The following is a 72089-nucleotide window of genomic DNA, read 5'->3' as shown; positions in this document are numbered from 1 at the left end:
ATCTAAAACTTGCCTAAATGTCAGGAATAGCCTTTAATGGCAAAGTTAGCTGGGATCAGACCAATATGTGCAGTGTAAGCTGAGTCTCACCTGTTGGGAGTCCTGCTCCATATAAAGGAGGGCAGTGCTTTTTGGTTCTTCCATTGTGCTCACCCATTTTCTTCACCTTGCTATTCTTTCCCATCTCCCAATGCCTTTTTTTAAAGTTATAATTCGGTTTTTTTTTTGGACCCAATCTATCTGTCCTACACTTTGTTCCTCTATATATAAAAAAACTAACTCGGGAGTGGGGGGGTGGAAAAAGAGTTATTCAGCTTGATTTTGCCTGCTGCCCATTTTGCAGGTAGGTCCAGCATTAAGAAAGGGTTTTCACTGACTGGAGATCACACCTGAAGGCAGCTTGTTTAGTGATATGAAACTGAGAGGGGGTAGCTCCTGACTTTGTGTGAATAGTATATATCAGGTGATGGTGAGTTGACCTCCCATTTTAAATCTCTTTAATGGAACTGGGAGAGGCGTGGATCTGAAAAGTGCAGATCTTTCTACCAGTTTTACACAATTGCACAGAGCCAAAACCCCAGCGTGTAAAAATTGGCCAAAACAGCTTCTAGATTTATTTATCATCTCAAAGCGCTTCACACATTTTAACTACTTTTACACTGACTTTTTTTATTTCATTAAAACCCAGTAGCCAGCCTGAACCAGTAACATCCCGTAAACAAGTAGAAGGTAAATGATCCGTATTTCTTTTCATTCGGCTGAGGGAGGAATGTTGGCCAGGTCGCCAAAGGCTTTTCCCACTTTGCAAAATTGTCAAGAAAGGAAGGAAAAAATAAAGAACTTGCATTTATATAGCGCCTTTCACAATCTCAGGATGTCACAGGGCACATTCCAGCCAATAAAGCACTTTTGAAGTGTTGTCACTGTTGTGATGTAAGAAACACACAGCAGCCAATTTGCACACAGCAAGCTCTCACAGACAGCACTGTGGTAATGGTACTGATCGAGGGATAAATATTGGCCAGGCCGCCGGGGAGCACTCCCCTGCTCTTCTTCAAAATGGCGCCATCGGATCTTTCATGCCCACCAAGAGGGCAGATGGTGGCTTGGTTTAACACCTCATCTAAAAGACAAAATATCCAACAGTGCCACCAATTGACCCATGGCTGACACGACTGGCAAGGTCAGTTTTTATTCCCTGTCCCTAACTGCCCTGAACTGAGTGGCTTCCTAGGCCATTTCAGGGGACAGTATGTCAACCACATTGCTGTGGGTCTGGAGTCACACACAGGCCAGACCAGGTAAAGATGGCAGATTTCCTCCCCTAAAGGGGGCACATTTATAAGGTGATTGGTAGAAGGATTAGAGGGGGACATGAGGGAAAACTTCTTCACCCAGAGGGTGGTGGGTGTCTGGAATTCGCAGCCTGTTTTGGTGGTGGAGGCAGAAACCCTCGACTCATTCAAAAGGCACCTGGATCTACACCTGAAGCGCTGTAACCTGCAAGGCTACAGACCAGGTGCTAGAAGGTGGGATTAAAATGAGCGGCTGGCTTCTTTTTCTTTTTCAGCCAGCACAGGCACAATGGGCTGAATGGCCTCTTTCTGTGCTTTAACTTTTCTATGGTTCTAAGTGAGTAAACCAGATAAGGTTTTACAACAATCTGGGGTATCTATGTGACCATTGCTGACGCCAGCTGTTTTTTAACTCCATATTTATTTATTAACTGAATTTAAAACCCCCAGCTGCAGTAGGGTGTTGAATTTATACCATTGGATCGTTAGTCCAGGCCTCCTAGATTACTAATCCTGTAACGTAACTATTATGTTACCAAACACTGGAAGTGACTGTTGCGTTGTGTGTCAGTATTTTGCCTCAACATTATTAATATGCAATTGCAACTGGTACAGGGACCTCAACCAACCATTTGAACCACCAGAATTAGCCCGTGATGTTGAAGAGCTTTCCCCTCTAGTAATGCAGCAATCGCTGAACCCTGAGCTCTAAACCCACTAGCGTGGAACCCACAATGTTCTGACTCAGAGATGCGAACGCTAAGAACTGAATCATGCCAACACTAGAGACCAGGCGGACCTCTGATTATGTTTGTGTCCAAAGGAGGTATCGTGTGTGTCTGTATATAATATCCTGGGCTTATTTATTGTACAAGACACAAGATACCAATCACTCATAAGAGATTGAGTAAATACATAGTGGGTTCATTTATTAAGACTAGGGACATGAGTTATACATAGGGGTAAATGTTGAAGGCATCAGAGGTGTGTGTGTGCTCTGCTCAAAGTAAAAGTGAAACTAAGACTGGATCACATGACATCCCGTGATGTCATGCTGACATGGCTTAAAAGCAAATTACAACAGTGTGAGCACTGGGTGGGGGGGCACATGCCAGCTGTGACCAGGTGAGCTGCCTGCACCTGTGCAGCTTAACAGGGAGACACCCCATGGTAATCGAGTGGAGTTCAAACCACCCTGAAATACAAAGCCCATTGTCTTCACTAATGAATTCAATGTGAGCTGCCATGTCAAAGAGATAGAATCAAAGAAATTAATATTGAAACTGTATCAGTGAGAAAATGCCATCTCTCAGATGCATCAATTCATTTGCTAAGGTTAATTAGAGAGGGTGAAATGCTGTCAGTAGCTGAGCTTTGAACTGTCAGATGATTATATCCTGTCTAGGGATAGGCTAACCCTAAATCTTAATTGATATGACTTACCGGTGCAGGAATGCATTCATACATGTACCCGGCCTACATCTTGGGCTGTGTTAGACCTGACAGCACAGCTTCTCTTCAGGACTATTGTGCTAACTGAAGACAATTATCCAGACTGCTGGTTTAAAGAAAGAACAGCTCTGGCCTCCTGCATATCTCCTATTTTCCTCCTTCCAACATTTTTGTTTTATTCCAAAAATATACCTTATTCATAAAATTTGTAATAGTAACTTTGACATTACATGAAGTACAATAGAGACTAGTTTCTTTCAATATGGTATACGACTATAATTACAGCTTAAGTTTACAACATACAATATATTTAATGTCAGACACGCAGCTCGAGGGGTTTTAGACGGTTTCCATCCCCTCTATGTACTATGGCTAGACTGTGGCCTTTCCCCATTGCACCTTTGCAGAAGCTGCCCCAATCTTCAATGCGTCCCTCAGCATGTGGTCCTGGGCCTTGGACTGTGCCAGTCTGTCATTAACTAATCCTGAAACTTAAAGACCCACAAGTTTCGGGCAGACTAAGCAGCATATTTCTCTGAGCAGCTGGTCCTCCAGCAGCAGTTGATGTTTGTCCCCGGGAACAGCCCGAGGAGCACAGAGTCCTGTATCATGGAGCTGCTCGGGATGAACCTCAACAGAAACCACTGTATCCCTTTGCAGACCATCTTTGAAAAGGAACATTCCAGAAGGATTTGGGCTGTGGTCTCTTCCCCACTGGATTGTCCTGCCTTGAGCTGCTTGGGCCCTAAGCTAAGGAATTCTGCCCATAAACTTCTCCACCTCTCTCTCCTCCTTTAAGTTACTCCTTAAATCCTACCTCAGAGCAAGGTGTTCATCACCTGTCCTAATAACTCCTTATGTGGCCTCAATGATTGCAATTCTGTGCGTCTCTTCGGAACGTTTGATCACATTAAAGGCGCCATATAAATGTGCATTGTTGTTGGTACATTTATATAACACCTTTCCCATCCTCTGTTCCTCCCTAAGATCTTCATAACCAATTAACTGTTTTTAAATTATAGTTACTGTTGGCATTTTAGGAAAATGTGGCATCGTAAGATCCCAAAACTAAGAGATGAGATTGGTGATCAGTTAATCATTTTTAATCGGGGTGGGTGGTTGGATGGGGGGTGGGTGGGGTGCAGGTGTGGGCCAAGGGATGTGGAGAAATGTCCTGCTCCTCATCACAGTGCTTTGGGATCTTACAGATCCAGGGATATGAACAGGTAGATCTTCTTGTTATGAGATTATTATTTCTTTAAAAGGGGGCTGGTTGGCTCTGTTTGCTCACCTGTGGATCAGATTAACACCAACAGCACCGGGTTTAATCCCCATTCCAGCTGAGGTAGACTTGGGGGTGGGGGTGGGGGTGGAGTGGGGTGGGGTTGGTGGGTGGGGGTGGGGGTGGGGATGGGGGTGGTGGGTGGGGGTGGGGGTGGGGATGGGGGTGGTGGGTGGGGGTGGTTGTTGTGGGGTGGAGGTAGGGGTGGGAGTGGTGGGTGGGGGTGGTGGTTGGGGGGTGGGGGTGGGGGTGGTGGTGGTGGGTGGGGATGGGGGTGGTGGGTGTGGGTGGTTGTTGTGGGGTGGAGGTAGGGGTGGGAGTGGTGGGTGGGGGTGGTGGTTGGGGGGTGGGGGTGGGGGTGTTGGGTGGGGGTGGTGGGTGGTGGGTGGGGGTGGTGGGGGTGGGGGTGAGGTGGGGGTGGTGGTTGGGGGGTGGTGGATGGTGGCATGGTGGTATTATCACTGGAGTAGGGTTCTAGGGACAAGGTTTCAAATCCCACCATCGCAGCTGGTGGAGTTTGAATTCAAGTAATAATCTCGAATTGGAAAGCTAGCCTCAATAATGGTGACCACAAAGCGATTGTCGTTAAAAAACCCATCTGGCTCATTAAGGGGAAGGAAATCTGCCATCTTTATCCAGCCTGGCCTACATGTGACTCCAGACCAGCAGCAATGTGATTGACTCTTAACTGCCCCTAAAATGGTTGGGCAAGCCACTCAGTTCAAGGGCAATTAAAGATGGGCAACAAATGCTGGCCTTGCCAGTGGTGCCCACATCCCGTGAAATAATGAATAAAGAAAAGGACCTGCCTCCTCACGCTACCCGTAGTAAATAAATCAAGGCACCTTGCCGTAGTTTGGCAAATAATCACCGGGGACCTGCCGTCAGGCAGAGAACCGAAGAAGATTTCTTTAAACCATTCCTCCCTCCCATTCTCTGCTCCCTTCCTGCGAAGCCACTGACTCTCCCTGAAGCCTGAGTTCTCCACTTGTGCCTATGCTTCACAGTGAGCGTTGGCAGGCTGTTTGGCCCAGGGAGTCATCGCATCTCAGTCCGATTCTGCTTTTGCCCTTGACTGCCCAATGACATGAGTAAAGCCAACAGATGCTGCAATCAAAAAAAAGCAGCTCCGAGAACTTGGGATATATTCACTATTCGCCACCATGAACACTTTGTGTTTTGTGTCTCGTGGTTACTCAAGAAAAATGTAGACACTGGAGGGTTGAATTTCCTCTGCTAACTGATTCCTGTGCAATCTGGCTGAATGGTATTTGATTGCAATCATCAGGATATATGGTTTAACAAGTTTACTGCCGTAGTGCAAAAAGGAAATGTTTCACCAAACTATTAATTGATGCACTGCCAGAGAAAATTAAACCAGAATGTGTACAAACAGGCCACTATTCAGTCAGCCTGCGATTTAACGATCTCTCTACTTGGGATTATTTGTCTATCAGGATTTCTGTCGGAGGTGGAAGCCATCAGCATCCTGTAGTAGGGCTGGCAGGTTCTGACCTCGCCATGGTTTCAAATCCAACATTTATGAGTATGTCACCTCACAAGCTAAATATGGGTGTGGAAGGTCATTCAGCCCATCCATCCCACTGTTGTCCTCTCAAAATATACTGCTTGGTCAATGATTTGTCGGTCTCTGTCTCCACTAACTATTGCAATTGCTGGTCGCTGTGTGAAGAATAATTCTAAACTTGATTATTCAGTATTAAAAATATTATCTAATTATAATTTTAAATTGTAATTAAATATAATGATTCATGATTTTTTTTTTATGCCTAGGGAGAAGACGCTCCTGCCTTTCCTGCACTCAGAAAGATTTATGTTTATTCTGCTTTGCTTGTGCATCCTGGGCAATGAAGTCTGCAACTTCCCAGTCGGATATGTGGAAAGCTGGTGAGTATTAAAGTGGCGCAGGTACATGTTTGGAAAAGGAGGGAATATCCCCAATGCCATTCAAGTTAAGTGGGTGCAGGGTTTTTTTTAGACAGGAATGTTATACCATAACACAGCCGATATAATGAACAAAATCTTTGCATCTCCATAGCTCTTTCCTAATGGGTGTGTAGACATTTTATATTATTCATTCATGGGATGTGGGCTTCGCTGGCTGGGCCAGCATTTATTGCCTACCCTAGTTGCCCTTGAAAAGGTGGTAGTGAGCTGCCTTCTTGGACCGCTGCAGGCCCTGTGGTGTAGGTACACCCACCGTGCTGTTAGGGAGGGCGTTCCAGGATTTTAACCCAGCGACAGTGAAGGCACGGCGATATATTTAAAAGTCAGGATGGTGAGTGACTTGGAGGGGAACGTCCAGGTGGTGGTGTTCCCATGTATCAGCTGCCCTTGCCCTTCTAGATGTTAGTGGCTGTGGGTTTGAAAGGTGCTGCTTAAGAAGCCTTGGTGAGTTGCTGCAGTGCATCTTGTAGATGGTACACACTGCTGCTACTGTGCATCGGTGGTGAAGGGAGTGAATATTTATGGAAGGGGTGTCAATCAAGTGGCTGCTTTGTCCTGGATGGTGTCAAGCTTCTTGAGTGTTGTGGGAGCTGCACTCATCCAGGCAAGTGGAGAGTATTCCATCACACTCCTGACTTGTGCCTTGTAGATTGTGGACAGGCTTTGGGGAGTCAGGAGGTGAGTTACTTGTCGCAGGATTCCTAGTCTCTGACCTGCTCTTGTGGCCACAGTATTTTTATGGCAGTTCAGTTTCTGGTTAATGGTAACTCCCAGGATGCTGATAGTGGGGAATTCAGAGATGATTATGCCGTTGAGTGTCAAGGGGTGATGGTTGGATTCTCTCTTGTTGGAGATGGTCATCGCCTGGTACTTATGTGGCGCGAATGTTACTTTCCACTTGTCAGACCAAGCCTGGATATTGTCCAGGCCTTGTCGCATTTGAACATGGACTGCTTCAGTATCTGAGGAGTCGTGAAAGGTGCTGAACATTGTGCAATCATCAGCGAACATCCCCACTTCTGACCTTACGGTGGAAGGAAGATCATTGATGAAGCAACTAAAGATGGTTGGGCCGAGGACACTATCCTGAGGAACTCCTGCAGTGATGTCCTGGAGCTGAGATGACTGACCTCCAACAACCACAATCATCTTCCTTTGTGCTAGGTATAAACCAACCAGTGAAGAATTTTCTGCCAATTTCCATTGATTCCAGTTTTGCTAGAGCTCCTTGATGCCACATTCGATCAAATGCTGCCATGATGTTATGGGCAGTCACTCTCACCTCACCCCTGCTGTTTTGCCCATGTTTGAACCAAGGCTGTAATGAGGTCAGGAGCTGAGTGGCCCTGGCAGAACCCAAACTGAGCATCAGTTATTACTAAGCAAGTGCCATTTGATAGCACTGTTGATGACCCCTTCCATCACTTTACTGATGATCGAGAGTAATTGGCTGGGTTGGATTTGTCCTGCTTATTGTGTACAGGACATACCTGTGAAATTTTCCACATAGCCGGATAGATGCCAGTGTTGTAGCTGTACTGGAACAGCTTGGCTGGGGGGGGTGGAGGGGGACCAAGTCTTCAATACTATTGCCGGAATATTGTCGGGGCCCATAGCCTTTGCACTATCCAGTGCCTTCAGCCGTTTCTTCATATCACGTGGATTGAATTGAATTGGCTGAAGACTGGCATCTGTGATGCTGGTGACCTCCAGAGGAGCCGAGGTGGATCATCCGCTCGGCACTTCTGGCTGAAGATTGTGGCAATTGCATCAGCCTTATCTTTTGCACTGATGTACTGGGCTCCCCCATCATTGAGGATGGGGATATTTGTGGAGCCTCCTCCTCCAGTGAGTTGTTTAATTGTCCACCACCATTCACGACTGGAGATGGCAGGACTGCAGAGCTTAGGTCTGATCCATTGGCTGTGGGATCACTTAGCTCTGCGGCAGGCAGGTTGGCGAGGATGAGGTCAAGTACGTTTTTCCCTCTTGTTGGTTCTTCATCTCCTGCCACAGACCCAGTCTAGCAGCTGGGACTCAGCCGGCTCAGTCTGCAGTGCTGCTACTGAGCCACCCTTGATGATGGACATTCAAGTCCCCCCAACCAGAGTACATTCTGCGCCCTTGCCTCCCACAGTGCTTCCTCCAAGTGGTGTTCAACATGGAGAAGCATTGATTCATCAGCTGAGGGAGGGTGGTAGGTGGTAATCAGCAGGAGGTTTCTTTGCCCATGTTTGACCTGATGCCATGAGACTTCATGGGGTCTGGAGTTGATGTTGAGGACTCCCAGAGCAACTCCCTCCCGACCGTATACCACTGTGCCGCCGCCTCTGTTGGTTCTATCCTGCTGGTGGAACTGGACATACCCAGGGTTGGTGATGGCGGAGTCTGGGGACATTATCTGTAAAATATGATTCCATCAGTATGGCTATGTCAGGCTGTTGCTTGACTAATCTGTGAGACAGCTCTCTCAATTTTGGCACAAGCCCCCAGATGTTGTTAAGGAGGACTTTGCAGGATTTGCCATAGTTGTTTCCGATGTCTAGACTGATGCCGGGTGGTCCGTCCAGTCATGGAAAGCTGGCCATTGCTAAGATAAAACTGCGTTTACCTGCTCTGGCCTTCTAAGGGCTAAAAAATCTAATTGCCACTGTCTACACAATGTAGGGGGAGGACTTGTGGGCAGTGGGTAGCATTCCTGCTTCTGAAGCAGTAGCTCTGGGTTTGAGTCCCACTCAGGACTTGATGGCCAAGGAAGATGTGCTCGTGACATGGCCAAGCAGGTTGCGTATCACCTGCAAATCCTTTCAACACACACCAATGACAGGCAGTAAAGAGTAGGAAAGATTTCTGGTCAGCCATGTGATGGCTAGAAAGTTGGGGCTTTTACCATCACTATCCATCGCTCCAGACTACAATATGCATCTAAAAGTGCATGTTGCTATAGCAACTTGGGACTCCCTGAGTGAGCTGTAACACTCCACCACCACAGGGTGTATGGGAAGCAAGTAGTTCCAAAAATGGAGGCGGTAGCTGCATTCTGTGGATTGGGGGAGGCAACAGTGGCCCGGGTGGAGAATGGTTCACAACAGAAGATCGCTTTAGCAGGAATGGGCTGTAATCGGGAGAAACGTCAAAGCTGGGGGTTACAGCCAGGAGGACCAAGACTAGAACACGGCTTCCATTCAGCAAATCACCTGCTAAACGTTACAGGAGTAAGGTAGAAAGAGGCTATGCTGCTGGACTAGTAATCCAGAGGCCTGGACTAATGATCTGGCGACTTGAGACCAAATCCTGACACAGCAGCCCGGAGAATTGTCGTTCAATCTAATAAATTAAATCTTGTAAAAAGTTAGTATCAGTAATGGGGGTGACCATGAAACTACAACAAACTTGTTGCAAAACCTGCCCTCCAGGGGGGGGATTAAAAAGACCCATCTCTTACCCAGTCTGGAGGAGGGTGGGCGCTGGCGTAAGCACGTAAGCTAGTGCTGGATGAAAGCCCCCAGAAGGCAGAGAGCTGCCTGAGGGAGCTGAAGACTTTAAGACCAATAAATAAAGCTCTTAAAAAATCTGGGAAAAAAAATGTCCACGCATCACAATCAGTCACCTGAACATATACGTGATGAAAATTCTGCCCATGCCTTTTTTTTTATTAATAACGGAAACCTCATCCCGCCCTTGGATGAGGTTTCATGAAAAATGCAAAGTCCGCCTAGCCGATTCGCCCGTCCGCCAACTGCAAGGTTGGACGGACCACGGAAAATCAGACACAATTACAACTCTAATTGCACTAATTGGCCTCTTAATTGTCAACGGGCGCGCTTCCCACTTTTGTGCCCGCCCGTCAACCAAAATATTGCGCCCGTCCGGGATGATGTTGGGACACTCGCCCGACGTCACCCCACACGATTTCGCATCCGATCAGGCCATGAACACCGACCTAAAAATTCTGCCCTTAACATATTCCTGTCAATGGACACCCAGAAATGGCTACAATCTTATTGAAGGTTCAGATGCCCAATAGAAGCGTATAGATATTCTCCTGTGCTTGGCGATAAAGGTTTTCATTGAAGCTGTGGTGGAGTCGATTTAGAAGTCACTGCTAATCCACAGCCTAACATTCCTGAACAACAGCATCTTCCCTGAGCCACTAATTGACCTGGAGCCTATTTACTGCCATTACAGTTCATAGTCCACGTAACATTTGAGACCCGTCATATCTGGCAATGGATAGAATGAGGCACAGGTCTCATTCTCCAGGATTGTTGTCTCTGGCCTTGTCAAGTATGAAACGCTAAATGTTGAGGCCGCAAAGTGCCAGGTTTACTCAGTTCACCTGTGCCGAGCTCGTTGACCCTAGGCAGGACTGCAGTTGGGTTTGGTGGGTGGGAGGTTACAAGATGACTCAGCCAAGATTCCAACAGCAGCAGTGATTCATACTGGCAAACGTAGCTGCAGACAGAGGCAGGATCAGGCTCAGCTATGACCCCACCCCCTTTGAAACTCAATAGCCCACTGCGCATGAAGAGAGGGAACTTGGCTGAGGTAGCAGATGGGAGTTGCCAGTCCAGGGAACTGCACCTTAGCATGACGCCACATGAGGGGAAGGGAGGAAGAACGCAGAAATGGAAAATTGTGTCTCCGCTAATCCTTCCCGGAAACTAATCTTTTGCTGGTGCATTTGTGTTTTTACAGCATTGCTGGTGAACATCAGCGCCATCTCTGCAGTGAGATACTTCAGGACACGTGCAAAACGAGAAAATTCAAAGTTCTTGGCACTCCAGGGTCCCTAACGAAAAGACCCTTGAGAAGAACGAGTATTCAGGGATTCAATCCGGAAAACTGTAAAATTAAACCCTTTCAAACAATGACACAAAATCCAAATGTTTGGCTGTAACCTTGCGCGATAATGTAAAGCAGCTGGTGATGAAGCAACCTGTTCCACACCTCTCCCAATTTTTGTATCCATGATGTAAAACACGGCAAACCATTTGCTACCAATTGTTTTACACCAGTAGGCAAAGTTGCCCTTTCGTGCCTGACAAGAAACAAGTCTGGCTTTGGGGGCTACCAAAGTTTTTTATTTGGAAGTGGAAATGTGGCAAAATGCGACAGAATTTGGCAGTGACATTCACAAGTGCTTTTCCCCAGTCAGTCAATTCCCCCTATCATTATTGCGCTTGCTCAGTTTAATATGAGGCTGTGAGATGCCATGGATAAGAAAAAAGGTGTTGCAAATGAGGTCATGACAGGCTTTTATCAGTGTACGTAAATGATCACTTTTGTTGGGAGACCTATTCCTGTCATGCGCAGAAAGGTACTAAATGATGAATCGGTCCATAGTTTGCCAAGCATGTTTACCCGAGGCAGAAGAGTATTTGTAGGACTGGTGAAACGGCTTTGGCATTCATTGTATGGTGAGATAAATCGAGACAGGGAGCAAAAAACAATATCAAAAGAAGGTAGAAAGAAAGACTTGCATTTGTATAGCGCCTTTTGTGACTTCAAAACATCCCAAAGTGCTTCACGGCCAATAAAATACATTTCGAAGTCTAGTCACTGTTATGATGTAGTAAACATGGCAGCCAAGTTGTGCATAGCAAGCTCCCATAAATACCAATAAAGCAATGACCAGATAATCGGTCTTCTTTTTCCAATGTTGGTTGAGGGATAAATATTGGCCAAGACACCGGGGGAGAACTAGAAATTTTTTATAATTAAAAAACAGAAAAAGCCAGAAAAGCTCAGCAGGTCTGGCAGCATCAGTGGAGAGAGAAACAGAGTTCAGGTCAATGACCTTTCGCCAGAGCTCACCCTTCAAGAGACGTTAATTCTGTTTCTCTCCACACAGATGCTGCCTGAGCTGCTGAGTGTTTCCAGCACTTTCTGTTTTTATTTCAGATTTCCAGCATCTGAAGTATTTTGCTTTTATTGAAGTCTTTTACGCCCAGCTGAGAGGAGAGATGGGGATTTGGTTTAATGTCTGGGTTAAGAGGCAGCGCCTCTAACATTTCAGCACTCCCTCAGTACTGCACTTGTACATTAGCCCATACTTTGCACTCATTGTCCCTGGAGTGAGGCTTGAACCGAGAACATTGTGATGTGTGCGTTGCAAACTCAGGCACAGTTGACAATGTAGCAACAAACTTGGCAACAGACTGAAGGTCGCCTGAAAATACGATTGCAAGCATTTGGCAGCAGGGCTGAGGGACAAGAGGGGACAATGAGGAATTTTTGAATGTGCCTGCCCTATGCCAGGGTTCAGCTGAAATATTACCATACTAATTTCATCACACAGATGGGACAAAAAACAGACATGGGCAGAAGCTAGCTACATTTCAGCATCATTCTAATCACCTTGCTATTAAAGTGAGGGAAAAATAAGGCTTATTGATATGAAATGTCTTGACCAGAAACTGAACTGGACTAGCCGTATAAATATTGTGGCTACAAGAGCAGGTCAGAGACAAGGAATCGTGTGACGAGTAACTCACCTCCTGACTCCCCAAAGCCTGTCCACCATCTACCAGGCACAAGTCAGGAGTGTGATGGAATACCCCCCACTTGCCTGGATGAGCCTAGCTCCCACAACACTCAGAAGCTTGACACCGTCCAGGACACGGCAGTCCACTTGATTGGCACCCCATCCACAAACATTCACTCCCTCCATCACTGATGCACAGTAGCAGCAGGGTGTACCATCTACAAGATGCACTGCAGAAACTCACCAAGGGTCCTTAGACAGCACCTTCCAAACCCACGGCCACTACTATCTCGAAGGACAAGGGCAGCTGATACATGGGAACACCACTACCTGGAAGTTCCCCTTCAAGGGGACTTGGAAATATATCGCTGTCACTGGGTCAAAATCCTGGAGCTCCCTCCCTAACAGCACCGTGGGTGTACCTACACCACATGGACTGATTCAAGAAGGCAGTTCACCACCACCTTCTCAAGGGCAATTAGGGATGGGCAATAAATGCTGACCCAGCCAGCGACATCCACATCCCGTAAATGAATTTTAAAAATTGTAATCCACTCTGAGACCTGAGTTCATAGTACAGACCCATGCAGTGCTGTAGTGTGGAGGAACCATCCTTCAGATGTGATGTTACATAGAATTTAGAGCACAGAAACAGGTCATTCAGCCCATCTGCTCTATGCTGGTGTTTATGCTGCACACAAGTCTCCTCCAACCCTACTTTATCTAACTCTATCTCTCTAGTTGAACTGTGGCTCTGCCTACCCATTCTGGTGGATTTACAAGGTTGCAAGTCACTTTATTGAAAGCAGGGCAGGAAGATCTACCACTTTCTTGATCAACGTTGTTCTCGCAGTGAGAAAACAATAATGTATCAGTCACACCCACCAAATGTAGGCTTGAAGAAATAAGGCTGAACGGTGACCAAATAGAGGTCCTTAAAATTATGAAAACATTGATAGAGGGAATACAGATAGAATGTTTCCTCTTGTGGGGGAGAGCAGAACTGGAAACCGTCAATATAATATAGTCACCAAGAAATCCAATCGAGACTGCCCTTAACATTAAGGCAGCATTTGACCGAGTGTGGCATCAAGGATCCCCAGCAAAACTGGAGTCAATGGGAATCGGGGAAAACACTCCGCTGGTTGGAGTCATACCCAGCACAAAGGAAGATGTCTGTGGTTGCTGGAGGGCAATCCACTCAGTCCCAGGACATCCCTGCAGGAGTTCCTCAGGGTAGTGTCCTCAGTCCAACCATCTTTAGCTGCTTCATCAATGACCTTCCTTCCATCATAAGGTCAGAAGTGGGGATGTTTGCTGATGATTTCACAGTGTTCAGGACCTTTCATGACTCCTCAGATATTGAAGCAGTCCGTGTCCAAACAATATCCAGGCTTGGGCTGATAAGTGGAAAGTAACATTTGCGCTACACAAGTGCCAAGCAACGACCATCTCCAACAAGAGAGACTCACACTCACACAGACTCACTCACTCACACAGACTCACTCACTCACACACAGGCTCACACGCACACACAAACAGACCCTCTCACAGACTCACTCACTCACACACAGGCTCACACGCACACACAAACAGACCCTCTCACAGACTCACTCACTCACACACAGGCTCACACACACACACACAGGCTCACACACTCACACAAACTCTCTCACTCACACAGATTCACTCACACATAGACTCACTCACACAGACTCACTCACTCACTTACACTGACTCACTCACTCACACAGACTCACTCACACACTCACACAGACTCACACACACTCACTCACTCAGAGACTCACTCACTCACAGACTCACACAGACTCACTCACACACAGACTCACTCACACAGACTCACTCAGACTCACTCACTCACTCAGAGACTCACTCACTCACAGACTCACACCCACTCACTCACTCACAGGCTCACTCACACGCAGACTCACTGACACAGACTCACTGACTCACAGACTCACTCAATCACAGAGTCACTCACCACAGACTCACTCACACACAGACTCACTCACACACACAGACTCACTCACACACAGACTCACTCACACACACTGACTCACTCACTCACAGACTCACTCACTCACACAGACTCAATCAGTCACACAGACTCACTCACTCACACACACAGGCTCACACTCAGACTCACTCACTCATACAGACTCACTCACATACAGACTCCCTCACTCATACAGACTCACTCATACAGACTCACACACACTCACAGGCTTACACACACACACAGACTCACACAATCCCCGCCTGGGCCTGGGAGGTTGGACACTCTACCTCAGGAGGAATTAGGGGCAGCTGTGAAGTTGCCAAGATGTGCTTCCTGACTCTGCCCTGTCTGAGACTCCAGCTGCTCTGGGTGGGCGACCGGGCAGACGTTCTTGCTGCAACTCCTGTTCCTCGTGGCCCCTGGCCCACTCCACCATTTTAACTGGCTGCGCTGCTTTAGGAGGCTGGCTCCTGTGTGGGAGGACGAGAGAGAATGCACACGGCCGAAGGCAGAGAGAGCACATGCTGGGAAGACAAAGGCGAAGCCACTTTCCCCAATCATTGACGGTTTTGCTCCTGCATTTGCTGTTGATAGGCTCACTGGTGCAGCCTATCAGCAATTAACGCAGGAGAGAACTTGCCCGTGATTGGAGGAGCAGCTCCTTCCAGATTTGTCAATTCCAACTACCTGTATTTCAGACAGTGAGGCTGTGGGCTGGATAGAGAGGCATGGTGGGCCAGGTTGTGGCCTGTGGGCCGTATGTTGGACAAGCCTGACTTAGAGGGTCACGATGATAGATTCAAATGAGGAAAGATGGGAGGAGGCTCAAGTGGAGCTTAAACACCAGCAGGGACTGTTTCTGTGCCTATGTACAAGACGGAGGTGACCGACACATTTGCTTCCACAACAGTGATTGCACTTCAGAAATCCTTCATTGTGAAGAGTTTTGGCAAGTCCTGAAGATGTGACAAGGTGCTATACAAATGCAAGGACCTTCTTCAAATACAAGCCCAAGTATCCCAAACACAACAGGAATTGATTGCTAACGATTCTATATGTTGTCAGTAAATGTTGAAATGTCTCTTCTGTCAAATATTTTTCCCCAAAAACATAATTTAATAAAATGTATAAAATGATTTAACACTACATAGTTCAAAGTTGACATTACATAAAGTGCAAACCCAATCAGTTTGTTCCAATACGTTATGTTGCTCACTACCTACATTCACAATTATAACTCATTTTTGCAAAACTCATTACATGTCAAACCATAGCCCAAGTAGTTTTGCTCCCTTTCCAGCCCCTCAGTATAATAGAGCGAAAGGACTCAGGGGGTGACCTTTCCCCCATTGTGCCCCTGCACTGGCCCGTGCTTTAGTGTGTCCCCCAGTATGTAGTCGTGGACCTTGGAATGTGCCACCTGCAACACGAGGTTGTGGGCAATGCTTTGTTTTGGAAGATCAGCAAGTTTCGGGCAGACCAGAGGACACCTTTCGCAGAGTTGATAGTCCCCTAGCCGCAGTTGACGTTCTGCTCAGTGTGCGTCCCTGGGAACAGCCCGTACGGCACAGAGCCCTGCGTCACGGAGCTGCTCGGGATGAACCTCGGCAAGGACCACTGCATCCCTTTCCAGACCTTCTTTGCAAAAGGCGCGATGCAGAAGGGGGTGAACAGCAATCCCTTCCCCCCCCACCTCCACAGCCCCCTTCAGGACAACACACGGAGGGGCTGAGACTCCAAGGGGGCAGAATTTTTCTCTCATCGGACTGGCGCTCATTGGACCCGAACGAGCTTAAAATGGCGCGCAATGATGTTGGGCGAGCATCCCGACGTCACCGCGCGATATTTCGGTCGGCGGACGCACACGGGAGTCAGCAGCGCGCCCGCCGACAATTAAGCTGCCTATTAAGGCCCTTAATCAATTAATTGACTCGAATTTTTCACTGCCCGTCCAACCGGTCAGTTGACGGTGGGCGAAAAGGCCAAGCCAAGTCCACAGGCGGAATGAGGTTTCGATCGGTGATTGAGAAAAAAAACTTTTAACACTCATATTTAACATGTCCCCGCTCCTATGACAGTCTCGTGAGGGGAACATGTTTTCATTATTTTTAATATCTTTATTTTTATTGTTAAAAATCTTCAGCTCCCTGAGGCAGCTCTGTGCCTCAGGGAGCTTTGACTGCGCACACCTGCCCACATGTGCACACTCCCACGCTCACCCTCCTCCCGCACCCCCCCCACCCCCCACCCCCCCAACCCCGGCAGGGCTCAGCGCGTTTCACGCCGGCTGGCAGTTCATTGGCCGGCCGGCATGAAATCCAGGTCGGGGCCCGTTCGCGGGCAGCAGGGACTGCCCGTCACACCCGCCCGGCGAGGGCAAAATTCTGCCCCAGGTGTGCAGGAAGGATCTGACGGGGAGACTGCTCCCCACCATCATCCACGCTACACTTTGGTGCTTCTTTGCCAATTCAGGTGATGAGACGCTCTGCCAAGTGGCTTTGGCAGCCTGCTCAGGGGTCCATCCCAACAGGATCCCCCACTTCCTATTCCCGCAGGGCCTGCAGGACATAATATGTGGACCGCGTCCTGCTGGATTTGTGGGCATGAACTTTTCCATGAGGGGTAGGTGGTACGGCATGGTCCAACTGCTTGGACCACCCTGCGGCAACATGGCCAGACCCATCCTCCTCAAAACCGGGGCCAGGTACAGCCTCAGCAGCGTATTGACACTTGGTGTTTGCGTACCGAGGGTCAACGCACAGCTCGATGCAGCCGCGCACAAAGGTGACCTTCAGGGCGAGAGCGATGTGAAGATTGAAGCTCCTGACATTGCGTTTCTTACTTTTTAATGGCTGTTTGTGGGGTCAGAGTACAGTGCGTGACCCATTCCTTCAGTTCCCAGTGAGGATGCTGCGTCCATTCCCAGTTGTTCTGCTCAGTTTGTAAATGAGCCAGGGAACAGATGGATTTAAGGACTGAAAAGCATGGAGAAAATTGTTTCCTGAGGCAAAAGGGGCAGGAAGCAGAAGCCGTAGATGTAAGGAAATTAGCCAAAGATTCAGAGGCAACAACAGGACTTTTTTTCAGAGCAGTGTTATGATCTATCACTCAACGTCTGGGAGGGTGATGGAAGCAGATACTTCCCAAAGGGAATTGGATATATACATAGAAAGGAAATATTTTTGGCGCTAAGCGCAAGTGCAAGGGAGTGGAACTAATTGGATAGCCCTTTCAAAGAGCCATCACAGGCACAGTGGGCTGAATGGCCTCCCTCTGTGTTGTGTAATTCTATGAAATAAGTCCTCAGATGGCTTTTGGTTCCCTTAACAAAACAACAAAAAACACATTAGTCATGGCTACAGATCACAAGGTAGAGAAGAACATCAAAGTCCTTAGCCCCTAACCTTAACGTGCCCTGATTCCAGAATCTGATTGTTCAAAATTACTCCAGTGCCTGGTCCCACTCACCCTCCATGACAATCTGTGATAGTTGATCACAATCTGTATGAAGAAATATTTCCTGATATTGGTCTTAAATTTACCTTTAGCAGCCCCAAACCTGTGCCCTTTACTCCTCTTGCCTGGGGTATCTTATAATATTTGCTGTGCGATTATCTGCCTCATAAGAACCTTGTAGCTCTCTACATGCTTCATTCAGAGCAACCTCTTCCCAACAGAAAGGCATCTCAGTTTCATTATCTGTAATGACTTTGGTCAAGGACCAACTAATCATTTGCAAAAAGCATGCCATGTATAGCTGTCGTCAACTGTATTTATCTGGGCAAACTGCTGACATACGTACCCTTTAAAAAGCTGGTTATAAATAACTGTTAATGATCATACTGAAGCCAGGCAATCCTGTACCGGAAATCACTTGTGAATTAACAGTCAAAGGGAGGGACAGTTCATTCCCGTACTAGTGCAGTCCATGCCTTTGACCTTTCATGGACAATCTAGGTTATCCTCTTACCAACTGAGGCAATGTTTTGTTTTTCCCTCTGTATCTTATCCCCACCGTGTTTATACCATTCACAGCTTTTTTTCATGCAAACATATCAAGTACTCAGTCAGAGATATGGAGTTCTGAAATAAAAACAGAGCAATAAGAACGGTTTAAAAATAAGGGGACTCCCATTTAAGATGAAGATGAGAAGAAATTTCATCTCTCAGAGGGCCTTTGGAATTCTCCTCCCCAGAGAGCAGTGGGGGCTGGGTCATTGAATATGTTCAGGGCTGAGTAAGATACATATTTGATTGACAAGGGAGTCAGGGGTTATGGGGGGTGCGGGTGCAGGCTGTGGGAGCAGAGTTAAGGCCAGAATCAGATCAGCCATGATCTTATTGAATGGCAGAGCAGGCTCTCTCCTGATCCTATTTCTTAAGACCTTATAACATGCTGCGTGCAAACAGCAAGTCTGTCACATTTTAAAGTGAAAGACAGGTTATATAGCAGGGGGCGATGGTGGTGTAGTGCCCATGTCACTGGGCTCATAATCCAGCGGTGTGGGTTAATGCCATGTGGACATGGGTTCAAATCCTGGCTGTTGGTGTGATTAAATTGCAATTGGGTGAAAAATGAATCTGGAATATAAAGCCTGTCTCAATAATGGTAACCTTAAAGTTATCATTGATTACCATAAAAACCCATCTGTTTACTAATGCCCTTTAGGGAAGGAAACCTGCCATCCTTCCCTGGTCTGGCCTACATGTGACCAACAGCAATGTGGTTTACTCTTAACTGCTCTCAAGGGCAATGATGGATGGGCAGCGAGTGCTGGCTTTCCCAGCACACCCACTTCATAGAAACAAATTCAAAGAAAACTTCTTTTGTAACTCATTCATGGGAAGGATAGCATGTTTTTCCCATCCCTAAATGCCCTTGAGAAGGTGGTGGTGATCCACCTTCTTGAACCGCTGCAGTGCAGGGGGTGTAAGTACAGCCACTGTGCTGTTAGGGAGGTGGGGGTGGGTTCCATTATTTTAACACAGTGGCACTGAAGGACATATTTCCAAGTCGGGATGGTGAGTGGCTCGGAGTGGAACTTGCACGTGGTGGTGTTTCCATGTGTCTGCTGCCCTCATCCTTCTAGGTGGTAGAGATCACAGGTTTGGAAGGTGCTGTTGAAGGAGCCTCGGTGAATTAATGCAGCGAATCTTGTAGCTGGTGCATGCCGCTGCCACTGGGTGTCAGTGGTGGAGAGGGTGAATGTTTAAGGTGGTGGACAGGGCACTGATCAAGTGGGCTGCGTTGTCCTGCATGCTGTTGAACTTTCTGAGTGTTTGAAAGTGCCCTCACCCAGGCAAGGGCAGAGTATTCCATCACCCTCCTGACTTGTGCCTTGGAGATGGTGACATTCTAAGAGGATATGACGGCTGATTTAACTAGAAACAGTGAATGAAGGAAATCATTACGATTCATTGACTGTGAGTCAGGCACATTTTGTGAGGTAGATTTGACACGCCCTCTAATTTACTTTAAACAAATCAGCATTATTACACCATCAACAGGTGAAATAAAAGCAAGACAATAGAGAGGGAGAGATTAGAGGCTAAAAGTAAAATGGGAGTGCCATTCATATTGTCAGCTTTTCTTATATCTGGTCCACATGGCAGAGAACCATGTAAAACACGTGTACTCTCCATCTGGATATAGGAACTTAGGAAACAGGAGCAGGAGTAGGCCATTCAGTCCCTCGAGTCTGCACCACCATTCAACTAGATTGTGGCTGACCTTCCACCTCAACGTCATTTTCCAGCACTCACCCCATATCCCTTGCTACCTTTAATATCTAAAAAATCTATGGATCTCAGTCTTGAGGCTCCTCAGCCCTCTGAGGTGGAGAATTCCAACGATTCACCACACCCTGAGTGAAGAAATTCCTCCTCATGTAGGCCATTCTAGAGCCCCTGGATTAATTAGAAACCGTGTTGCTTTCAACTTAACTGGAACATTCATCTCAGTAATTAATCAGCTAATGGATCCTCTGGGTCTGAATCCAGTTTAAATTGAGTGTCATACCACAGGAAATGACTCTGCAGGGGGAAGCCTGGCTCTGATTGCTATGGGCAACTTTATCAGAAACTCTACACCTGGTGAAATCTAAACCTGACATAGAAAGGCCAGACTGTGGAAATCTTCACAGATGCATTTACCTTGTGACTAAGCACAACAGCCAAAGAGGTTCGCACACCGAGATGTAAAGTGCAGGCATTCATTTGGAGCTACTGGGGTTTCATGGGCGGTCAGTAGACATGAGGGGAGTGGGATCTTTCTTTCAAATCATTTCTTGGACGTAGGTTATGTAAGCGACCCACTGGAAACCATCATGAATTGAATCTTGGAAAAACCCAGCAGGTCTGGCAGCACCTGCGGAGAGGGAAGCAGAGTTGACGTTTCGAGTCCATTTGACCTTTCCTCAGCTCTGAAGGAGAGTCACACGGACTCGAAACGTTAACTCTGTTTTTCTCTCTCTCTCTCCACAGATGCTGCCAGACCTGCTGAGTTTTCCCAGCACTTTCTGGTTTTGTTTCAGGTTTCCAGCCTCCGCAGTATTTTGCTTTTATGAATTGGATCTTCTACTGCTTCTGCTCCACTCGAGACCTCTGTGACTTCAGGGGCCAAATTCGTTATTATTTCGTGGGATAAATGCAAGAACCATTGGCATAGATGCGGCCTTACTTTTTTATGCATGGTTGCACCTATGATTTAGGGAACTGTGCGGAAGTGTTTCAATAGAATTGTGGAATCTTATATAACAGAAGAAGATGGTTCGACCCATCATGCCACTGTCAGCTTGTTGAAGGAGTTATCCAAATAGACTCACACTTTCCCTATGGCCGTGCAAAGTTTTCTTGTCTATGCTTCATATTTTGCTTCACTTATTCTTGCACGGGGAGCGGACGCCGCTGGCTAGGCCATCGTTTATTGCCCCTCCCTAGTTGCCCTTGAGAAGGTGGTGGTGAGCCGCCCCCCTGAACCACTGCAGTCCATGTGGTGTAGGTACACCCACAGTGCTGTTAGGGAGGGAGTTCTAGGACTTTGACCCAGCGACAGTGAAGAAATGGTGATATATTTCCAAACCAGGGTGGTGAGTGGTTTGGAGGGGAACTTGCAGGTGGTGACATTCCAATGCATCAGCTGCCCTTGTCCTTCTCGATGGTCGAGGTGACAGGTATGGGAGGTGCTTTCGAAGGAATCTTGGTGAGTTGCTGCAGTACATCTTGTTAATGGTACGCTTTGCTGCCACTGTGCATCAATGGTGGAGGGAGTGAATGTTTAAGGTGGTGGATGGGGTGCCGGTCAAATAGTCTGCTTTGTCCTGAATGGCGTTGAGCTTCTTGAGTGTTGTTGGAGCTGCACTCATCCAGGCAAGTGAAAAGTATTTAATCACATTCTTGATTTGTGCCTTGTAGATGGTGGACAGGCTTTGGGGGGTCAGGAGGTGAGTTACTCATTGCAGGATTCCCAGCCTCTGACCTGCTCTTGTAGCCACAGTATCTTATATGGCTGGTCCAGTTCAGTTTCTGGTCAATGGTAACCCCCCACAGGATGTTGATAGTGGTGGTTTCAGTGATGATAATGCCATTGAATGTCAAGGGGAGATGGTTAGAGATAGTCATTTTCTGGCACTTGTGCGGTGGGAATGTTGCTTGCCATTTATCAGCTCAAGCCTGAACGTTGTCCAGGTCTTGCTGCATAAGGACACGGACTACTTCTGTGTATGGCGGGTTGCGAATGGCGCTCTCCATTGTGCAATCATCAGCGAGCATCCCTACTTCTGATCTTTTGATGGTGGGAAGGTCATTGATGAAGCAGCTGAAGGTGATTGGGCCTAGGACACTACCCTGAGGAACTCCTGCAGCAATGTTCTGGGACTGAGGTGATTAACCTCCAACAACCACAACCAATTCCTTTGTGCTCAGTATAACTCCAGCCAGTGGAGAGTTTTCCCCTGATTCCTATTGGCTCCAGTTTTGCTAGGGTTCCTTGATGCCACACTCGGTCAAATGCTGCCTTGATGTCAAGGGCAGTCACTCTCACCTCACCTCAGGAGTTCAACTCTTTGGTCCATGTTTGAACCAAGGCTGTAACGAGGTCAGGAGCTGAAAGGCCCTGGCAGAACCCAAACTGGGTGTCAGTGAGCAGGTTATTGCTGACTTAGTGCCACTTGATAGCTCTGTCAATGACCCTTTCCATCACTTTGCAGATGATCGAGAGTAGACTGATGGGGCAGTAATTGGCTGGATTGGATTTGTCCTGTTTTTTGTGGATAGGACATAACTGGGCAATTTTCCACGTTGTTGGGTGGATGTCAGTGTTGTAGCTGTACTGGAACATCCTGGCTATGGGTGTGGCTAGTTCTGGAGCACAAGTCTTCAGTACTAATGCCAGGATGTTGTCAGGGCCCATAGCCTTTAAATTATCCAGTGCCTTCAGCCATTTTTTGATATCACGTGGAGTGAATCGAATTGGCTGAAGATTGACATCTATGATGTTGGGATCTCAAGAGGAGGCCGAGATGGATCATCCACTCAGCACTTCTGGCTGAAGATTGTTGCAAATGCTTCAGCCTTGTCTTTTGCACTGATGTGCTGGGCTCCTCCATCATTGAGGATGAGAATATTTTAAGGGCTTCCTCCTCCAGTTAGTTGTTTAATTGCTCACCACCATTTATGACCGTATGTGGCAAGACTGCAGAGCTTAAATCTGATCTGTTGGTTTTGGGATTGTCCAGGCTAACGCTCTGGGGACATGGGTTCAAATCCCATCATGGCAGCTGGTGGAGTTTAAATTCAATTAAAAAATCTGAAATTGAAAGGTAATTTCAGTAATAGTAACCATGACAACTATCATCGATTGTTGTAAATACTCAACTGGTTCACTAATGTCCTTTAGGGAAGGAAATTTGCCATCCTTACCTGGTCTGGCCTACATGTGACTCCAGACCCACAGCAATGTGGTTGATTCTTAACTGCCCTTTGAAATGGTTTGGCAAGCCACTCAGTCAATTAGGGGAGGGGAACAAATGCTGTGTGGCCTTGCCAGTGATGCCCACAACCCATGAAAGAATTTGAAAAAAAATCACTTGCTGCTTCTAATGTTTGGCACACAAGTAGTCCTATGTTATAGCTTCACCAAGTTCACACCTCATTTTTGGGTGTGCCTGGTGCTGCTCCTGGCATGCCCTCCTGCACTCTTCATTGAACCAGTGTTGATCACCAGGCTTGATGGTAATGATAGAGTGGGGGATATGGCGGACTATGAGGTTACAGATTGTAGCTGAATACAATACTGCTGCTGCTGATGGCCCACAGCGCCTCATGGAGGCCCAGTCTTGAGTTGCTAGCTCTGTTCAAAATCTATCCCATTTAGCACGGTGGTAGTGCCACACAACATAATGGAGGGTATCCTCAGCGTAAAGACAGGATTGTGGACTGTGCAGGGATCAGTAGATTGGTGAAGATGAGGTCAGGTAGGTTTTTCTCTCTTATTGGTTCCCTCACCACCTGCCGCAGACCCAGTCTAGCCGCTATGTCCTTTAGGCATCGGTTGGTTCAGTCAATAGTGGTGCGACCGAGCCATTCTTGGTGATGGAAATTGAAGTCTCCCATCCAGAGCACATTCTGTGTCCTTGCCACCCTCAGTGCTTCTTCCAATTGGTGTTCAACATGGAGGAGCACTGGTTTGTCAGCTGAGGTGGTGGGGAGGGGACCGGGTGAGGCAGCGATAGGCAGTAATCAGCAGGAGGTTTCCTTGCCTGTGTTTCACCTGATGCCATGAGATTTCATGGGATCCATGTTGAATACTCGCATTGCAACTCCCTCCCAACTGTATACCACTGTATACCACTGTGTTGCCACGTCTGTTGCGTCTGCCCTGCCAATATGTAGCAGGGCCTCCAGCAGTAGGTGGCAATGCTGGGGGAGATCACCGAGCAGGGGAACTGGTCGGCCCCTTTGGACCCCTCTTGGTAGGGAGCAGTGCCTTTTACAAGCTGAGGGGTGGAGCCAGGTGCCATGAGGTGAGGGAGAAAGCAACAAGGCCAAGCCTAGGATTGTTAGTGGTAGCGAGGCAGGAACCTAGGGCAGCTTGAAGCCCCTGAGTGTGGTTAAGGAGACAGGAAGGGGAATTAGAGACCGTAGTCAGGCCAACTGGCAGCACCCCTGTGTCTGAGAAGCCTCATAGTGAGAGAGGGCAGTGAGACAGCAGCCAGGGGCTGGGCAGCAGGACAAGCCTGGTGAGTCACTGTGTCAAGCAGCCAAGGCCACAAACACGGCAGAGATCTGAAGCATCGGTGGCGAATATTTTCTATAAATAGTTTATTGCTTGGAGTTATGCTTTCCCTTGAAATTTTACACCGTTTTAATGCTGGTGGAATAAAGGAACCTTGTATTTTTAATCATCGTGCGCTTAAATCCCGCAATACATTTCGGTGTCAGAAGTGGGATTCCACAGAACAGGCATCGAATCGTGGTGGGCAAAATTAAAGACGATTAAAAATACAAGGTTACTTTATTCCACCAGCATTAAAACGGTGTAAAATTTCAAGGGAAAGCATAACTCCAAGCAATAAACTATTTACAGAAAATATTCGCCACCAATGCTTCAGATCTCTGCCGTGTTTGTGGCCTTGGCTGCTTGACACAGTGACTCACCAGGCTTGTCCTGCTGCCCAGCCCCTGGCTGCTGTCTCACTGCCCTCTCTTACCATGAGGCTTCTCAGACACAGGGGTGCTGCCAGTTGGCCTGACTACGGTCCCTAATTCTCCTTCCTGTCTCCTTAACCACACTCAGGGGCTTCAAGCTGCCCTAGGCTCCTGCCTCGCTACCACTAACAATCCTAGGCTTGGCTTTGTTGCTTTCTCCCTCACCTCATGGCACCTGGCTCCGCCCCTCAGCTTGTAAAAGGCACTGCTCCCTACCAAGAGGGGCCCAAAGGAGCCGACCAGTTCCCCTGCTCGGTGATCTCCCCCAGCATTGGAAGGGCACCTGGGCCGAGATGCAGTAGACGATGAAAGAGCTGAAACTGGCCCTGTCAGCGAAGGAGGCTGAAATAGCTGCAGCTCTAGAGGAGGTGCAGTCTTCACAGGGTGAAGCTGAGAATTGAAGTAATGACTAGAAAGCGGCATCCAGTGTGCCGGCTTTTAACATAGCAGGGGAAGGGCGGAATATCCCGGAGCAGATATTCGACCTGCCCACGTGTAGGAAGCTGGACAGATTTAGGGGAAGACCGAGGCATTCAACAACCTGACAGCTGAGGACTGGATCGAGGATGCACAGCTGGTCATGGCACCCAGGGGCCTCAGTGAGAGGGAGCAGGCAGTGTTTGTGATGGATCGTCTGCAGGAAAGCTCGTTGGGAAATACTGGGGAGAGGTGCAGATGTTCAAAGCAGCCTGCAGCAGACCTTTGAGGCCCTGGCACGGGTTTTTGGGGGCAGCAGTCCGCTGCCGCAGCTACGGCAGAGGTTTTATGAGTGCAGCAAGCTGAAGGAGAGGACCTGGCCTCCATGTCCCCCAGAGCTGGTGAAGTTGTTCGACCTCATCGTCCTCGTGGATCCCTCCTTCAAAGCGACCATGGACACTCAGCTGAAAAATCGCCTAGCTGAAGTGGCGAGGGACGAAGACAGCCAGAGGGAGCTGAAGAGACTCAACAGTGACAAACCCCGACTATCCTTCTTTGACCCACGAGATTACATCATACGGATCATGGGGGAATGACTGGACTCCTAAGACCGGGATTGCAGCCGCCATCACCCAGTGCCATCTGAAGAGGGAGACCAAACAGGCACAGAAACCGCTGAGGTTCTGGGAGAGGATCAGAGAGGAGGATGGAGTTCTCTATTGGCTGGTTCATGACAAATGGAGAGAGGTGAAGCAACTCAACCTGCCCGGCAGTTTCAATAGTCAAGTGTTGACCCTGGTGTCATGAAGAGATATTAATGTGTGTAGTGTTATTGGAAATTATTTTTTACAATAGAATTCTAGTGGGGGTCTGTGTCTTGGTGTGTGCCTGTGTGTGTCCTAATTGGGTTAAAGCCAGCTAGTCTGGATGCTTTGATAGTAGTTTTGAGATGTTCATTGGGTGAAGAGTGAGGAGAACAGTTAGATAAAGTGCTCATTTTCATTTGTCGAATAAACCATTCAAGACTGCGGGTAAAGTTTTGTACCTAGATAGAAGGAGCCAAACAATGTGTTTGTTTTTTCAGCTTACTAATACAATTGGTGCTATGAAAGGGGTTTTATTGTTAGAAGAGCTGAGTTCAAAAGACCTAGCGGTACAATGGAAAATATACATTCAGAGGGAAAGCTAGGTGTATAAAGGAAGGAGTTTGTGTGTGTGTGTAAGGTAGAGGCAGTTAAGACCTAACCGGCCTGTATGCCTCCAACCAACTTGCAAAGGAGCCTCATTTGGAATTTGTAAGGTCAAATGTGCTTTGCCTGGTGTCTATTTAAAGTCTATGGGCTACTGTTGTCTTAGTGGAGATTTACCTGGGGGTGATTAATTTGGGGATTTGTTAAAAAGTTATTATAGTGGTAATTTGTGGCCATGTGTATGTGTTTAATTTGTTGTTAAATTAATAAATGTTTTACTTAGTTTTATATAAAAACCACGAGACTCGGTGGTCTTGTTCCTACTGAATTCAAAGTCTGCATTTCAAAATTGCAAATTGCAAAAATGGGTTCTGACAGTTTTTTCAAGTCTCCCTCTGGGGTTTGAACAACTCAGCCTTTATCACCGGCTGTGTCATAATACACGGTTCATGATCAGACAAGACACAGGCTGTTGGAGAAGACAACTGTGCTGACAAGGTGTTGTTACTGGCCAGGGATGGCTGCCCATATTACCGAGTGCTGCCAGAACTGGGAGAGGTGCCTTTTGGCCAAAGCAGGGGAGTGGCTCGACACCAGTGGTCACGCCCATGACATCAAACCTGTCGCTGGGGAGCAACCTCAGAAGACCATTCTCAGAGGGGAGTTGCTCGATGTCAAAAGTCTGCTGGGTGGTATGGGAGCAAGTAGTCCACCTAACAGCGGAGCGGAGCCTGAAGCGGCAGCCAGCAGTAGCCTGAGTGAAAAAGAGCCAGACAGCAGGGGGGAAATCCTGGAATGTGTGTGTCAAGGATTCCAGGGGTGTATCCAGTGTGAGGAGGCTGACTCCTGTGCTGGAGGAGATGTGAGATGTCGGAACAGGGGCAAATAATGCTGCTGATCATACAGTCCCAGGAGACATGACTGATCTAGACCCATCACAAAGCCTGGGTGCTATTGAAAGTGCCGGATCAGAAGAGTCCAGTGACATTACCAATGCGCTACCGCCTCTCCAATGGAATCCTTTGTGGCGGTAAATGGAAAAGGCATTATTCTTCTAGGGATGGCTCAGCTTTTGTGTTTCTGTGTTGTAATTGTTGCTACTCCCAGGTTTATATGAAGTACTCTGGAAAGGATATCAATGTTAAAGTGGCAGTATAATTTGGGGATGAGGTCACTGGCTCCCAACTTCATTAATGTAAAAGATGTGAGACCAGAAATGGCCTGTTCCACATCCCTAACGTTATTCATTCTCGAGGTGTGGGCATTGTTGGCAAGGTTGACATCATAAGTTGTCGTTAAGAAGGTGACGGTGAAAGCTGTTCTCGAACGGTTGAAGTTTTGGGGGGTGGTGGTGAAAATGCCCCCACAATAGTTGGACCCAGTGATTATGAAGGAAAAGCTATATCTGTCCAAGCAGGGATGATGTGTGACTTGGAGGGAAACTTGGCGATAATGGTGTTCCCATTTGCCTGCTGCTTTTATCCTTCTAGGTGGTGGAGATCACAGGTTGGGAAGGCAAATAAGGATTCTGACACTGGTTGATGTGTGTATCAAACGTATATAACCACTGCCGCATTTTTGCTCTGCTATTCCATTGAACTGCTAGGGACTTTAAAATTAATTTCTAACTTTAAACACCAGGACCTTATCCACACAAACTCTGCAGGTACTTGCACAGAGGTCCAGATTCTATTGGCACTGAGCTCAGTGCCAGGTGTAGTCAACTACCTGATGGGCATCTCAGTATTCTAGTCTGGATCCAATATCAGTAACATAACAACACTTAAGAAGCTCGGCAACATCCAGGACAAAGCGGCCCACTTCATTGACACCCCTTCCACCACCTTAAACATTTACTCCCTCCACCACCGATGCACAGTGGCAGCATCTACAATCTATCATCTACAAGATGCACTGCAGCTACTCACCAAGGTTCCTTCAACAGCACCTTCCAAGTCTGCGAACTCTACCATCTAGAAGGACCAGGGCAGCAGACACATGGGAACACCACCACATGGAAGATCCCTCCAGGTCACTCACCACCTTGACTTGGAAATATATCGCCGTTCTTTCACTGTCACTGAGTCAAAATCCTAGAACTCCTTCCCTAACAGCACTGTGGGTGTACCTACACCACATGGACTGCAGCAGTTCAAAAAGACAGCTCACGACCACCTTCTCAAGGGCAACTAGAGATGGTCTATCCAGTGATGCCAGCATCCCATGAAAGAATAAAAAATATTCACAGCCTTTGCTGAATACAAAGGTCTCCAAACAGTACAACGGTTTAGACGAGCTGAATGGCTTGGTTAACTGTCTAGTTTACAAAGTATAGCACTTTAATTATCGGGGTAATTTCTCCAACACTCCTCTGTTGGCACAAAGTCTCGTTAACAATGCCAAGGGTGGGGGTTTTGGGATGATAGTGCTGCAGCCCTACTTCCAACTCGCTTTGTGTTAGCAAACTTAGCCTCAGAAGGATTCTCTGCTATAACCTTGATTCACAAAAATGAGAACTGACACAAAAATAATACCACAGGAAGCTTCATTAAAATGGCTCAGCATTATAAAAAAAAATGCAAAATGCATAATAGCTATACATAATTTGTTACAAATGCACTTCAGACCAGTTATTAGAATGATATTCAATTGGATAGGATTATCACTGTGTCCTCTTATGCATCTTTAATAAACTGCATTAAACAATAAGCATTTTAGTTTTACAAAGCAAATAGAAATATTATTAAAAATATGAACAATAACAATATTAACATAAACAAAACAAAAGAGGATGACATAAGACCGGCTCACATCATGAATTATTTCACAAATATTGTAACTGTTTTGCGTTTTATCTAGTCCAGAATCACAGGCTGCAAAATTCAAGTAAACACTTCACCTGGGTGTGATGAAGGATGGAGGTGGACTGGACACTGTGTCCAGACAGCCAAAAACCATCTCTCCCTCCAAGTCATGTTTTCCCAACTCTCAAATGACCAGAGTTCCAGGGGAGGACAAAGAAAACGCTTCAAAGACACTCTGAACCTCTCCTTGAAGCGTGGCAGCATTGACATTGACATTGGGGCTGAATGTCAGGGAGCAAACCACGAGTCAGTATTGGTGTACCCCAGTCCACCATCAAAATAGGACAGTATTCCAAAAATATGGTAAAGCACAAGTTCCTATAAGGTATTCACGACCATCTGTGCACCCTGCCCTGTAGCCTTGAATCAACTATTCCCCGCTGACACAGCTTCAGAAGGGTCGGGGCAGAAAGACCCGGGATGTCTTGTTGCTTGAAGTCAAAATCCCAAAACTCATAGTCAGAGTCTTCTTGGACACTCTCGAGTTCTGCGTAGGTGTGTTCAGACGACGTTAGGGAGAACCTGCTGTCGTCGCTGTACCAACTCATGTTCTTGGCTGCGGAGGTAAAGGTCACAGAGTTAAACCCTGTAAACAGTCATGGCTGCTGCACATTCCTTTTGACAGAAATCCTTTCACGGCTTCGTTTGAAACATGAGTTCAGTTTTTATTTGTATTAATGCGCTCTGATATGGAAACTTTATCAAATAGTTTTCCAAACGTTTATGACCTTGTCCATGAATAAATATTCTAAAGGAGACCTTGGTAGTGACTGACTTTTCCAGGTACTGAGAACATCAGAAAGCTCCCCTTCCCTCCCCCAACACCCAGTACTTCCTTAAGAAAAATATCTTCTACATTTTTCTTCCCATCTCTCCCAAAGACACTGGGGTAATCTTTAATTTTGCTGTGTGGCAGAACAAACTGCCCACCCATTCTCGAACCAGCCTCACCTTTATTCGCACTGATTCTTGGGTCCACGGGTGGCAATAACCCTCCAATACCTACCCCAAGGTGGGTGTTCTTCACATGTAAGTCTAGACTGGGTCACTATGGTGACGGCAAAGACGAGGCTAATCATATCTGCATCTTCCAGCGGAAGTGACTGAATGGAACATGGGACTGGGAGCCTTGGCTGATTTTTCTCTTGCAACACCAGGGAAATCAGGAGATGTGGAGATAGGGCGGGAAAGTGGGGTTAAGATAGAAGATCAACCATGATCTGATTGAATGATGGTGGAAGGCTCGAGGGGCTGTGTGGCCTACTCATGTTCCTATTTCTTATATTCCAACATTCTCATTCCCCATCTCTGACTCCAAACCGTCAAGGCCAGTGGTAGCTAAGCCCCTCAACTGATGTCATGCCTGAGATCAGATGACCCAGCAAAGGACTGACTATTGAAGTAGATGCACAGCTATGTTGGGGGGGCATCATCAATTATTGAGTGGGAAATGGGAGATATAACCACCACCGCCCCCACCCCAACAGAAGAATTAGGGTTGGGTTGGGTCACATCTTTCTCACCCCTTCCCCGCAGTGATTGCGCTCATTGTTTGGACATTGAGTTTGTTAGTCTACAGGGTTCAGTATTATATCAGCAAGTGCCTTTTCTCATTGAGTGATTGGTGATAAAAAAACCCATCTATATTCTCCACTCCAGTTAATGTTAAATAGATTTTAACAAATTTTAACCACAATACGAGTGAAAAAGCTAATTGGTTCATTCAAGAAGCAAAGGCTAAACAATCGGGTATAAGTTCGCTGATCCCATTCTCTCTCAGGAGGGAGAAGGGACAGCAGAGAATTGAGGCTACAGTGTTGTTGTCCTGTTGCTCACTTGAAACACGGCTCTCTGCTGGGAATATAAGATTTTAAATTTACCCTGAGTGCAGATTAGGGTGAGCCTGTTATTGGTACACATCCCATTATAACTAAAATTTATAAAATGACTTAATGATAGAATGGAAACATTAATGAGCTTCAAAACTTTACCAAATTGCAAAGCTGGTATGAACTACGCAGGTACACATCTACTTGCTTTTGTTCGTATTTACCCACTTTGGAAAAGTCTAAACTTCTCTGACCCCAAGTCTAGACCTCAATAGGTCCTGCCCTTTCTCATTCTTTGTGAGTACAATGATGAGTGCAGTGACATAAACCCCACAGGACTCACTATATAACCCAGCGCACCATTATGAAAAAACCAAAGGCCCTATAATTACACTCTGCAACTATTAATGCACAGATGCTTGACATATTCAGACAGGGTGTTAACCTGTTTCAAATCACTCCTGTTAAAAGGAATTCTGTATGAACTCTTCACCTCTTTGTATGTTAATATTTTTGCATAGCGAAATGCTAAGGCATCAGCCTGTCCTTGGAACTACAAAGCTCATTTCATTTCTTCGCTGTTTCATCTTGGTCAGCACTGGTACAGGTTAAACTACCCTGCAAAGCACAGGGGCTATTAGACTGTATTGGCAAGAATCTGTATTTTGTCTATGACAAGGTCTTAATCTTCTTTCACTGACGTTTTGGTCTGATCCAGCAGATAAAGCTATTAGGAACATAGAACTTAGGAGAAGGAATAGGCCATTCAGCCCTTCGAGCCCCCTCTGCCATTCAATAAGATCATGGCTGACCTGATTGTGGCCTCAGGTCCAATTTCCTGTCTGCCCCCCCATTACCTTTGACTCCCTTGTCTATCAAAAATCTGTCTAACTCTGCCATGGATAAATTCAATGACCTAGCCTCCACCTGCTTTCTGAGGAAGAGAATTGAATAGACTAAACGGCCCTCTGAGAGAAAAAAAATTCTCATCTCCATCGTAAAAGGATCTTAAATTGTGCCCTTTAATTCTAGTCTCCTCCACAAGAGGAAACATCTGCCTGGTGTTTGAAAATGAAGAACAGCATGTTTCTAATGTTTAGTGTCTTATTAGTGTCATGTGGCGATTTTGCCAAGGTGGCCCAATGGTGTAATTAAAAGGCTCCAGCAAGCTGGTTAAACATAGAAAGGAACACAGGAACAGGAGAAGAACATTTAAGCCGCTCAAGCCTGTTCCACCATTCATTGAGATCATGGCTGATCCGTGATTTAATCTGTCACCTTTGCTCCATATTGCTTAATGCTTTTAGTTAACAGAAAACGATCAATCTCAGATTTAAAATGAACAAGTGACCCAGCATTGCCTTCCATTTGCAGAAGAGAGTTCCAAACTTCTATCGCCCTTTGTGTATAGAAGTGTTTCCTAAATTCACTCCTAAAGGTCTGGCTCTAATTTTTGGACTATGTCCCCTAGTCCTAGACTCCCCAACCAGTAGAAGTAGTTTCTTGGTCTATCCTATCTGTTTCCGTTAAGCTCTTGAAAACTTTGACCAAATTATCCCTCAGCTTTCTTAATTCCAAAGAATACAAGCCCAGTTTGTGCAATAAAGACACGAACGTTGCTGAAAAAAGAGACACTCTGTCAAAGTTTAATGTCTTGCGCTCATCAGGACAGATTTGCAAGATTACCCATTGTAAAGGAAACAACAATTTATACTGCATGAGAAAAGAATGTTGGTTGGTTGGCAAGTGGACTCTGATTGGTAGAGGCGTTGCCATGGAGAATGCAGCAGAGAATAGTGAACAGTCAAGCTAATGTTCAATTTCCAACCAGGGCAGGTCAACTCTGATTGGCTAAGGCATTGCCATGGTAAATGAACCAGGGAATGGCTGTCCCCCAAGTTTTTGTTAGTTGACAAAAGCGCAGTGTGTGGACAAAGCCCTGTGTGTGAATGTATGTGGCTTCTAGTATGCGTGAGTGAGCCACATTATGAGCCAGACTGATAATCGTAAGTTGTTTTTCAGGTAATTCCTAGCACAGTCAGGATTGTTTAGCAAGTGTTGTCCAATCGTGGAATCACACTTAATGTCGGACACTATGTTTGGAGTTTTTGCTGGTTGCTATGATCCATCAGCTGTTGGGATGTATAGCCTATATACCTGGCATTACACCAACACTGAAATTCACATACCACATTACTCATTTGTGTGATAAGCAGAACATCTTTTTGGCTTGCTGGCAGCACCCTGTTAGTGGAGAATGCCACTTGTGTTGATACTGTATAGTAGCAGTGTGAAATGGCTAGGCTTCACCTGTTCTTTCAAATTTTTGAGACACCTTACTCTTCCAGTAGATCTTTGTCCACAATGACAGGACAAATTTGTATTTCATCAAATTTTCTCTTCTAGTTTGTACTTGGGTTGGGGGCAGGGGTCAAACACGCTGTGATTGTTCAATTTTGAATCTGATCTGAAGGGACTTTTGCCTAATATCTTGCCCACTTCCCATAGAATATCAAGGAATGTTCTCCACCCTCCTCCAAACATCTCCCCTCCTCACCACCTAGTTCATTCCAAGGTAATGGTTTTACCTTCATCAAGAAGTAATACTTGGTGTTTCAGCAAAGGCTGTGAGTATGGGCACACTATTCGGCATGGTGGGCATCATAGCCTATCGCAATCAAGCCATCACCTAGTAGAGGTGATTTCATTATTCCTGTCTCCCACCTACCATGCCCTTGAATGCAGTTTCTAGCAGCAGAACCTTATTCTACAGCAGTACAGGTTGGAATAGGACCATAACATTAACGTCGCAATACTCTGGACTGTGCTCTGTGCAAGCGTAGCTCCACATTGAGATTACGGATTCACTCCTGATACCTACCCCTCAACTGGAATCAGGATTGGGAACACTGGCTAGATTTTCTCTCCATAAACCAGGGGCGTTGAACCCATTTCTAACACTGGGGGATAGACCGACCTGAGGCAGCTAACTGGTTAGGTTGGGGATTAGGCTTGGGCCTTTTGGTCACTATGGCTCAATTAAACCTTTGACAACCATGACTAAAGGGGACTTTCAATATAGACATATTAACTATACGATAAGATAGAGAACAAGTCACCTTCTTGGTAGCTGTCTAAAAGCTGTATAATTGCATAATATTCAGAGGAGTCATCTGAAAAAAGGACAGAAAAAACATGCTAAGTGTTTTTTATCCCAAGTTTGAAGCACTAACATTAAAAAGTTGCAATTTTAACTACTTATATTTTAATATCATTTCTGTCAATTTTTGGTTTCACACTTGGGGTAATGAGCAGGAACTGGTTTCAATCATTACCTGAACTGTTCTCAGTAAATTGCACTATCAAGTCCTTTCTAACCTGCTGCTCTTAGTTTAGGCAGGAGAGGTTAAATGGCAAAAGGGTTAATGGTGCAAGGCCAAAGGGAATGGTAATGCTACAGGTAAAGGAACAAAAGATGTGTCCAGAGGAGGTGTGAATGGCTGAATTACGATCATCTCTCCTGCTTTTCTCCCTATCTCAGCCCATCCCTTTTGTTTGGTTTTTCCCCTTTCCTCCTCTCACCTTTTCACTTGCTTAAGACTAATCCCTAACTGTTCCCAGTCCTGATGAAGGGTCATTGATCTGAAACGTTGGGCGGAATTTTAGGGGAACATCGAGATCTCCTGGTCCAGGCTTCCGTACTGACATTCCTAAATCAATCGGATGGCATCTTGTACCCTCTTATCTAAACAGCTGTCTGGCAGGAGTTAACAAACGGCACCCAGCGTGAGATAAGCTAAAAGATGACCTCAGCTAGAGTTATGGACAAGGTGGGGAGGTGAAACCCCTGCTCCCTCCCCTCAATACCATGGGTACCTGTCCTGTAGTGATTGGTTAGAAGGGTTCGAGCAAGTTTTTGACATTGGGTAAACTATCAGCCGCTCGGAGCTGTCCGGGGTCGGGGGTCGGGGTGGGGGTGTGGAGAGGGGGGGGTGAATCCTCGTCAGACAGCCGCCCTCTTCAGGTGGAAGGTGGACCAGGGAAGATGGAGGATGACCTGGGGAAGAATTCCCTAACAATTTGGCTGGACAGCAAAATGATGCCCGTCACAAGCTACTGAGATCAACACCCCCTGTGCCAGCTGTCTGTCTATCCTCCAGTAAGCCACCCTCACCCAACATGCCTTTTCTATTTATTTAGCTAATGCATCGTATCTAAACTGTTGCTTCTTAATAAACATGATGAACTACGTTAAAATTACTTATAAGTTCTCAACCGCCTATTTCGGGTAATCGGTGACTCCTCAACTTTAAAACTTACACCATGAAGGCTATTAACTCCTAGAATCAATGGAATTACGGCACACAATAAGCCAATCGACCCTTGGGGGCCTGCACCAATGAAAAGTCCCGATTCTTTCTGCACAGCCTGAAAACAAGCAGCTTTTAGCTAAGGGATGGTGGCTGGGTGACACCACATGGGCAGGGTGGGGGGAGTGGGTAACACCACATGGGCAGGATGGGGGGAGTGGGCGACACCACATGGGCAGGGTGGGGGGAGTGGGTGACACCACATGGGCAGGGTGGGGGGAGTGGGCGACACCATATGGGCAGGGTGGGGGGGGGGTGGGCGACACCACATGGGCAGGGTTGGGGGGTGGGCGACACCACATGGGCAGGATGGGGGGAGTGGGCGACACCACATGGGCAGGATGGGGGGAGTGGGCGACACCACATGGGCAGGGTGGGGGGAGTGGGTGACACCACATGGTCCTCAGGGGCATGGGCAATAAGTGTTAGCCATGGCAGTGATGCTCACGTCCCAAGAACAAATAAAAAAAAAAGTTACATAGGCAAATTCCAGACTGGGAATCAACAACGTTCTGACTCAGAGTGGAGAGGGTGTGAATCTGAGCTAACCTGACAAGCAGTGGTATGGGGGAGGGGGGGTGGAGTCAGAATGGGAGGACAAGTACATGTACAAATTAAAAGATTTGATTTGGTTTTCCTGTTAGTGGGGCAGTCGTTTAATGTCCTAGAGTGTTATGGTCACCATTTCTGTCTGGTTTTGTCCAGTCTATAAAGGCAGAGTGCTATCTGACCGGTGTCTCATGCCAAACCTTCGGAATGAGGGAACCACAGCTGGAATGCGCTGTCACTCTGCTCCTCACAACACAGCCATTGTACCAACACCATTCACTAAATTGTTTGATCTTCCTTCAACTCGGGGGAAAAAAATTGAATGAGCTTTAATAAGCTCCAACAAGCCACACTGACAGCGATGGCAAAAAAACAGCAAAGGCAAAAGTCACCTTATCACTAGATCAAAATCATTCTGTTGGATTGACTTGAATCAGGGTGATGTCCTATCATGAATTGTTCCACCAATTCAGGTAAATTCCTGCCGCACTGTTTTAGGACAGTTCTAACCTGACTGTGTTAAACTATCCCTTGCACGGGTGTACATAAACAGCTGAGCCAGTGCCCTGAAACTAGCACGTAGAGGGAATTATGGCCAGTTGTCTTTTTCTCCTGTTGAAAACATAAGGCAAGGGCTCCCCATAGATAACTGGCCTTTGGTGCTGTTGAGAAATTGATCCAAAGGTTTCATTATATGGCTGTCGGGTTGTCACGGCCCATGCTGTATGTGCCCACCTCACCCATCGTCCACCTCCCTCCATTGCCCCTCGTTTCCCGGCACTTGTTTCATCAGTCTCAGGAAGATGGAAGGTCACTTGAAGAGCTATTTGAGTCAATGACCTTTCGGATGGCATCAGAGTGCCCGATCACGGAGAGGACCCCAGCCTATAGGGCACTGGCAGAACCCCCAATTTGCTCTTCTTTCCGGGGGTGTGGGCATCGCTGGCAAGGCCAGCATTTGTTGCCCATCCTTCATTGCCCATGAACTGAGTGGCTTGCTCGGGCCATTTCAGAGGGCAGTTCAGAGTCAACCTCATTGCTGTGGGCCTGGAGTCACATGTAGACCAGGCCGGGTAAGGACAGCAGATTTCCTTCCCTAAAGGACACCCAGTGAACCAGATGGGTTTCTACAACAATCGACCGTAGTCTTACGGTCTTACCATTATCCAGGCTAGCTTTTAATTCCAGATTCATTGAACTTAAATTCCACTAGCTGCCGTGTGGGGATTGAACCCATGGGCAGGATTTTCTGCTCAGCGTGTGAGCATGTGCCCGACATGCCCGAGTGTGAAATAGCGTGTGATGACCTCGGGCGAGCATCCCGACATCATCGTGCACTCGCATGATATTGTAGTCGGCGGGCGTGTGCGAGAGTTAGCAGCGCGCCCGCTGACAATTAAGAGGCCAATTAAGGTCACTAATCAATTAATTAACCTGTATTTTCACCTTACGGTGGGCGGGAGGGCAAGTCGGCCATACAGCCTTTGGGTTTTGGAGGAAACCTCATGCACGGGCACAGAATAAGAATAAAAATAAACGTTTTTGGGCAGAATTTTTCAAACCTGCACATGAGAGTGAGTGGGTCCGCTGTGTGGAAATCTTTTCCGGAGTTTGAAAAACTTTATTCATCGGTTTAAATTACTTCAGCTCCCTGAGGTAACTCTCCGCCTTCAGGGAGCTTTCATTGCGTGCTCCCCTGCGCCAGCGCTCACCCTCCTTCCATCCCTCACCCCAGCAGCCCTGAGCTTCTGGCCCCACAACCCGAAAATCCCACCCCGCGTCTCCAGGGCATTAGCCTGGGGCTCTGGGTGACTAGCCCAGTGACATTACCACCATCTCCCCAGCCTTGCCTAGGGAGAGTATCTAACCCATCTGAAGATCTCCATCCTATTGGAGGGAGTGGGTTGGGGCGGGGGGGGGTGGGCGGTGACAGCCACTCCCTTGGGGTAAAACTATTCTTTTTTTTTTAAAACGGGGTTATGTACCTTTTGAACATTGCACAGTAATATCAGCACTTCCTCTCCGTGATACTTCCTGCAAAAGAGAATGGATGGTTCAGGACAGCAATACTGTACGGGTTGCAATAAAAAAAAGGTACTTTAAGTAACGAACATGAATGTATAAATCTGACGTTCTACAGGATTGTCTTTCTGAGGGCTAAAGTATGATGTTTAGTCGGGTTTAATGGTGCCGCCCTTTCCCCCCCACCCAGCTGGGCATCGTTTTGGTGGGGGAGGCAGGTAAAATATGGGGGGTGCCCTGCTCCCCTCCCAAACACCGGGGGGGTGGGGTGGGGGGGGTGAGCCGGTGCCGAAATCGGCAGCCCGCCTGCCATTTTTAAATAAATAATTAAGGGTCAACTGAGCGTGTTACCAAGCCAACTGATATGAGTAATAGGCTGCCCGCGCCACAATACTGTTGGGTGGGCTGCTTTATTAAGCAAGCTGCTTAAGAGGCGAGAAAGAAGAGGGTACATTTTTTTGCGGGGGGGGGGGGCGCGCTGAGTGCATCGGAGGCACCCCACCAAGACTCCCGCCCCGCTCCCCCTTTGCTTCTCCCCACTTGGCCTCCAATATCCACGCTCCCACCCCCTTTGGTCCCCTCTCGCCGCCACCCCCCCACCCCCCAACTCTCTCCCCTTCCTATAGGTTGCCAGATCCTTTCCCGCCCTAAAAGCCCAGGACTTATCCCACCCCGTCGCTATTCCTCTTAGGCCTACTCGCAGTCCCAGAAGAGCCCACCACTGAGTTCTGGCTCTGCAGGAACCGCTAAGGCTGTGTGTCCAATCTCTCGAGAGCGGGACTTCCTCTCACTGAGGGGCGGAAGACCCACTCTCTGCTCGTCCAGCCCACCAGCAGCGTACTATGACTGCAGGGCAGGCTTTGTTTAGGTGCATCAACTGGCCAGCTAACACTTGCAGTGGATTGGGGTGGTGAGTGAGGCAAGCAATACACTCCCCATGAAACCCAGCCCATAGAGCGTACAATAGACTAAGAATTGAGATCTAGATCAGCCACGATTCTCTCACTTCTGTTCCCACGTTCCTAGCATTGCTTCTATTAGAATGAATAATAATTTATATGAATTATATCAGAAATCACAATAATTTCTCAAGGAATAATAATTGAAGGAATATATTAGATTGCACTGTTTTACACTGTCATTTTTTTTTTGTCACTGATGAGCTTGAACAATTTGTTAAAGACTTTTCTAGATAAGAGTAAAGTGTGAGGTATTTGCCATCGCTGTCTTATAAATGCGGCACACATATAGGGCAAGGCACCACTGGAAAACACGCAAACAGTGTGGGGTAATGTCAAAAACAAAAACAGAATTACCTGGAAAAACTCAGCAGGTCTGGCAGCATCGGCGGAGAAGAAAAGAGTTGACGTTTCGAGTCCTCTCGAAACGTCAACTCTTTTCTTCTCCGCCGATGCTGCCAGACCTGCTGAGTTTTTCCAGGTAATTCTGTTTTTGTTTTGGATTTCCAGCATCCGCAGTAGTTTTTTGTTTTTATCTCTGGGGTAATGTCAGTCTATTCTTGAGAAAGGGTTTTTTTCCGATGACCTTTGTATGACAGGTACAGAGTCCAGTCGACTCTTTCGCCGTCCAGTTTAGTCAGGATACCCCCCAGCATAGGACAACTTCACTCAAACAAGCGTTGGAAGACCAGCAAAAATCAGAGGATTTTCCCCCTGTACTTAAAACCAGCCCAGCCTCCTCCCAACCTGGCCCCCTCCACAGACTCCGCCCTTTCAACGCATTGTAGGTTAAGGGGCATTTGTTTGAAATGGTACCCCCGTTATTTAGAACGCTCTTGTTCCGTTGATCGCGTTCGCACCAACCATACTCCAATGCAATACTTACTTCTGTAATCCAGAAACGCTCAACAGGAGAGACCTGCTGAGGAAGATATGGCTCGGCATATGGTGGAGATAGAGGGTTGGTCAAGTGATTTTGGTCCAGATACGAACAGGAGCTGCTCCCTGACAGAGAACTTGACGGCAGAGAAGAACAGGGTAAGCATTCCAGCGCCAAGAGTTGTGTGTTATTCCACTGGTCGCTTGCCAATGAATCATTTTGATGGCTGACAGGCTGAAGAAAATAGAAACAAAGATTTTCATTTGTCTTTTAATGATTTATTTTTCCTAATTTATGAATTTTTTTTGGGGGGAGGAGGCTAACGCTAAGGAATGAAGCCCTCAGTTGCAGAGAGTTAGGATCATGACCTCTCAGAGCAAAAGCAGATGCAGAGTTCTTCTACATTACCTCAACAATATACTCAGTCCTAACCTCAGAAGAGTAGCCCCTACTGAATGAGGTTGCTATTTTCTGAGCCCCATGCCAATAATCAGTTACAGATTATTTGGCCATGATCTCAATTGCTGTGTGGGGGAGCTTGCTGTGCATAAATTGGCTGCCATGTTTCCTGCAATAAGCAGTGGCTGCATTTCAATGGTGCTCCTCATTGGCGGTAAAGCTTTTTGGGACATCCTGAGGTCAGGCGCTACATAAATGCAAGTTCTTTCTTTCATCCTGTAACCCCTCCAGGTGAGATTACTGTCTTTCTGCTGGATTGAGTTTTGAATTCGTTCAATTATTGCTCGGAACTGGGTGACATTGTGCAGGAAGCTCGTCGCAAGTAGACAGGGGGTGGGGGGATTACCATCAAATCAAACCAAGTTGGGTTTGAACTCACATACTAGACATGTTCCAAACTCTGGAAGTCCCCCCAGGTCCAGACCAGAGCCTATTTTCTAATTGTTACTCAAAGGCTTATACACAAATGCATCATCAGGTTAGTATTTTGATGACACATTGCTTGTAACATCTTTTTTATCTGATGAAAGACTGTGAGAAACTTAGTGTTATGCTGAAGCATCTGTTAATTATACCATGACTCAACTATGGCTTGCACTCATGTTGTGTCAACACCACCTTGAATGTTTGCACATAAGGAAACCACTTCCTGTTGTCCTTTGGCCGTAAGTGTTCAAAGTTATTACTGAGCTCTTTGCTGAGGCGGGATTCTTAGTTTTTCTGGAATGTTGTACTCTTTTTATTCATCCACAGGATGTGGACGCCACTGGCAAGGCCTGCATTTATTGCCCATCCCTAATTGCCCAATCGAGTGGCCAACTAGGCCATTTCAGAGGGCAGTTAAGAGTCAACCACATTGCTGTGGGTTCTGGAGTCACATGTAGGCCAGACCGGGTAAGGACGGCAGATTTCCTTCCCTAAAGGACATCAATGGATTTTTATGACAATCCAGTAGTTTCATAATGACCACCTCTTGATGCCAGCTTTGTATTCCAAATTTATGAATCAACTGAACTCAAATTTCCTCATTGCTGAAAATACTCAGCAGGTCAGGCAGCATCTGTGGAGCGAGAAACAGAGTTAGTGTTTCAGGTCGATGACCTTTCATCGGAATCCAAACTCTTGTCTCCCTCTCCCACAGGTGCTGCCTGGCCTGCTGAGTCTTTCCAGCATTTTCTGCTTTTATTACCATAGGTAGGTATACATTTGAACCGTACTTACGCCTGTAGCAGGGAGTCTGACTGTCGGTGGGGCGAGCTGCTTCTTGACAGCTGCAAAAGGCTCGGCATATACCGATGACAAAGGGACATCGCGGTGACCGGCTGTAAATGAGCCGAGATTCTTTCCGAAGCCGTGAATGGATTTGGCTGGTGGCTGTGACAGGGCAAATGTCTTTCGCAGTGGTACATTCCGATCCCCACCTCTGACCGGTAATGGTGAAGAATTGTGCCTGGACACGGGCTGAAAGGAATGAAATTATTCATGCTCCATATTTTACAAGGATTTTGCAATCTGTGCCATAACTGGAACTGCGTTTATATATATTTTTTTAAATCACTTAATATAGTCAGTGTTTATCACAAGTATCGGCTGGTGAATCTGATTCACATCTGGGAAAGAATGCAAATAAAAATGGTCCTGTTCTGCTTTTTGAATTCCCCCTATCTCCCAATCATGCAACATTGTCAGTTGGCGCCGTTGTGAAGCATGATAATTCCAGTTTCCGTCCCTATCCCCTTTGGCATCAACTCAAATGTAAACTTTGCCATGTCAGGATTTTGTTGCTAACTTTGGCTTTTCCAATTCTCCCTCATGCCCTTTCTGAAGGAGCTGACGCCTATGGCTTCTTGGGCACTAGCTCAACCTGTTTACTTAGAGAGTGGGGGTGGGGGGGTAGCGTTCGTGGGCTGTTCAACTGTGGTTAGCATCACAGCTGAGCCTGACTGTGTCCTTGCCTCTCTCAGGGATGCACTGAAGTGTCAGCCTAGATAAAAGTAAGGGATGTTATGCTTCAGTTATACAAGGCATTGGTGAGACCGCACCTCGAATACTGTGTGCAGTTTTGGTCTCCTTATTTAAGGAAGGATGTAAATATGTCGGAGGCGGCTGAGAGGAGGTTTATTAGATTGATATCTGGAATGAGTGGGTTGTCTTATGAGGAAAGGTTGGACAGGCTGGGCCTGTTTCCACTGGAGTTTAGAGGAGTGAGGGGTGACTTGATTGAAGTATAAATGATCTTAAATGGTCTTGACAAGTTGGATGTGGAAAGGATGTTTCCTCTTGTGGGTGAGTCCAGAACTAGGGAGCACTGTTTTAAAATTAGGGGTCAGCCTTATAGGGCAGAGGTGAGAATTTTTTTCTCTCAGAGGGTTGTGCGACTTTGGAACTCTCTGCCTCAGAAGGTGGTGGAGGCGGAGTCATTGAATATTTTTAAGGCAGAGGTAGATAGATTCTTATTAGGCAAAGGAATCAAAGGTTATCAGGGATAGATGGGAATGTGGAACTCGAAACACAGACAGGTCAGCCATGAGCTTAATGAATGGTGGAGCAGACTCGAGGGGCCGAATGGCCTACTCCTGCTCCTATTTTGCATGTTTGTTTTATACGCACTGAAGTGGGGCTTCAGCCCACAACATCCTGACATAGCGGCAAGAATGCTGCCAACTGAACCAACATTGCCTACTGCCCTGTGGAATAAATGAGTAATTAATATGTTCACAGGGTCACAGGTTTTCTATTTTAAGAAAGGTTTAAAATTATTTAGCTCAAACTAACAGAGGAATTTAAGATGAGCAAATTAATGTGCTTGTTACTAAGGCTGCACAATGTAATTCCAATCTATAACATCACCGCAGAGCTAATTTCAATACTATAGGACTTTTCTAAGATTAATATATTTAATAATACACTCAGGTGTCTGATGTTTCCTTAATCCTATCTTCAAGTCCTAAGCTTCATATTTTTTGCCCAGTTCTGTTCTTGTGCTGGCAAAGTATTGCTTACCTTTCTAAGCCAAAGAGGTTTTGCAGGAGGGGCTGGTTGTAACTTAAACGGAATATAAGGTACAGCATACGTTGGAGACAGAGGGTTATTCAAGATTTCATCACTAGGTGAACAATAGCTGATTGTAGTACTGCCAGGCTGCAATGAAACAAGAGATAACCTGGAGATACTGGATCCTGATGTCCTAATACTTTGCTCTTGGTGTTTTTTTGATGGATCTCGACTGTTAACCATCTGAAATAAGTGAAAGAACTATTTATGGCAGCTCATTTGACAAACAAGGTTTCAATATTTCAGGGCAACTCAACAAACCTCAAGGCACACAAAACCAAATACCAAACACAGCAACTGAGTTTTTTCAGGTATTTTTGTTTTTGTTTCAGATTTCCAGCATCCGCAGTATTTTGCTTTTATCTACAGTAACAAAGAGAATTCAGTTGTTTAAAATAATCCTTCCTAAATAAGCAGGCTCATATGGAGCATTAATGCCAGTAGAGACCAGTTGGGCCAAATAGCCTGTTTCTGTGCTGTTGACTTGATGTAATTCTTTGTGTACCATCAAAGAAACATTTCTATGTAAGAACTGGACCTGCATTTACATCTTTGTGAGAGAACCCACTCCCAGGAGGCACTGGCTGCATTCCAAAGCTGTAAAGGGCTCTGCATAACCCGGTGACAAGCAATTTTCAGTAATAAGTAAGTTTCCTGAAGTTAAAGTTGGAGGGTGGGACAAGGCAAGGAGACTGCGTCCTGAGAGTCTCACACTGCTTCCACACATTGACAAAGGTGAAGAAGTATGCTTGCGTGCAGACTGAAATAAATACAGGTCATTCATATCACTGAGACTCTTTAACACCTAATAGTATACATATCAAGCTTGACACTATATTCTCTTCTATAATAGTTAACAACACTGATCATTAAGCAAATGCAATGCAAGAGTAACTGTTTACAGCGGAATCTTCATCTTATCTCTCTAATTGTAATGTATGACAGAGGAGTTGAGCAGGCACACCTCAGGCAGGTCAGGGGTCAAAGAGGAACTTTTGACCAATAGGTCAAGCTCACCCCGATAGTACCAGAACCCTTGCAACCCAGCGTCCAATTGTCTTGTGAAATTCCCTAATGTCTTTATTGCTAAACCCTGATTGTCGTTATTATTCTAAACCTATTTTGAGTCAAGAGGCATTTTCTAATACCCACATCACTAGAGATGCCTTCCCTTGGGTGAGGTGTGTAACCAAGGCCAGGTCTGTTTCTACCTGTCATATTTAGGTAGACGTGAATCAGCCAATGGCACGTTTTGAAGAAGGGCAGAGAGCCATCCCAATATCTTAACTAACGTTCCTTCTTCAAACAGAACTATCAAAACCGAATAACTGGTCAGTGATTTCACTTGTGCCCACTGTCAATGCAAGGTGGCTGCCATGTCTGCTTACAATTTAACAGCCCATAAACTTCAAAGTAATTCATTGCATACAAAACATTTCAGTTTGCTTCCAAGAGAGGTGGTATGTAATAACTACAAATCTCACTCTCTTTTCTTGTCAATGATCTCTAATTTAAAAAAAAAGACCCGTGGCAATATTTAAGCAAAATAATCTCGTAATATTCTATTGAATAAAACATCACTTACCGAAGTAAGCTTCAAAGGTTCGGCTGGTGCGGAGAGCTTCGTTGGGGGAGGTGTGTAAGGCTCAGCATAATCAGGAGAGTTGAGTGGACCCATCATATTCTCAGTAACCAGCGTGGGCAGGTCTTCCGAAACAGAAATCATTTCGACTGGTTTCTGGGGGAATGTGAACACTCCATACACTGTCGCCGGGCTGTTCCCACGCCTGTGTGATTCGAACGAAGGGTTGTGCTTGTCTGCAAACTACAATTAATGGATGTTTTAATCACCGAGAGACACAAAAAAAAAAACCCCAGATTTTGTCAATGGTTAGGGTTAGATCACAGACACGTATGCAATCAAAAACTGCCATTGGGGGCAAAATTAATGTCCAGTCCCATCTTTAATTGACACCCCTATCTCATTGTAACATATACAATCTGCTCCTTATCATTCAACGTCAATTCTGTGCATAGAAAAGATTGAATTGTCCAGTAAATTGTAATCACGCAATGGAGGGATGCAACTCAATGCTCAACTGAATAAAATGACTTTGCATTAAATGGAAGGTATATATGTTTCTTTTCAATTCTCCCTTCTCATGAGATACTGAGTTCTGACTATTGGTAATGGAAAGCAACAACCACCAAGTGGCAGATTGGGAACAGCGGCGGGCCCATGGTTAATGCATGTGTACGATGTTTATTTGCCTGCCATTTAACCGAAGGGTTAACCCAGTTAGTGCCAAGGGGCGAATGCTTCTGTTAAAATTATGGAGAAAGCGATTTCATGCAAATGCCTCAATGTTCTCTGACAACAATGGAGCAAAGTTACAAGCAAGTAATTAATACATTCTGATGTCATTTACAAGAATGTGAGAAAATGTAGGAATATAGGAACTCAGAGGCATCATGTCATAGCACAAAAAGATGGAAGAAAGTCTCTAATTTTATTTTAATAATGTTTTGCAGTCTTTCCTACTGTTGGATGTTGCAGTTATTTGTATACATTGTAAGTTGCACCCACCTGATCTCTGTACTCTGGAGAGTGTTTGTAATCATGTCCTTTAGTGATCAGGGAAGCTCTTTGAACTATGGCCCCTGCGGAATCCAGGTGATGTATTAAGTTTTGGTGAGCTGTTCTATTCTTGGAGGTCACCATGATTTGGTTGATCATTTTACCTGGAATATAAAGCACTAGAAACAGTGAACATGGAAGAATGACCTGTCCTATGGTAATCAACAGAACGTTCAATACCTGGGAATGTGCTGCAGGGCCATTAGCTGGTCGATGTGTTCTGCTTGTGACTGTTAAATACCCTATGGGATATTTTGACCCTCTGAGCACAAAGGAAGAGGAATGGGAGATGCGATCTGTAAAGCCAGCCATTGTCAGGGATGGATCGGCATGCAGGAGATTTATTCATTGAGAATCAGGGTATTTCCCTCAGGAAATGATATGGGTGAGGCACAAATCAAGGCTAGCAAATCTCCGTCCTCTCCAATTACAACAGCAGCCTTGGCCCCTCTCATCCCTTCTTACAAATCTCAATAATCCCACACCCACAAATGCCAGACATTCCACCTCTGCCGCATGCCCCTCGCACCGCCATCCCATGTCTGCACAAGACGCATGCTTTCATATTTGCATCATATACAAACCAATAGTTGGAATCTGCTTTGTGCTGAATTCTCACCCGTGTTTCCAAATCCTTCCATGGCCTCGACCCTTCCTATTTCTGTAATGTCCTCCAGTCCCACACCCTCCAAGATATCTGTGTTCCTCCAATTTGGGTCCCTGGCGCATCCCCAATTTTCTTTGTTCCGCCATTGGTGGTGGTGCCTTCAGGTGTTTAGGCTCTTAGCTCTGGAATTCCCTCTCTAAACCCCTCCACGTCTCTCCCCTCCCTAAACCTTTTCACCTCTCTCCCCTCCCTAAACCTCTTAGACCATAAGACCATAAGACATAGGAGCAGAAATTAGGCCATTCGGCCCATTGAGTCTGCTCCACCATTCAATCATGGCTGATAAGTTTCTCAACCCCATTCTACCACCTTCTCTCCGTAACCTTTGATCCCCTTACCAATCAAGAACCTATCTATCTCGGTCTTAACTACACTCAATGACCTGGCCACCTCAGCCTTCTGTGGCAATGAATTCCATGAATTCACCTATCTCCCCTCCATAGGCCTTTCCACCTCTCACCCCTCTCTAAACCTCTCCACCTCTCTCCCCTCCTATAAGAGGCTCCTTTAAAGAGAGCCCTTTGAGCAAGCTTTTGGCCATCAGAGCTAATATCATCTTATGTGGCTAGGCATCAAATTTTGTTTGCTAACACGTCTGTGAAGTGCCTTGGGGCATTTTGCTACATTAAAGGTGCTGTACAAATGCAAGTTGTTATTGGGATGGACACGTTGCTCTGCACTCACCTTCTATCAAGAATGTATTTGGATCGTTGTCAGATTCATCCTGTTCAAATATTGTTATAGCATTAAGCGGAAGCTCACCCTGTTAGCAAACACAACGAAAAGACAATAAATTATACAGCCTGAGCTGCTCCAGTTCATTTACACTCCCCTGCCTTGTTCAGGTAGGTACAGTATCTTGTCAATTAGTCGCCTGGTAGTACAGAACTTGAGTATTGCTGTAAAAAGGGACATGTTGAAGCTTTTGACTTGCACTCGCTTCACATACAGTATAAATTGTTGTTTCCCCCCTTATATTGATATTCTTGCGATGTCCTGATGAGTGCAAGACAAAAAGCTTTGACACGTCACTTTTTTCAGCCATGTCTTGTCAATGTTACAATCTTGCCATGTTCAACACTGCTTATTCTGTGACCCTCCCCTCTTAGATATTTTTGAGAGGGCAAGGTGAAGGGTTAAGTCTTGAAGTACAGGACAGCACCAAGGTTAAAAGAATAAGAGAGCAGCTGAAGTAATTCAAGAAGCAGGAACGAATTGACACTAGTCTAGGTTTTATAAGCCCTCAAGCTGCAGGAGGAAGGGGATTATTTAGGGAAGTAGCTCCAGAGCTTTAAAGAACTTGGATCCTGTGCAGAAAAAGAGAAACAAATCATTTAGAGTTTGATGGCTTGCAAATGATCTTCTTTGGGTAAAAATGACTGGGCTCATGGCTGATATTTTGACAGCACTGGAAAACCTCTTTAACACTCGGCACAACAGAAACCCTCAGAAGATAATTGTACTTGTTGCGAGTAACGTTTACCTTATAATGTAAGGCATGGTCTTCTTCAGACAGAATGAGGAGCGTTGTTGGAAAGAGAATCAAAAGACGATCGTGTCGGTCCTGCAGGGAAAGTTGCACACAAAATAATTTAATTAGGAACATAAAAACAGAAGTAGGCCATTCAGCCCCTAGAGCTTTATCCACCAATGATTTAGATCACGCTGGTCTGCTCCTCAACTCCATTTAGCTGCCTTTCGTGTACAGCCCCTGTTTTTTTGAAAAATAAAGGGTTTCCTATTTAAGGAATGAAATACATTTGTATCTCAGGCATCAAGTACTCCAAGATAAGTATAATATCTGTTGGTTTCTCTGTCTCAACTAGGGTTACCAACTGTGATTAAACGTATTCCTGGAGGTTTCATCACATGACTAGCACCCACACTCCAGCCATTTGTTGGCCAACACATCCATCCTTGTGATGTACTGCCCTCCTACCCCAGTTGAAAAGCAAAAGGACTCAGGGAGGTGATGGTGTAGTGGTATTGTTGCTGGGCTCATAATCCAGAGACCCAGGATAATGCTCTGGGGATCTGGGTTCAAATCCTGCCACAGCAGATGGTGGAGTTATAAGTCTAATGATGACCATGAAACCATTGTTAATTGTTGTAAAAACCCATTTGGTTCACTAATGTCCTTTAGGGAAGCAAGATTGTCTGGCTTACTCCAGGCCCACAGCAATGTGGTTGACTCTTAAATGCCTGCTAAACTAGGGCAATGAGGGATGGGTAATAAATGCTGGCCTAGCCAGTGATGCCCACATCCCATGAACAAAGAGGGAAAAAAACTCATTACCCAATTGGATGATGCTTGACTGTCATCCTTCTTTTACCATTTTCAATATTTTTTATATCTGGTAAAGAGAAATGTTCAAAGAAAAGATAAAAAATATTTTTTTAATGTCCCAATGATTTTTCTCCAGGGTTGCACACAGCAATGTCCTGGAGACAGATCTTCAATTCCTGGAGACTCCAGGCCGATCCTGGAGAGTTGGCTAGCCTCAACTTCAGAAGAGGGCTCTCTAGCGTTAAAGGATGACATCTCCCTGTTTCATACTGCGGTTATCCTGTAACTTTTGGATGGATATTGACAACTTCATGCCAATTAATGTCAACACATAGGCAATTTTACCTTGTGGCCTAATTGTGCTGAAAGTGTTCGAACCCATCTGAGATAAGGTATTAATGGCTAACTAGAAAATAATGACCTTCCGCCAATAAACCTGTATCTGGTTGTAAATCGAGATCCCAGAGGTACAAGGACATCATGCTAATCCTCAACAAACAACAGCAACATGAAGTTATATAGTGCCTTTAGCATAGTAAAGTGTCTCAAGATGCTTCACAGGAGCATTTTCAAGCAAAATTTGACGTAGAGTCATCCTAAGGGGATATTAGGACAAATCTTGGCCAAAAGGATCGCCTTAAAGCAGGGAAGACAGGTAGAGATATGGAAAGATTTAAGGAGGGGATTCTAAAAAGTATTGGACCTAGGGGGCTGAAGGCACAGCCACCGATGGTGGACCGTTAAAAAATCAGAGGGTCTGGAAGCCAGAATTGGAAAGTGCAGAGATCCCGGAGGGCTGTGGGGTCTGGAGAGGACCAGAGAAAAACTTTAGCAAAGCTTATATTTCTTATCCATTATTTTAAACGCTATGATGCTGGAAAGTGGGATTAGGCTGGGTGACTTGTTTCTTGGCTGACACTGGCACAACGGGCGAAGGGGCCTCTTCCTGTGCAATAAACCTTCTATGGTTATAAAATTATTTGTATGTACTTTTCAGGCATATGCTAATATGAAAAAGGTGCACCTAGTATTAGTCAACATTCCTTGCTAAGTATTTTGGTGATGATTATTGGGTGAATACCCTGTTGAATAAATGGCCGCCCTTGCAATTGGCTATTAAGGCAGCGGAGCTAACAGAGATTGAATAAACAGTTACGCTGTGTCAAAGGACAGAAACTGATTAAAGCAAATGTTTCTGACGGTATTTTCAAGGCAAGACCCTAGAGCAAGAATAAGATGGGTGGCCCGCTCTCCTGGCGTCTCTACACATTAGCAATTAAGCTCTTTGACCGGTCAGGGCTGTTAGCTAGGTTGTAGATCAATCCTCCAGGAACATGTCCAGCCAGAGTTGACAAGCCTACCTTAGCATGATATTGTTGACATGTGTCTCAATACTGTACCTGGAAAGGTAAATGCTGTAACTTAGCCTCTGATATCCAGAGAATGCTGCCCAATGAATCAATGCGAGTCCTTTCACCTCCTTGTATTGGTCGGTTCAGGATTAATGTCCTCAGATCAACATTTTTAGTGTGTTGTCCCAGGGAGTTCTGCTGTGTAAAATGAAATGATGATTAACCGATGCACAATTATTGACTTTGACGCAACACAAGGTTCTTTCTCCTCAGTAACTATAGTGCAAGTGCTACAATCGCAATTAAGTCCAAAACTCCCTCGTAAGGTGGCAAAACCTACCCCATGGAAACAAAATCCTTAGGATGTGGGGTAAATGTTAATATTTTAATGCCTTTGTGCATTGGGGGAATATATTGGGGTCTTGGGTGCAACATTTGTCACCAGTACAATTTTCTTTACATAGTGGACAAAAACCTGTTCAGGCTGCGATTTGAACATAGGGCGGAATTGTCCCAGATTTGCACTAAGCACGGTAGCGGGCAGGAAAAACAACGTTGTACCCGCCAGCCGCAATGGCAGCTTTTCACACCGTATCTTCCCAAACCTGCCGCATTAATTATGTATTCCCAGGAAACACGCCGTTTCCATGGCAGGCTCCGATTCGCCTGCCACGCTGTCACCTTGCCGCTTCACCACGCCAGGCACCACATTTAAAGCACAGCCGCGCTCATTGCTTCCAGCCCAGGACTGCAGCAAAGAAGACATGGTCCCAAAAGGCAAGAAGACCGCAGCCCTTGAGCACGTTTTGGACACCGTGGAGGCCCCGCTGTGATGTCCTCTACCCCCACTTTGGCTACAGGAGGGGCGGCTACATTACCACTCCGGCTTGATAGGCGATGGCAGTGGTGATCAGTGCCAATGCTGCACAGAAGAGGTTGGCCATCCAATGCAAATAGAGAATGAATGAGCTCATCTGTGCAGCCAGGGTAAGGCAACCATCTCATCACTCTAAACTCTCACACTCAAGCCCATCACATATTCACTGGCCTCTCACTCACTACCAGCTCAAGGGACAACACCACCCATTCTCTCACACACCCTCACATGTCCATCTGGCCTTATCTCCTCTGGAGGCTGCCTCCTCAGCCCTCACCATCTTGAGGCCACTTACACAGATCAACATGTGCCCCCTCACACACCCTGGGATATCTTCCTTCCCCAGGACAGCTCTCACCCTGCAGCCTCTTCCCTTGCCTGAGGCCACTTCTCCCCGTTCCCCAAGCCCTGGCCCTGCAGCCATTGAAAAGCCATCCACATATGGCTGGTCTGGTAGGTAGAGACCTGCCCGTGAGCCCCGCTAAAAGTGATGTGGTGCTGTCTGTGAAGCCTGGCGCTGATGACTGCGAGTGCTGCCCGAAGCAAGGTAAGCCCCTAGTAAAGTGCAGCCCGCCAAGTGCACGCCTTATATACGCTGTTGTGAAACATGTCAGCGTGTTTTCCCGCCAACATGGGTGGATGATCCAGCGGGGGTGGGGGAGGGGGAGGGGATGAGTCCAGCGGGCTGGCCTTAAAATGATATGCAGATATATTACAATGTGGTTCTTGACTTCTGATGACAGAGAACGCGGCCCACCATCGATCAGCCGAGTGAACCATCGCAAACTGGTTTCGCAACATCGTGAAACATTTTTTTTGGCCTTCTCGCCATATTGTCCGCTCACGCCACCGATCCTGCCCGACGCCAGCGGGCACGGAAAATCCCAGCCATAGTGACCACTATGCCCAGATTTCCAAGAGATGCCCTCTTGTCAGTCAGGGGTTTGAGTAGGCACAGCCGGCTCACTTAGATCGCCTTCCACTTGTATTTCTTAGCTCACCCACAGGGCAGATTCCAGTACCTCACAGTCCACGTGTGAACCTAGACTGTGGGTCTCAGTAAGTTACCCGATTAAAGCGTTTATTGCTGCCTTTCCATTTAGGTGCATCTCTCGCACAGTCATCAGCAGCGGGACATATCCCATTCTCACTGTAACATCCTGTTGCCATCCTGATAGAGATTGATCTTCAGGACAGCAAATAGTGGATAAAATATTTATCAAGGTAGAAAATAAGAGACCCAGCTCTTAATTTATGGACAGGTAGGAAGGAATTACTTTTGTATTGAATGGTTCGAATGACACAATGAACCATGTGGAACAATAGTTGAGATAATAGTTGAGATAACATTACCAGAGTGATAAACAATCAGTTGCAACCCTATTTGCCAGTCATTGGTATCTGTCAGCCTCTGGTACCAGTTTGTGGATAGTCTAAACTTCAGGGGGGTTAATGTGTAACTGACTGAATGTTCTGCTAACATTTAGGAATGCGTTGAGTCACAAAAGAGGCAGCAAGTTTGCCTAATCTGTCCCTTCTTAAGGTTTAATGTTAGAATAACTGGGTCACTACAGGGAAGAAAGGAGCAGCTAGTTGATGCCAGCTTGTTTAGTTGCTTATATTCAGAATCAAAATGTTGTGGGTTCAATGCCCCCTGCACCCGCCTCCCTCCCCACTTCAGAACTTAAGTATCTAACCTAAGATGACATCCTGGTGCAGAACTGAAGGGGTGCTGCATTGTCAGAGGTGCTGCCCTTTAAATGAGACGTTCAGCTGCGATCCCATCTGTTTATAGGCACATGTTAAAATACCTCGTGGTACAATATGAAGAAAAGCAGGAAGCTGCATTCATCCCTCCACCCGTTGCCACTCATGCCATTACAATTTGTGGGATCTTGCTGTGCAAAATATGCTAATGCGTTCACCCACAGAATAATTAATTGTGATAAGGTTTTTTTTTTAAAGTTTACAGTGACATTTGTTTTCACCTACACTCTTTATTGCTATGATAATCTTCAGAGATCCTAAGAAGGAGATAGTGATGGTTTATTATTTGGTAAATGTTTTATTAAAAGCAATGTTTCATTGTTTTCTTCTGCACTACATCATATTAAGAAAAGTTGGGATGAGCAAGAGATGTGTAGCCTGCTGAATCTTGACAGGAGGAAAGACGTGTCGACGAATTCCAAAATAAAAGCAGAATACTGCGGGTGCTGGAAATCTCAAATAAAAACAAAAAAATGCTTCAAAATCTCAGAGCTCTGAAGAAGAATCATACGGGATTGAAACGTTAACTCTGTTTCCCTCTCCACAGATGCTGTCAGACCTGTTGCGTTTTTCCAGCACTTTCTGTTTTAATTTCCGATTTCCAGCATGTTTGTTGCTTTGGATGCAGTGACAGCGAAGTATGAATTATACCCAAACCTGCATAAACAGTTAGTGCACGCGCTTCTTCACAATTTCACCATTCCCGAGTTCGATAGCGACAATGAAAGGCCGCCTGATGATGACGCACCTAGAACAAAGCACTTTTTTGCTCTTCTCACATAGCTAACTAGTCATTTGACCAGGATAACTGATGGAATGTTCTGTAACCCTAGCTGCGAAGGCCCAGCACTTGTGCTTAAGGGCTCCACAGTAACATAGAGATAAAGTCACATTACCCGAAGGGAACAGTCTTTCTGAAAAGGAAGCCATAGGTCTGGAAGTGCTCGGGTTTCCCAACTTAAAAGAATGCTATACCTCAGGGTGTAGTGTACATTCCACTTGACCCCTTCATGCACACCAGCACATGAACACCTTCTCCTTCAAGTCCCTGTTTAGTTTCGACATTGCAGCTGAATGCAGAATGCGATGATGGTCTTCTATTAAAACAGCATCAGCACTTGTTCGTAACAAGGTTCCTGTATGGGACAACGACATGCTGCTCCTAATATTCTAACTCTGCTGTCAGAGTCTGTTACCCAAAAGTCCCAGGGTCCAGCCTCTGAACCTTTCTCAATCTTCAGCTCGTGGCTGGGAGATTGAGTGAGAGGTGAGGGCTGTAGCTTTGCTGAACGATTGAGACTGGCTGCTTCCCTGAGTTCCTGGCAACCGTGCTTGAGCAACAGGCAGAGATCAGCAAAGCAACAGCCCTGGTCATCTCCATCTATGGCCCAGTGAAGAAGAGAGACTCAGTCCAAGCTCATCTCTGTTTAACACATTATACCGAGGGAGCAACCGGAAAAACGGTTAGCAGTGAAAGAAAGGTCCATGGTGGCCCCTTCTCCTTTTGACTCACATCCTTGTTTTCTCTCAGTCTAACTCCCAAGAGAAAATATAGCTAATACGTTTGTCAAAAGGCAGCTGAAAGTAAACTTACATTGAGCTTACTGCATGCTTTTGCTAGAGGTGAATCGACAACTCTGCTGTTCACTTGTCTTTGCTTGTTGAGATAATAAAGCCACTCCTTCACCTCCCTCTCAGTGGAACAGTAAACTGTAAATGGATGTAACAGTGGACCTGCAGACGGATGAAGCAAATGTTTAAATGCACGTCAATTGTAAATCTCTACAAGCTCTGTCACCCTGAAACTCGGCAGTCCCTCCAATTCTGGCTTCTTGCACATCCCCGATTTTCATTGCTCCACCATAAGCAGTCGCACCTTCAGCCATCTAGGCCCTAAGCTCTGAAATTCTCTCCCTAGATTTCTCCGCCTCTCCCTGTCTCTCATCCTTTAATACATTCCTTTAAACCTACCTCTTTCACCGAGCTTCTCTGTCCTCTGAGCTCCTTATGTAGCTCAGTGTCAAATTTTGTCTGGTAATACTCTTCTGAAGCACCTTGGGATTTTTTTTTTAAACTATGTTAAAGGCGTAATATAAATGCAAGTTGTTCTTATTGATATTTGCAGGCCTTTTCTTGTTCTGAGTTATTTTTAGAGCAAGGTGTAGTACTGTATAAGATTTTTGATGGTCTATTTAAACTACCACTTTTACATTTGACCAAAGGCAGTTTTGAAAAGGACTTGGGAGTTACTAAAAGCAGGAGATGTGAAACTGACTCTTTAAGTCGCGCTATCTTCTTTGAATAAGCAAAGTTTTGCAATCTTGCCATATTTTGCAGTGTGCCCGCAGTCAACAAAGAGTTAATTACTGATACACTTCCAAGTCTGCTAGTAAGTTATTGAACAGATAAAAGGATATGATCTACAGGTTAATGGATCCCAAGATAGATTACAAAACACAAATCTCATTGAGAAGCTCAAGCAACATTGTAAACAGGAAGAGCAAAGCTCAAGTGGTTTACATCCATCACCAGAGTGCTGGCTTAGAGATCCCAGTCTCAAAGCCCTTCCAAGTATCATGTCTTTTGAAGTTAGCATGTCTACCCAGGATCTACATTAGAAATATGGAAACGTAGAAAGATTTATGGCACAAAAGTTAGCCATTTGGCCCAAGTGGCCTCCTTCTATACTCTTGGCCCATAGTCATGTGGGCTACAGCACCTCAAGTGCAGTTTTTTTTAATGCGGTAAGGATTTCTGCCTCTACCATCCTTTAAGGTAGTAAATTGCAGACCCCCATCGCCCTCTGGGTGTAAAAAATCCTCCTCAACTCCCCTCTAATCCGTCAGCCAATTGCTTTAAGTCTCTGCCACCTGATTACTGAGCTCTCTGCTAATGGAAATATGTCCTTACCATCCATTCTATTTAGGTCCCTCATAATTTTATACACCTCAATTAAATCTCCCCTTTGCCCCTGATATTAAAATAAATATAAATATTTTGATTATTGGCATGTCCAACACTCAGCGTAATCAATACATCATCAGAAACTCACTGAAGGAGCAATGATTTTGACTTAAAGGTGGAAAGTTTATTGACTAATATGCTCTCCTTGATAACCAAATATGACACAGTTAGTGTCATATGAATTTTTGATAAGGATATTACAACATAGTGGCAGGCTGCTTGGCTCAAGCAGTCTATCATTATCCTGTTAAAAGGCAATAATTACATTTTAGAATTTTTTCAGTTAATTTTGCACTAAACAAAATAGCCTTTTCACAGTACTGCTGGCAGTGACACCACCACTTATAATATCCATTGGGAATGTCACCAACATCAAACGACCTTGGAAGCTTGCAAAATTTTAAGCCACAAAATAGTTCTTTATTTTTTATTTATTCCTCATATTTTTTTTTAATACTTTTTGCATCACCAATATAACCTGAGAGCCTGAGATTGCTTTTCATGGCAAACTCTGGAATGTGATCCCCAAAATCCCATGAAAATCGGTGCTGTCTCCCTTGGTCATTGGCCCTGATGGATGTTGGCCCCCTTGGTCATTGGCCCTGATGGATTTGGCCCCCTTGGTCATTGGGCCTGATGGATATTGGCCCCCTTGGTCATTGGCCCTGATGGATGTTGGCCCCCCCTTGGTCATTGGCCCTGATGGATGTTGTCTCCTTTGGTCATTGGCCCTGATGGATGTTGGCCCCCTTGATCATTGGCCCTGATGGATGTTGGCTCCCTTAGTCAGTGGCCCTGATGGATGTTGGCCCCCTTGGTCAGTGGCCCTGATGGATGTTGTCTCTCTTGGTCATTGGCCCTGATGGATGTTGTCTCCCTTGGTCATTGGCCCTGATGGATGTTGGCCCCCTTGGTCAGTGGCCTTGATGGATGTTGGCCCCCTTGGTCAGTGGTTCTGATGGATGTTGGCCCCCTTGGTCAGTGGCCTTGATGGATGTTGGCCCCCTTGGTCAGTGGCCTTGATGGATGTTGGCCCCCTTGGTCAGTGGCTCTGATGGATGTTGGCCCCCTTGGTCATTGGCCCTGATGGATGTTGTCTCCCATGGTCATTGGCCTTGATGGATGTTGGCCCCCTTGGTCAGTGGCCTTGATGGATGTTGGCCCCCTTGGTCAGTGGCCTTGATGGATGTTGGCCCCCTTGGTCAGTGGTCTTGATGGATGTTGGGCCCCTTGGTCAGTGGCCCTGCACATGGTCCTTTAACAATAACATTCCATGCCAAAATTGAGCAATTTTTAAAAAGCTAATTTAGAGTTTTAGAAACTTGATTTTGTCAATAAATTAGGTTGAAACTCAATCTTTTTTCGAAAAATGTTAACTAATGAACGCCTTATTTTGCTAAAAATGGTCATATTTGTCCGATTAAAGTGAAGTTACAGCTATTTGCTTTCCAAAAATTTATGAGGTAAAACATTTAAGCAGAATTCCTCAAAATCTTCATCAATTCTTGCAATCGATACTTTGTAGGGAACATGTTCATCAGTCAGAGAAGCATGTTTATCTCAGCAGAACTAAACAATCTCATAACTGCTACACAGGCCATAATTGTATGGTTCAAATTTAAGGTCCGTGCTCATCCATGGTTCCGCCATGCAGCTTGCTCTACCCTGCAACCTGCAGTGCACTGAAAGGGAGGAAATTCAATCAGCACTGGACTGTCGGATACTCAGACGATTTTACCATCTTGTGAATCCTGTATGTCACTGCTGCTTTACCTGGGGAGAGACTAGAAGGAGGGGGAGAGAGGAGCATAAGGAGAGAGGAGAAAGAAAAGAGGGGGAGGAGGGGGAAAGGGGAACAGAGACAGGTATAGGAATGGGAAAGGGATAGAGAATGGAAGGGAAGAGGGGAGGGGAGGGAAGGGGGAGAGGAGAGGAGAGGAAAGGGGAGATAAAAGCAGAGGGGGAATGGATGATGAAAGGGAGGGATGAGGGGCAAGGTAGGGAGAGGAGGAAATGGAGAGGGGAAGGGAAGGGGGAAGGGTGAAGAGGGGAAGGGAGGGGAAAGGTCAAGGGGAGATGGAGAAGAGGAGAGAGGAAGAATAAAACAGGAAAAACAAACGCTCAGTGAATAGAAATTCAGAAAGGGAAATTTAAGGAGAACGCTGGTAAGGAATCCAATTGCTCATTAAACAGAAACTTGTTACATAAATCTTGTGATAATTGCAATCTTCAATGAATGACCCTTCAATATTAAAGGATTTTTGGTTGTAAAAGGTAATTAAACAGGACTGACATTTTAATCGGATCATTTAGTACCTAAACTGTTTGCTACATACCTGTCATTTGAAATGCGTGACTCTGCTTTGAGCTGCTGTTGGTATTCTCCATGTTATTCACCATAATCCCTGCTAAGGGGAGCGTGCCCTATACGCAGAAAGTAGAGAGACAAGATTACATGCAATGCATATTACTGTGTTTGTGAATTACCCAATTCATAATTAAAATTCCTTCCACCATGAAATAGCACTATAGGTGTACAAAAGGTTAGCATGATTGTTTGAACCTCCTTTGTGCACTGTTTTGCATGAACCCATTCATTCATTAATGTCACACATGGCAATGTCATGGTCTATTCCATCAAGATGTGAGTTTAAGGGGCAAGTTGCCCAGAGAGACCATGGAGTGGGTGGGTTGGAGGGGACTGGGGAGATTTAATTCCATTTCAGAGCACATATTGGAAAATTACACATTCCGAGCTCATGATTTTACCTCCATCTAAAAGAATGAATCATAGGCCAAGAGGGCAAACAGCCACTTGACACAGGCAGCTAGCATGCAATGAGAGTGTTGAAGTAGAAGATCTTCTCCTCCTTCCTGTAGTGCCAGGAAATTCAAGAGGGAACTCAATAGATATTTGGAAGAGGGAGTGCCTGAGAGGTTTTTATTTTTAATGTTGGCATGAATTGAATGAGATCTCTGTGTCTCTTGTACCTTCTTATCTTTGGGAATAGAGCTGACTCAATCTGATAGACGTGCAGACATTGAAACCCAATGAGACATAAGTTACTTATCTTTGAATCCTGTGCAGTGAAAATATCCGAATTATAAAGACCTAATTCAATGCCCTCAGGATGGCACCACGTTCTGACCATGCAGGATGATGAGTTTAAGTTAGAGTTACCTGGTAAGTGAAGCCACGGAAATCCTCAGAGAGAATAAGCAGATGGCTCTGGAATAACGCCAAACATCTGTCATTGATATCCTACAGCAAGAGACAGATTTCTTTACTAATGTATCAGAAGGGCTCCAATAAGATTATATCAGACCATGAGCAGTGAGTAAATATTGATGCACATAACCTGACATAGCAGGTTCTGGTTTGACGCCCCTTTAACAAAAATGGAATTAATGGCCTAATAAAACTCCACACTTAAAATTCATATGTTCTAAACTTACCTAATTCCACAGTTTTGTTATGGATCATTAACTAAAGAAAGCAGTCAGATAATCCCCCTGTAGGTTTTTTTTAATAAATGGATTCCAGGCCCTTGTTAGTAGCTTGTTACTCAGGTCTTGCTGCTGGCTGCAATTATTTATTTTGCCACAGCAATATGACTAGTGGTCACCAACGCGTTAGGGTATCTCTATTTTCACCTGGTTCTATTCTCTACTTATTGCCAGATACCACAGAGATGGAGGTGAGGGTGGGGAGTCTGGCTAACAGCCGAGTTTCATATGTACAATACATTTTTTTCAATCTGCAGCTTGTCCTCTGCCCACTCTCTGGAGTACAGATTAAATACATGGCTGGAATCCTGGCCTACAGAGAACAGAATCCTCCCTGCATGCAGTTGGAGATGGAGCTTCAGATTTTGTTACCTCTAGACTTGACTATTCCAATGCCCTCCTGGCTGACCTCTCAACTTCCATAAACTTGACCCCAACATTACTTGCACAAAGTCCCATTCACCAATTACATCTAAGCTTGCGGACCTGGTGACATAGCTCAGCTAACATCCTGAAACACTTCACAAAGAGCATTGTGCAGTTACATGATTAAATGCAGCAGCCAGTTGGTACCCAGGAAGAACCAGCTCGCCTTCTCTTTGGAATAAGGGAGAAATGTTGACATTGTTGACTCTCTGCTCTTACTCGAATAGTGACGTGAGATTCTAAACCTCCTATTAAGCTGCTGGAACAGGCCCTTAGCATTGCGCAAGGTGATCGTTTAGTTTTTCCAGTATTTTCTGTTTTTATTGACAGTCTAGTTGCTTGTTCAAATCCATAAATAACCTGAATAATTGGATGTCTTGTGGCACAGTGGGTAGTGTCCCTGCCTCTGAGCCAGAAGCTCTGGGTTTCAGTCCCACTCCAGGACTTGATGGCCAATGAAGGTGTGTTCATAATGTGGTACTTAAACAGGTTGAGTATCAACCTGCAAATCCTTTCCAACACACGCCAATGTGCAGGCGGTAAGAGCGAAAGTGATTCCTCATCAGCCATGTGTGATGGAAATAAAGTTGGATCCTCTACCATCATTATCTGTAGCTCCAGGCTACAAGATGATTGCAAAAAGCACACGTTGGCACAGCAACTTGAACTTCTTGAGTGAACTGTAACACGTCAGCACCATCTGAATAATTGGAGATATAATGTGCTAGGTAGAGTGTGGTCGGGTGGAACCGGTGACTTTGGGCCTATGATTCCCAAAGTTCTCCATCACTGGAGGTTTTCCTCACCTCACGTCTGGATCTCTTGTTGAGTAATAGATGGAGACTGATTGTGGTGGTTAGTCAACAGCCCCGTTACCATTATATCATGTGACTGGAGGATGGCAGAGGCAAACTAAATATTCCTTGGTCTTTTTCCGTCTAGCAATTCATATGCACCTTAAATCCTGGGCTGGGACTTGAAGTCACAATCTTCTGAGTGAGATAAAGAGTTCTGTCCACCCAGCCTAACTTGTAACGTAACAAGGCTGGAATTGTGTGCCTTTGTCAGATTATCCTGACTCCAGTGAGAACAGAAACATTGGTTTGATCTCAATGGTGATAAGGCCTCTTAGCAGATCTGCGCCTTGGAGAAATCAGCCCCAACATAAGAACATGAGAAAAAGGAGCAGGTTTGACCATTTGGCCCCTCCAGTCTGCTCCACCATTCAATAGGATCATACTGATCTTTTGCTTCAACTTCACTTTCCTGTCCGCCCTCTATATCCCACGATTCCCTGAGAGGCCAACAATCTGTCCATCTCGGCCTTGGATATATTCAACGATGGAGCATCCACAACCCTCTGGGGTAGGGAGTTGGAAAGATTCACAACCCTCTGAGTGAAGAAATTTCTCTTCACCTCAGTCCTAAATGATCGCTCCCTTATCCTAAGACTGTGTCCCCTTGTTCTAGATTCTCCAAACAGTGGAAACAACCTCTCAGTGTCTACTCTGTCAAGCCCCCTCAGAATCCTGTATGTTTCAATAAGGTCGGCTTTTTAGTTCTTCGAAACTCCAGAGAATATAGGCCCAATTTACTCAGCCTCTCATCATAGGACAACCCCTCGTCCTAGGGACCAATCTAGTGGCCATTCACTTACCACCTCCAATACAAGTATATCCTTCCTTCATCTTGTGAGACACATATCTGAACTCTAAGTAATGACAAAATTCCTTACCTTGCAGGGTTGACGACAGATTTTAACCGTGGAACAATGAATCATTTTCCCTAGATCTTCCAGCTTCATCCCACTTTGATCCCACTCCATGATGGGGTTGTTGAGCAGTCTAGTTTCTATATCTGCTTTATCATACTGCTTTGTTTCCTAATTGAAATATATAAATGAGTCATGCAGTCAGCAATGGGAATTAATCACAAATTAAAGACACATTGAGCAGACCCCCAAACATGGGTGGATTTGGGTTGGGTGGGATGTTCAAATGTGAAAAAAAATCAAAGCCGAACACAAGCCATGTCTACCCCCCCACCACCAACTTGCAGTTTTAGAGGAGGTGCACAGGGTGGGGGTGGGGGTGGGGGTGGGGGTTGTGGTCAACCCTCTCCGAGGAGGCAGGTGACACATTTAAATATTTTAATGAGGCTCACATTTCTCCCCCATTTTTGGTTTAACCCTGGCTGACTGTGTTTGCTGGACGCCTGGAAAACCGGCAGCTAAAGGGAGGTGAAGACTACTGGACCCAGAAGGTAAGTTCCATTCCAGCATTGCTTGTGGACCAGGAAGGAGTAGGAGTCCTTCCCCTCACCTGGTCCTCCCGAGTTTACTTGGAAACCACAACCTTGGCCATCCAGCCCCTGCCCCCCAAACCCTTCGTGTTTGGAGCAATGCACTTCCTTCCAAGTCACGATGACCCCTCTGGTCTTTTAGGCACTCCCTCCCACCCCGGCCTTTCCCATCTTCAGACCCCCCCCACCCCCCCCACCCCCCAATTTCCCTCCCCCATCCATCAACCCACCTGGGGACCTTTGATCTCCCCGACGCTCCCCGGCTTCCAAACCCCACCCCACTCAGACCTTTTCAAATTCTCCCCAAGCTATGATCGCCCCCCCACCACTACTGCCCCAACTGGCCTTCAATTTACTCCCTGTCCCCCTGGTGAATTCCACCGCCCCCTCACACCCCGGTAAAATGGAGCTCATTGTCTGCCATCGGTGCTACCCACAGCCCTTCAGACAAGCATTGACCCTGATGAATCAAAAACCATTGTAGCCTCCTTCCACTAGGATTGAGACATGTCTTTCAGTTGAAATCATGCTGTCTAATATTGGTAACTCACATATTAGTGTGAAGTGTGAAACTGGTTTGTCTGCTATTTTAAACCGTAGTAAAAGGATTAACACCTTCGTAAAAACAATAGATGCAGGAATTTTATTCCAGCAGCCAAAAACATTTGTTACTAATATCGCACAGGACAATTTCCACCCAAAAACTGGCAAAAATATCTTTCATGCTGCACTGTTCAAGATGGTTGTCAAAAAACCATGCCGTTCACATTTTTTTCAGTTCATAAAAGAAACCCTCCTGACTCTCTGGGAACAGGGGAGGAATGACCACCGGGCGTGAAACATTAATAAGCTCATGAATAAAGCCTGGCGTGGCAGGAATGCTTGGGAACAGCGCTAAAACTGTTCAGCTCTAAATCCTTAGGGCCCCACCCAAATGTATTTACTGCAGCTTCTGTTCCGGGGAAGCAGAACCACTGCTGAGGCCAAGTGTGTCCCAGAACAGCTTCCAGGAAACTTGGGCAGACTCTATCCGACCATGTTTTGGCCGCAAGTTTGAAAAGGGAGGCCTGTGTACTGTCAGTGTTAAAACAGAAAACTGCAAATGCTGGTAGTTTGAACTCACATTTCTATCATGTCTTTCACTTCAGGATGTCCTGAAGCATTTTTCAGCCAAGTACTTTTTGAAGTATTGTAATAGAGGAAATATGTCAGCCAATTTGTGCATAGCAAGCTCCCACAAACAGCAATACGACAAGTGACCAAATAATCATATTTAATGATCATTGTTTGAGGGTTAAATATTGGCCAGGACTTCCCTATTTTCGTCAAAATGGGGCTGCTGTGTTGTTATAAATGCAATAGAGGCACCGATCACTCATCAAGGATTGTGTAAACACATTGTGGGTTCACTTATTGAGACTGGGCACGTGGGAACATTTATACAAAGATAGAAAGATTGAAGACATCAGAGCTGTGCTGTGTTGTGCTCACAGGCAAAAGTGAAATGAAGACTGTATGGCATGACACACTTCCCTTCTAGTGATGTCATGCTCCTATCCCTTAAAAGGCACGTTACAACAAGGACCTTTAATGTAAAGCTGACAAAGGGGCTTTGGTTTTGCAGCTCATCTGCAGGACCACATCTTCAACAGTGCAGCATTCCGACAGCACTGCACTGGCATGTTAGCCTAGGTTATGTGCTCGAGGGCTTTAGCTCACAACCAGCTGACGCAGAGGCAAGAGTGCTACCACTGAGCCATGGCTGAAAGACTGAGGAGAAAAAAGGAACCCCAGAGAAACAGCATCTTAGAGAGAAGGGCTAGGTTATAAGCTCCATCTTAGCTGAATTGACAGGGCACATGTCTGAAATGTCAAAACTTGTCATTCCTTTTTGAGGATGACTGACATGTTGTGCACATCCAGCCATTGCTGGTAAAGTGTTTGGCAATGCTGGCCATGATTCTAACGAATATTTAGCGTTAAAATGTGTTTTACTTCCGGATGTCTCTACGTGGCATGTCCCAGCTCTCCACAATGTTAATAACCAAGCTGACAGTCAGCAGTTACACAAGAATAAGGAAGTCTTGCAATATCCCTCACCATTAATTGGCTTTTATTTGGCGCCTTTGATGTGGCTGGGCCCTGTCAGTGCACCCTCAAGGCAGGACGATCGAGAACTTGGTCTAAACCCGCAAAAGGGCACTGTGTACCATAACCACCTACAACTCAAACATACCTCTGTACCTTATCAGTTGAATCCTAAATTATCACATTGCTTCTCCGGAACTGCACTGGAAAAACCACTGATATGTTAAATGCTTTCATCACGCAGTAAAGATGCCTGTAGTGTGAGTCACTGGCCTCACTGTGTAGCAGTCTTACCTCTGGGACAGAACCTTTGTGCATTCAACTCACTCCAGTTAGTTACAATCACAGGCTAACTTTTCAGTACAGTACTGAAGGCATATTGAACTGGTAGAGGTGCCACCTTTTGGATGAGATGTAAAAGATCCCTTGGCACTATTTTGAAGAGGGGAAATGAGTTCTTCCTGGTGTAATGGGCGACATTTATTCGGCAAACAACATCGCTAAAACAAAGTCACCTGGGGCTTGTCACATTGTTGCTGTTTGTGGGATCTCACTGTGCACAAACTGGCTGTCCCATATTTTACATTACAAGGGTGGCTATGCTTCAAAAAGTGTTTAATTGGCCGTAAAGCACTTTGGGATGCCCTGATATCAGATAATTGGCACCACCAGAAATGTAGATTTTTCCTTTTAATTTTGTTGAGTCCAAAACTAATTTTGTAGGCAAACATCTTCTTGTAGATCCTTTGGGTAAATTTTCTAAGATTCTGCATTTGGCATATGTTCTCGCACAATGTTGATGAGAATTTGGTACCGATGAACAGGTCCAAAATGTAGGCGCTCTTAATCTCCATGCCCGTAATATCAGGACTGCGTCAAATCAGATACTTTGATCTCAGCACCTAATGCTCCAATCTAATCTCCCATGTTGGGAACTCTGCTGAAATCCTAATCCACACTTTTGTTCCTCCAGACATGACGGCCAGGATTTTCCAGCCTTCAGGTCCATCGATGCCTCAATTTCAAAACGCTTATCATTGTGTTCAAATCCCTCCATGACTTTGCCCCCTCCCGATCTCTGTAAACTAAAACCTGGAATGGGTGGGTTGTCTTATGATGAAAGGTTGGACAGGTTAGGCTTGTATCCACTGGAGTTTAGAAGAGTAAGAGGTGACTTGATTGAAATATATAAGATCCTGAGGGGTCTTGACAGGGTGGATGTGGAGGGGATGTTTCCTCTCATGGGAGAATCTAGAACTAGGGGTCATTGTTTAAAAATAAGGGGTCCCCCATTGAAGACAGAGATGAGGAGAAATTTTTTCTCTCAGACGGTAGTGAATCTTTGGAATTCCCTTCTGCAAGAGGAGTGGAAGCAGAGTCTTTGAATGGTTTTAAGGCAGAGCTAGATAGATTCTTGATAATCAAGGGGGTGAAAGGGTATTGGGGATAGGCGAGAGGTTACAATCAGATCAGCCACCATCTTATTGAATGGCAGACCAGGCTCGAGGGGCCGAGTGGCCTACTCCTGCTCCTAATTCATATGTCCATATGTTGTATGTCTGTAACTTTCTCCAACCCCACAAGCCTTCAAAAATTCCAACTCTTGCCTCTTGTGCATCCCCCACTTCCTTTGCTCCAGCATTGGTGGCTCTACCTTCAGTCACCTAGGCCCTGAACTCTGGAATTCCCTCCCTACACTGCTCTTTCTCTGTCTCCTTTATTAAAATGCTCCTTAGTACATATCTCCTTAATCAAGCTTTTGGTCACTTGTCTTAATCCCTCATTTTGTTGTTTGGTGTCAATTTTTGTTTGACAATGCTGTTGTGGAACACTTTGGGATTCTTTACTATGCCAGATGTGCTACATAAATGCGAGTTGGTGTTATTGAGGCAGATTTCATCATGAGATCATGAACACATTTGTTGCAAGTACATTTGTTGATGTTAAAGATAGTGAAGAGCGTATATTGCCCACTCCAGGTGTCATGTACCAGTTGGAGAACTGACCCTTTTATGTTCTATCTTCAGTAATATGAATAAAAACTCTCGATTGAGAAATCATAAATGATTGGCTCACAGACTGGAAGGCCCAGAAAACGGCTGTGATGAGGAAAGTTACCCAGCAGCACTGGTGCCTTGGTTTCCGGGCAGAAGCTCATGGATATCAATATCGGTGCCTGCTTGCTACACTTAGGCTGGTGGTTCAGGTGCAGATGCAGTTTGGCGTTCCGAGGGAGCCTCAGAGAGAATAAGGGGCACGGGTGCCACTGCGATAGCTCAGGAACTTACACCATTTTACCGTCTGGTAAAACCCGAGCTTTTACAGTGAAAGCAAACTGCAGTTTCACCTACTTGGAAACAGGAACAAGGTGAACCCAATAAGGATGAGTTGTGAGCTTGTTCTTCAGTATAATCGTATACCATAGAGCAGGCATGGCCTCAGGAGCAGTCTGGTGCCACTCTCTGGCAGGCTGGTTTTCAATAAGAGGGTTGAGGGTATATTATATTACCAAGTATTCCACTTAATACTTACATTCATATATATATAAATGGTAGAAAAGACATGTATATACAGTTCGCTAAAATGTCTCAAAGCACTTATTATAATGAATTAGTTTAGAGTGCAGTCCAGCCTGAAGTGTTAAGAGGTTCAGCAGCCATTCTGAGCTAGTAATGCTTCAGAAACAGCAATGCGATGAATGACCAATTTATCTGCTTTTAGCCAGAAGTTGTTGAGGGGTGCGGATTGGCGGGACGCCCATGGGGAATCATATAATCATACAGCACAAGAGGAAACATTCTCTCCACATCCACCCTGTTAAGACCCTTCAGGATTTAAACGTTTCAATCAAGCCGCCTCTTACTCTGCTAAACTCCAGTGGATACAAGCCTAGCCTGTCCAACCTTTCCACATAAAGACAACCTACCTATTCCAGGTATCCCACTTAATACTTACATTTATATATATATATATATACACCCGTGCCCCTGTTCTGATGAAGAGTCACTCGGACTCGAAACGTTAACTGTGTTCCTCTCCGCAGATGCTGTCACACCTGCTGAGTTTTTCCAGCTATTTTTGTTTTTGGACCTATTCCAGGTATTAGCTTACAGGGATTGGGAGGGGGCAGGAGGGATTTGAACACAATGATAAGCATTTTGAAATTGAGGCGTTACTGGACCTGATGGCCGGAAAATAGTAGGCCATTCAGCCACCCTGCCTGTGCGGGCTCTTCGAAAGAGCTATCCAACTAGACCTGTTTCTCCAACTGCCCTGTAATTATTTCCCGTTCAAGTATTTGTCTAATTCCCTTTTAGAAGCAATGATTGAATCTGTTTTCACCATCATTTCAGGCTGTGCGTTCCAGATCATAACAGCTCACTGAGTTAAAAAAAATCTCATCTGCATCATCCCTCATTTGCCAGTTACCTTATAGGTTCACTCATTATCAGCCCTTCTACCAGTGGAAGCAGCTTTTCCTAATATACTCAAACTCTTTCAAGTTATCAACAGTCACAGATTGCAACTCTTTCGAGTACAATCACAGTTCTTGGTTTCCAGGAGTGGGACATGAACCCACAACCCTCTGATTCAAAGGCGAGGGTGCTATGAACTATCAAAGCCCCGCCCTGCTCTTCTTGGACTAGTGCCATCAGATCTTCCACTTCCACTTGACATTCAGACAGGGCCTTTGTTTAAGGCTTACCCCAAAGGACTGCACCTCTGACAATGCAGCACTCTTTCAGCTCTGCACTCAAGTACTAGCCTAGTTTATGAACTCAAATCCTGGTGTGGGCTCAAGTTTGCTTTTACATTACAGCAGTGACTACGCTTAGAAAAGTACTTCATCGGCTATAAAATGCTTTGGGGTGTCCTGAGGTCACGAAAGGCACTATACAAATGCAAGCCTTTCTTGTTAATAAAAGCACATTGTTATATGGATTAAGAGAGGCCACTGTAACACAGCAAGGAGGCCTGTTATTCTGCATCGTTATACACCCGTGCCCCTGTTAGGGTCACAGACATTTTAAATTTGCCTGCTATGGTTTTTAACATTCGGCAACTGGTAGCTTACCTTCACTGAACGTGTTTGTGCCTGTGCGATGAGATCAGTTTGATTCAGATCAGGTGCTGGCTCCTTCTGCAACTTGGCATAACTATCTGGCTGTACTTGTTCCCTGATAGAGGCACTGTAATCAAAGTACAGTACATTTGTTTTTGAGGGATTGCTGTACTGTAATACATTTCAGCATGCGAGTACTCTTAAACATTAGGAACCATGATGAGGCTGGACTTGCGCCTCATGATATTAAGCCACACTTTTGACCAGCAGTCCCCTTTGCTATTTTAACAAAGGGATTTGTGTACACCTTGTGCTTATCAAGGTGAGGGATCTTTGAGCTGGTGGATAGGCATTTGACTGCAAGGTAAAGTCAGCTCCAAACGTGCAGTATATCTTAAAAGCAAAAATCTTTAGCTCTGATGAAGAGTCATGCAGGCTTGAAACATTAACTCTGTTTCTCTCTCCACAGGTGCTGCCTGACCGGCTGAGTTTTTCCAGTATTTCCTGTTTTTATTTTAGTGCTGCCTATCTTCCTCTGTTTGCTAAACTTGTTGAAGGAGTTAGCACCAGTTTAAGCCAGGGAATGTGCCCCGAGTTGGCCAGGTCCGAAGGCCTTGCTGCTTCTCAATGTGACATCTTTTCATTTCGCACATAGACTCCACCATTGGCTGCCCACACCAGGCCTCAGAAGCATCATGCTGTGTTTCTAGCACAGAAGGAGGTTACTTGCCTGCGTTGGCTCTTTTCCTTTCATTCTGGCTCCCTGCCTTTTTCCCCATATCATTCTGCGGAATAATAGAACTAGAATATGGGAAAGGGGCTGCACGACCCCATTTGGTGGCCAATCGGTGTTGCCAATTAATGGTCAGTTAAGGCCAGTGATGCCAATGGGGATTACAGTGAGCCTACTGCAGCCAGCAGACAATATAACTTCTAACAAGCTCACCACATAAAAATAGCAAAGAAATGTTAGAACAAAAAGAAATTGTCATTATTGACACCAACTCTGAGGGGTTATCATTGGACAAATAGGGTTTCCCTGATCAGTACGTAGAACACATACATTTTTCTTTTTAGTTATTCATGGGATGTGGGCAGACCAGCATTTATTGACCCTGTTCAGAAGGCATTTAAGATTCAACCACATCGCTGTGGGTCCAGAGCAGGTGAGGATGGCAGATTTCCTTCCCTGAAGGACATTAGGGAACCAGATGGGTTTTTACAACAATCGACAATGGTTTCATGGTCATCATCAGACTTTTAATTCCAGATTTTTATTGAATTCAAATTCCACCATCTGCCGTGGTGGGATTCGCACCCAAGTCCCCAGATCATTAAGCTAGGTTGCTGGATTACTGGTCCAGCGACTACGCCATCGCCGCCCGGTAAATTTAAGATCATCACCAAAAGATTGAAGGGCAAGGTATCAGGACATTCTATTTTTAACTAAGATGGTTAAAAAGGAGACAAAGTGCCCTGTTACAAAGTGGTGGAAGAAGAATCCATGATAACCTTTAACCGAGATATGGGTAAATATTTTTAGAAAAAAAAAAGTGAAAGGTTATGGAAAAAAGGGCCAGCGATGAAATTCTTTCAAAGAGCCGGCATAGCACATTGAGCTGAATAGCCTCCTTCTAGGCTGCAAATTTTACAATACTAAGTGCGAGTAGAGATAATGTCCGAATGCCCATGTTTGACATTCACTCACTGTCAACACAACGCCCGATTTGCGAGCCTTTTGGGACTATATGAAGAGTTGAGCATCACATTTGTTAGAGTAATTTGTAGTTCAATGGTAAATTCCTCCTGTCACATACATGAACAAGAAAAGTTTAAACAAGAAATAAAACCGACAGATGGGATTCGGTAGATTGCTCTGTGACATAATAATTGAAAACAGCAATTATATTAAAAGAGCATTCTAATTGACTATGCACCAATTGCTTTGTAATCGTACATCAGAGAACTTCCTGCGTTATAGCGCTCTCTCCCCCATGTCGTTCCACAGCAGGAAAAATTCACCTCACGATGTCACGGAGACTGACCTCTGCGTGACATCTTCGCAAAACCGAGAAACGTAATTGGAAAATCAAAGTGGCTCAGTGGAGGTTTCGTCGGGTAAGAGTTTAAGACAGTTCTTTTGGCAATGCGCTGGTTAACAGATTGAGTAAAATTCCTTTGCGTCTTATTCTCACACACTTGTTAGTCTATTGAAAATAAATGGGCACACAGCAAATTAACTAAAGCATTACTTGGGGTCATTACACCTCATGGTTGTGTTTCAGTCCAACAGGAATTAGGCTAATACCAAGGTTCGTATATCAGTCACTCAAGCTGTGCTGTTAAAGTTTATCTGGATCTGTGATTAAGTTACAGCCTTGCCACTCACTCCCCATTCATGTATAACTTTGCACGTTCTGCTGTTATTTTGAATGAACTTTCCACTGTGTTCCACTTTTAAACCTGAATGGCAGCTTTCAATCTTAAATGCTGCTCAATTATAGAAAGAAGTTAGAATCTGAGCAGCCCAAAATTTTGAAACTTTAATCCTTATTAACAATCGCCCACTGCTGTTAAGAGAGCATTTCTATCAGTGTGTTTGAAGAACATTAAAATATTTTGTATGTTAACAATGTCCAATTCGGAGTTTCCTTGTGTTTTACACTCTATACAGTTCAGTCTTGCAGGAACAGTCTCAGTACTCTGCCAGTTAAAAGTTGGCTGAAGTTAAATAATCTGCTGATAACACTAATTAACAGATTTGAGGTCCACATACCGTCTATCTCTCGACTTTTTTGTCCACTTTCTTGAGTGATGTGCCCTCTTTGGGATACAAGATAAACTGTTGCCCATTCTATTCGAGAGGCTTGGCTGGATCACCCAGCAGAACCTCCAAGCCCCAGTGTCAAATGCAAACTGATAGTACAGCGCTGACGGCTTGCTGCTGTGTGTTTAACTCATTCCCTCGTTTCCTGTTTTAAGTGAATGACTCCAGTGGGTGGGGACTTGAAGAGTCAACCTGAGTCAAACCTGACAGGCAGGTCAAAGGTCTTATTTTTCCCAGATAAGTGTAACATCAAAATGCCTCACAGGTAAATGAAGGATCACTCTTGGTGGGAAGATTTTTTGCTGTGTGTGTTATGGCTGGCTTGATTGTACAAGCCTGCTGTGTGTGCAGTCTCTGTGCAGTACCACCAGCCTTACTGTGAACCAGAAAGCGTGTTTATAATTGAATTGGCTTGTTTATTTTAACTACTTAGGAGTGCATTACCTCCCAGTTACTAATTTTGCTGAAAAATACTTGAGTATCAAGTGACATTAATTGCTTTATAACTACCATGGGAGTAC

At 45.5% G+C, this 72089-nt stretch overlaps 2 protein-coding genes across 6 annotated transcripts in view; one reads left to right on the top strand and one right to left on the bottom strand.

Moving 5' to 3' along the window:
* The window catches only part of perm1a (PPARGC1 and ESRR induced regulator, muscle 1a), a 15704-nt gene extending 4149 nt beyond the window's left edge, over positions 1-11555 (top strand). For both annotated transcript variants that reach the window (XM_078559233.1, XM_078559232.1), the window contains exons 3-4: positions 5824-5937; positions 10696-11555. In XM_078559233.1, the coding sequence (XP_078415359.1) occupies positions 5824-5937; positions 10696-10793 (212 nt within the window). In that variant the 3' untranslated portion in view covers positions 10794-11555. The remainder of the gene's footprint in view (positions 1-5823; positions 5938-10695) is intronic.
* Positions 11556-29344: 17789 nt separating this feature from the next.
* plekhn1 (pleckstrin homology domain containing, family N member 1) lies at positions 29345-71701 on the bottom strand. Of its 4 annotated transcripts, none has more exons than XM_078557859.1 (17): positions 71518-71701; positions 68754-68868; positions 62025-62171; positions 59538-59618; positions 58693-58780; positions 54987-55126; positions 50797-50946; positions 48593-48673; positions 47794-47872; positions 46392-46546; positions 45390-45629; positions 43754-43987; positions 41972-42211; positions 40298-40525; positions 38416-38464; positions 34631-34684; positions 29345-30238 (listed from the first exon to the last, which is right to left on the bottom strand). In XM_078557859.1, the coding sequence occupies exons 1-17, from the start codon at positions 71592-71594 to the stop codon at positions 30012-30014; spliced, it is 2385 nt and encodes a 794-aa protein (XP_078413985.1). In that variant the 5' UTR covers positions 71595-71701; the 3' UTR covers positions 29345-30011. The 4 variants fall into 4 exon arrangements, with proteins under 4 accessions (XP_078413985.1, XP_078413986.1, XP_078413987.1 ...); XM_078557860.1 differs by having other exon boundaries at positions 50797-50943; XM_078557861.1 differs by lacking the exon at positions 34631-34684.
* Between the last annotated feature and the right edge of the window lie 388 nt (positions 71702-72089).

The sequence above is a fragment of the Cetorhinus maximus genome, chromosome 15 (assembly GCF_964194155.1).
Source record: "Cetorhinus maximus chromosome 15, sCetMax3.hap1.1, whole genome shotgun sequence".
NCBI lineage: Eukaryota > Metazoa > Chordata > Chondrichthyes > Lamniformes > Cetorhinidae > Cetorhinus > Cetorhinus maximus.
The sequence above is the reverse complement of the archived record's forward strand: the minus strand, read 5'-3'. Positions and strand labels throughout refer to the sequence as shown.

Bases quoted from the DNA above. Each gene is read 5' to 3' on its own strand.
- plekhn1 (XM_078557859.1), bottom strand. From the start codon at position 71,594: ATGGGCAACAGTTTATCTTGTATCCCAAAGAGGGCACATCACTCAAGA. The intron at 42,212-43,753 runs GTAAGCAATACT...CATTCCTTTCAG, and splicing joins AACCTCTTTGGCTTAGAAAG to CCCGTGTCCAGGCACAATTC. The intron at 40,526-41,971 runs GTAAGTACGGTT...TATTTTCTTCAG, and splicing joins TCAGACTCCCTGCTACAGGC to CCTGTCAGCCATCAAAATGA.